Consider the following 72,089-nt stretch of genomic DNA (forward strand, 5'->3'; position numbering starts at 1 on the left):
ACTGATGGTGAAGATAGAGGAATGAGTAATGCATATGCCTTGAGGGCAAAATCTAAGGGAGTGACAAAAATTTAGTAATAAACAATATTCTAATCAAATTTTTGAAGTGGGGTCGATTGACAATATTTTATTAGTTTCAAGTGTATAGCATACTGATTCAGATACACACCATTAAAAGTTATTTCAAGATAATGGCTATAATTCCCTGTGCTATACCATATATCCTGTTGCTAATTTATTTTATACATATGAGTTTGTATCTTCTAATCCCACACCCCTAATCTGCCCTGTCCCTATGATATCCACTAGTTTGTGCTCTATATTTGTGAGTCTGTTTCTGTTTAGCATAAACATTCATTAGTAGTTAACATTCTACATATAAATTATATGATACAGTATTTGTCTGACATTTCACTAAGCATAATATTCTCTAGGTCTACTTGATATTGTAAAAAAACAAAATTAATTTTACAAAACTATGATAAACAAAATAAACACTAAATTTTAAATAAATGCTGGGTTAGTAATATTGCCATTTTGAGCCATATTGGAACCTGAGATAAAAGGAAACATTTGTAATGTTAGAGTCTTTATTTTGAAAAGTTGATATTCATAATTTTTACATTAACTCTGACTTTTAAACATTGCACTAAATTTTTATTTACCTTGATTACTAGGGGTTTTGGTATCAGGGTAAATTTTGCATCTGAGGCAATAATTCACATGTCTCATCCTCAACCTGATTCTGCTTGCTTCCTTGGTATACATATCAACAATCTCTCATCATTTATTTACACTTTTTTCTCTTTTTGATTTTATTATAAGATGTAAATAAACTTTTCTTAACTTTCTGTTTACTTTTGACCTAATAGACTTCCAAACAAAGTTGTACTATTTCAGTCACTGATAGGATTTTGGTATCAGAATTCAGGATTAACTCCCTGGGGCAGTAGATGACATATTCTAAAATATTTGCCCTTTACAAAGCTCTGGTATTTTCCTTGCCAAATTCAGTTGACAATCTAATCACTCCCTTTGGAAATAGTCAGCAGGGTTGTGGCAGTCTCAAATCTCCAAAGCGCTTTCTCCATTGCATCATAAAGAGAGGAGATTTCAAAATCTAATGTTCTCTATGTGATGACAAATATTTATGAACAATGACAAGGATGGTCAGTTAATGTTTCATGGGAATGGGGAGGAAGGCAACATCATGAGAGTTATGTAAAACTTGGAGATTCAGATTTCTGAAGTTTGGGAGCTATTCATATTTTTGAGAAACAAGGAGAGGACAGTAGAAAAATACTGTAACTGTTCTGCTGGTTCATTGGCTGCCTTGAAATGCAATGGACTAAAGGTCAGAGTTTAAGCAGGAATATTCAGAGGCTTAGGTCTAAATTCATGACTGTGGCATTTTCTACCCTCTCCCCAATAGATTTCCATTTATTTTTGATAATTGAAAGAATTACTGTAATGGTGGACAAACACTTTCATTCTATTTCCATAATTATGTGAAATGATCAATAGCTTTCAGAGTTGACATCTCATTTAAAACCAAGAAGCATGTAAATGACTGATATATTTTCTTTTCTTTTTACAGTACAGATGAAGAAGATGCAAAGAGGGTAGGCCAAGTGTTCCAGAGAAAAGCTTCACAGATTTTATGTTTTGCATTCACAGATTTTATGTTTTGCAGAACATTAGCCCAGATCTTATTTTCCATACTCAACATATTTGAGAAATTCCTGTGTTTCCTGTGATTCTGTTATTTATCAAAACAGGGTTTTTGATGGTTAGATAGAAAGTTGTGAAACAGAATAGTTTCCTGTAAAAACAGGAATTTTATATGAAGTCTTTTTCACCTCCACAGTTTCTTATCTCTATTTAATCACTCAGATTTGTGCAGCTACCATCACCCAGAGTTCATCTTAAAGACATTTACAGAGGCTCTAGTGGCAATGTGTCCGTTCATTAGAGGTACCATTTAATGTCTAAATATTTTCCAGGTTTTTAGCTCTTCTTTAAACTTACTTAAATGAGCTATTACTACCATCATCAGCTCAGTTTGATCCTGATATAACCCTTGTCAGAGTCAACTCATTATTCTATTTCTTGAATGAAAATTCAGATTTCTGAAATCTAAGTGACTTGTCCAGGGTCAAGAGTTAATGAATTGCTGAGGCGAGTCATCATAATCAGATAAAATGATTCCAAATCAAATTCAGTTAGGACATTGTCTAGAAAGTTAGCATTTGAAGGATATTTATAGATAATTTATAATCTATCTGTTCTATTGATGAGGGAATTCCTTATTGAAGGTGCATTCATTTGTTTGATGGTTTATATATTCATTATTAGCATAAGTATCAATTAAACATTTGATCATGTCGCCTAAGCGACATTTTTCAGAATATGTAAACTTGTTAATACATGTTTAAATAATTTACAAGCTTCAATTAATATGATGACAGATGTTGTACTCAAAGCTTTGGAAAAATTGTTAAATATATTCATTTCATTAGAGAGATAGTAATGAGATTTATTTTTCTTAAGAAAGATAATCAACTCATTTTATCAGGTTCATTTACATGCAGAAAAAAATGAGGAAATGGATAGCAGTTAATGAATGGTTAAGGTTTTGTAAATTGAAAAGAAATGTCTTCATTCAAGAGAAAATGGTTAGTTCAGTTCAGTCACTTAGTCATGTCCGACTCTTTGCGACCCCATGGACTGCAGCATGCCAGTCTTCTCTGTCCATCACCAACTCCTGTGGTTTACTCAAACTCATGTCCATTTAGTCGGTGATGCCATCCAACCTTCTCATCCTCTGTCATCCCCTTCTCCTCCTGCCCTCAATCTTTCCCAGCATCGGGGTCTTTTCAAATGAGTCAGTTATTCGTATCAGGTGGTCAAAGTATTGGAGTTTCAGCATCAGTCCTTCCAATGAGTATTCAGGAATGATTTCCTTTAAGATGGACTAGTTGGATCTCTTTGTAGTCCAAGGGACTCTCAAGTGTAGTTCTCCAACACTACAGTTCAAAAGCATCAAATCTTTGGTGCTCAGCTCTCTTTATAGTCCAACTCTCACATCCATACACAACTACTGGAAAAACCATAGCCTTGACTAGACAGACCTTTGTTGGCAAAATAATGTCTCTGCTTTTTAATATGCCATCTAGGTTGGTCATAACTTTTCTTTCAAGGAGTAAGAGTCTTTTAATTTTATGGCTGGAGTCACCACCTGCAGTGATCTTAGAGCTAAAAAAAAAAAAAAATCTGCCACTGTTTCCACTGTTTCCCCATCTATTTGCCATGAAGTGATGGAACTGGATTCCACAATCTTAGTTTTCTGAATGTTGAGCTTTAAGCCAACTTTTTCACTCTCCTCTTTCACTTTCATCAAGAGGCTTTTTAGTTCTTCTCTTTCTGCCATAAGTGTGGTGCATATCTGAGGTTATTGATATTTCTCCCTGAAATCTGGGAAAATGGTTAGTATTCCATACTGAATTAGTCTTTTGTAGACCAAATGTTTAGAATGGAAGATGATGGAAAGCATACACATTGCTCATTCTTGCTTGAAAGGAAACAACAGTGATGCTCTTTAAAATAAAATAGCCAGACAGGCATGACACATAAAGGAGTAACAATGAACATGAGAAGTGGAGACAGTGAAAACCTTTCAGGGTGAAAGGATCTGAATAAAAGAATGGAAGAAAGAAGAGAAAATGATAAAGAGTGAGATTTAAAGAAAGCAAAATAAAAAGTCAAGAAAATTAGGAGCAAATGAGAGACAATAAATTAATAGGGGAAAAACAAACTGCAATTGGGCTCATAAAATAAATTAGGAAATGAAAGATTTCTTGATAAATAAAAAGGGAGAGAAAGAGAAAAGAGAGAAAATGAGAAAGGAAGCATGAAGAAATGTTCAGAGATGGGGAATGTCTAGCTCCAGGAGCTGGTCTGACCACAGTTTGCCCTCAAGGCAGGTACAGTGTTGCCTGATGATGCTTGTATCTCTGCCCAAAGAGTGAAGGAGGCTGTCTTCCTGGCCTTCCTATTCCTCTACCGTATCATCACTGCCAGAGTCAGATGCATCTCTTAATTAGCTGAAGGGCTAAAGAAGATTAAGGATATAGTGGTGAGAATTTAGATTTCTCTTTCAGCCTCTTCCTTTTTTATTATTTAAAATATATTTTTTTCAAGATTCTTGTGCTCTTTTTTCAAAATAACTTTATTTATTTATTTATTTTTGGCTGTGTTAAGTCTTCATTGCTATGTGGGCTTTTCTCTAGCTTCAGCAAGTAGGGTCTACCCTGCTTGAATTGAGGGAGGTACATGGGCTTCTCACAATGGTGACTTTTCCTGTTGTGGAGTATAGGCTCTAGGGTATTTGGGCTTCAGTAGTCGTGGTGTGTAGGTTCAGGAGTTGTGGTACTTGGCTCTAGAGCACAGGCTCAGTAGTTGTTCATGGGCTTAGATACCCAGCAGCATGTTGAGCCAGAGATCAAACTCATGTCTCCTGCATTGGTAGACAGATTCTTTACCACTGAGCCACCAGGGACATCCTCAGCCTGGCAACAGTTTTCCCACTAATGTGGCTAACATATAATTTTTTATTCTGATGATGGTCATAATTTGTATGTATTTTTTTGGAAATGTATTTTATTTTACTTAGAGAAATGTTCACCTGATACATAGTCTTTGGATTGATGCGAAGCACCATTTTGGAATCACAGTCAGGGAAATACATAGACAAGAACAGGATATGGGAAGAGAATGGATCAAGTATGTCAGGTAGCATGGAATCCTTTTGTTGGAAAACAGTGAAAAAACAGAGATGACAAGAAATAGGCAGAGTGGGAGAGCCTATAACTCTCAATTATAAAAACATTCAGAAATCTTCTCATGTCTTAGGGATATCATCCAACGCTGACACATCATGAAATGACACATCACTCACATCAACTCTGAGTGAGCTTGTGGGATGCAGTGAACCTAAGAGGAAATAGAGGGAACTCTTCACCTGCATTCCTGGGTTTCTCGGGTGTATTTTTATTTACAGGTGATGGAATGAATATTGAGATAAGTGTCTGTGGAAGTAGAGACAAGTTAAGAAGTAAGCAGAGAGGCTAACTGGAGGCCCTACAAGATATTTTTTTATTACAATTTTGTGTAAGTCTCACTTTGCCTCTGAGCGTGTGTGTGTGTGTGTGCATGCATGCATACATGCAGTGTTTCTATACATATATATGCTGACATTTTAAAGGAAGATTTTCAAAAATTCCATCTGTGGATGGTAGTACCTGTATATTAGTCATTCCATTCAGTTCTTGAGACATGTAAAGCAGATATTTTAATATTTCTTAAAATATGTACCATAACAAACCACTGTACATATTGTTTCGTTTTCTTTTTTTTTTCCTTTCTATTACGTTCCTCTTATTTTTCATTCATACTTCTCTCTTTGTGTCTTTCTTTCCTAGTGACTAAGTCACTAGCGTTTTGTCAAGGTTTTTGTGTCTCTTTGTACATGTTCCAAAAAATTACTTAAGACATATTGTTTATAACTAACGTGGTAAGTTTGTCAGATATTTTTACCTAGAGAACAGTCCAAGTCTAGATGTAAGAAATTGTAATAACAATAAACTCTGCTTCTTTATGTACTGCAGGCAGAGACAATGGAGAGAGAGAACAGTACTGTGGTAACTGAATTTATCCTTGCTGGTCTGACCCAGTCTCAAGATGTTCAGCTCCTGGTCTTCACACTGGTCTTAATTTTCTACCTCATCATCCTCCCTGGAAATTTCCTCATCATCCTCACCATCAGGTCAGACCCCAGTCTCACGGCCCCCCTCTACTTCTTCCTGGGCAACCTGGCCTTCCTGGATGCATCCTACTCCTTCATTGTGGCTCCCAGGATGCTGGTGGACTTCCTCTCTGAGAAGAAGGTGATCTCCTATAGAGGCTGCATCACTCAGCTCTTCTTCTTGCACTTCCTTGGAGGAGGGGAGATGCTACTCCTAATTGTGATGGCCTTTGACCGCTACATTGCCATCTGTCGTCCTTTACACTATTCGACTGTCATGAACCCTAGAGCCTGCTATGCCTTGCTGTTGGCTCTGTGGCTTGGAGGCTTTGTTCATTCCATTATCCAAGTGGCCCTCATCCTCTGCTTGCCCTTCTGTGGTCCAAACCGACTGGACAACTTCTTCTGTGATGTGCCGCAGGTCATCAAGCTGGCCTGCACTGACACCTTTGTGGTGGAGCTGCTGATGGTCTTCAACAGTGGCCTGCTCACCCTGCTGTGCTTCCTGGGCCTTCTGGCCTCCTATGCAGTCATCCTCTGCCGTGTACATGGCTCCTCCTCTGAGGGGAAGAGCAAGGCGCTGTCCACGTGCACCACTCATGTCATCATTATACTTCTCATGTTTGGGCCTGCCATCTTTATCTACACTCGTCCCTTCACAGCCTTATCAGCAGACAAAGTGGTTTCCTTTTTCCACACAGTGATCTTTCCTTTGATGAATCCTGTGATTTATACCCTTCGCAACCAGGAAGTAAAAGCTTCCATGAGGAAGATATTGAGTCAACACATGGTTTGTTGAATGGACTTTATAATAAGAAGTCTTGAAGGGGAAATTCTGGCTGAAAATCATTCACTTATTTAAAAAATATCCACGTGTATACCTGTGGTGGATTCATGTTGATGTATGGCAAAACCAATACAATGTTGTAAAGTTAAAAAATAAAATAAAATATTAAAAAAAAGAAAAGTAAAAAAAAAATATTGTTTTTCATTGAGTGCTTCCCATTGCCAGGTACCATTGTTGTCAATATGGGAAAGTTATGATAACAAGAAAACAAACATGCTATCTTATTCAAGAACATAAAGGAAACACCAGCCTGATTGGAGTAAGGAATAAGTATGAGAGATTTAGTTCTTAAGTTATATATGGCTAGAGTGTCATATAAATAATGCTTTTTATACCAAAATAAAAAGTTTTATTCTATTCTATTTGAAGTAAGAATTCATCTTAATATTTTAAGCAGGTGAGTGATTCATTCACAATTGTTCTTTTATTATTTAGAACAACGTTATCAAGATTCTGGGCAAAGACCAGCAAGGACAATGAATCTTCACAAGTCATATGTTATGTTACAGTCCTATTTTGGACAATTTAAAAAGCCTGAGATTCTTGAAATACATATATTTTCCTCCTTCACCCAAATTTGGTAGCAGGGTAAGAAAACAAAATAACTGGTCTTATGGAAAAAAATGTCATGCAATTATTTCACTTAATTGTTTTCAGAGCTTCTTGATTACAATTAATGGAAAAAACTGAAAAGAAAAACAGCTACATTTGACATGTTAACAAATATATGTGTGGCCAAAAGGCAAAGAGTGATGAAAATCTGCCCACTCCATGTGGATGTGTGAGTTTGTTTCTGTATAATTACAGAGGTTTCCTCCTTAACTGAGGATGGTATAAAGGACCATCCGTGCATAAAATTAAAGTAAAAAAGCTGTTAAGGAAATTTATATAAATGAGAAATTAATTCACTAAACACAAAAAATTAATAGGTGAATATGAAATAGAGGCCTGGTGTGCTGCAGTCCATGGGGTTGAAGAGTTGGACACAACTTGGAGACTGAACAACAACAACAATGAAATAGATAAAGAAGAAGAAAATATGGACAACTGAAATGAATCTTCAGTTAACAGGGAGAAATGGAAAGGATTATAAACATAAAAATAATTTTATTCTCAAAAACAAACCATGAGAATAAAGACCACTGATTAGCTTGTAGAAGAATGTTGTTCATGTATTATCAACAATAAGAAAAGTAGAAAATAGAAAATTGCCAGTCCAGGTTTGATGCATGATACAGGATGCTCGGGGCTGATGCACTGGGATGACCCAGAGGCATGGTATGGGGAGGGTGTGGGAGGGGAGTTCAGTATGGGGAACACATATACATCTGTGGTGGATTCATGTCAATGTATGGCAAAACCAATACAATATTGTAAAGTAATTAGCCTCCAATTAAAATAAATAAATTTATATTAAAAAATAAAAGTAGAAAATGATAATTACACTTTTCTATGAGGCCATCAGAGAGTGGATGAAGTAAAGAAGCAAAGAAGCCTTTGTGTTGAGCTCCAGAGAAAGGCAGAGCCTGTGTAGAAGAGCCGAGAGCTATGGTAGCTCCATAATTGTGGGCAAGTACCTAGTACGGATATGGGGATATGGTGGTGTGATCCTGACATGGACTGAGATATTTTGTAGAGGTGAGAGGAAAAATAAGGTGACCTTTTATGATACGTGGGATGTGGACAGATTAGCATCTGAGAAAGCTCCAAACACAAAAATAGATAGCTCACTCATGAATTTCTCCCTCACTCCCACTGACACCTATACCAGTAATTTGCTCAGAAAAGGAGAAATGGAGGAAGAAATGAAAATCAATGCTTACTGCTGTCTTCACTGATAGCTCAGTTGGTAAAGAATCCACCTGCAATGCTGGAGACCTGGCTTCGATCCCTGGGTTGGGAAGATCCCCTGGAGAAGAGAAAGGCTACCCACTCCAGTATTCTGGCTTGGAGAATTCCATGGACTGTATAGTCAGTGGGGTCATAGAGTTGGACACAGCTGAGGGACTTTCACTTCACATTGGCTGATGCATATTCTCAGCCATCATTATAGTATTCGATGTTGATATCTACAGAATTGTCATAAAGGCAACAAAACTATAAGAATTATGGCTCAAAATCATTTCAGTTCTGACAAAATTGAAGATATAGGTTCTTTGGTAGCAGTGGCAAGACACTGAAGGTAAAACTACTCTGGCTAAATTCCATATAATTAAAGACGATTTCAAGCTCCAGCTCAATAACCCTTTGAAAGAATCTGAAAGATTAGATCCTCATTCTACCTGTTATATAGAGGAAAAGGATTTAACTCCCTAAAACACTAGGCAAAATATAGTTCAGTTCAGTTCAGTTGCTCAGTCGTGTCCGACTCTTTGCAACCCCATGAATCGCAGCACGCCAGGCCTCCCTGTCCATCACCAACTCCCGGAGTTCACTCAGACTCACGTCCATCGAGTCAGTGATGCCATCCAGCCATCTCATCCTCTGTCGTCCCCTTCTCCTCCTGCCCCCAATCCCTCCCAGCATCAGAGTCTTTTCCAATGAGTCAATTCTTCACATGAGGTGGCCAAAGTACTGGAGTTTCAGCTTTAGCATCATTCCTTCCAAAGAAATCCCAGGGCTGATCTCCTTCAGAATGGACTGGTTGGATCTCCTTGCAGTCCAAGGGACTCTCAAGAGTCTTCTCCAACACCACAGTTCAAAAGCATCAATTCTTCGGCATTCAGCCTTCTTCACAGTCCAACTCTCACATCCATACATGACCACTGGAAAAACCATAGCCTTGACTAGATGGACCTTTGTTGGCAAAGTAATGTCTATGCTTTTCAATATGCTATATAGGTTGGCCATAACTTTCCTTCCAAGGAGTAAGCGTCTTTTAATTTCATGGCTGCAGTCACCATCTGCAGTGATTTTGGAGCCCCAAAAATAAAGTCTGACACTGTTTCCACTGTTTCCCCATCTATTTCCCATGAAGTGATGGGACTGGATGCCATGATCTTCGTTTTCCGAATGTTGAGCTTTAAGCCAACTTTTTCACTCTCCACTTTCACTTTCATTAAGAGGTTTTTTAGTTCCTCTTCACTTTCTGCCATAAGGGTGGTGTCATCTGCATATGTGAGGTTATTGATATTTCTCCTGGCAATCTTGATTCCAGCTTGTGTTTCTTCCAGTCCAGTGTTTCTCATGATGTACTCTGTATATAAGTTAAATAAGCAGGGTGACAATATACAGCCTTGATGCACTCCTTTTCCTATTTGGAACCAGTATGTTGTTCCATGTCCAATCAACTGTTGCTTCCTGACCTGTATCAGGTGGCAAATTATTGGAGCTTCAGCTTCACCATCAGTCCTTCTATTGAATATTCAGTTGATTTCCTTTATAGATTATACTCCATTAAAAGTTATTTTAATATAATGGCTATAATTCTTTGTGCTGTATAATATATTCTTATTGCTTATCTATTTTATACATAATAGTTTGTATCTCTTACTCCATACCACTAATGTGCCTTTTCTCTTTCCTCTTGCCTTTGGTGAGCACTAGTTTATATTCTATATCTTGAGTCTATCTCTGTTTGGCATATACATTCATTTGTAATACTTTTCTACATTCCACATGTAAGTGATATCATATAATATTTGTCATTCTTTGTCTGACTTATTAAGAATAATATTTTTGGGTCTAATCAATATTTTAAAAAATAAAAAATAATTTAAAAACCATGATAAAATAAATACTAAATTTAGATAAAGTCTGAATTAGTAATAGCATCATTTTGGGCCATATTGGAATCTGAGGCAAAAGGAAAAATCTGTAATGTTGATGTCTTTATTGTGAAAAAGTGATATCATAACTTTTACACTATGGCTTTTAAATATTGCATTAAAATAGTATTCATCTTGATTATTAAGGCATTTGGTATCAGGATAAATTTTGTGCCAGAGGCAATACCTCACTTGCCTCATCCTCATCTGGACTCTTACTTGCCTCCTCAGTATATATAGCAACAATCTCTCATCATTTATTTACACTTTTTTCTCTTTTTGATTTTATTTTAAGATGTAAATAAACTTTTCTTAACTTTCATTTACTTTTGACCTAACTAATAAGCTTCCAACAGAGTTGTATTATCTCAAGTCACTGATAGGATTTTGGTGTTAGAATTCAGGATTAACCCCCTGGGGCATTAGATGACATATTCTAAAATATTTGCCCTTTACAAAGCTTTGGTATTTTCTTTGCCAAATTCAGTTGACATAATAACTCGCTTTGGAAATAGTCAGCAGGGTGTGGCAGTCTCAAATCTCCAAAGCACTTTCTCCATTTCATTATAAAGAGTTCGAGGAGATTTCAAACTCTAATGTTCTTTATGTGATTGCAAATATTTATGAACAGTGACAAGAATGGTCAGTTAATGTTTTATGGAATGTGGAGGTTGGCAACATTGTGAGAGCAACATAAAACTTGGAATTTCAAATTTCTGGAGTTTGGGAGCCACTCATGTTTATGAGAAGTGAGAAGAGGACAATAGAAAAAATACTGTAACTATTCTACTGGTTCATCAGCTGCCTTGGAATGAAATGGAGTAGAGGTCAGAGTTTGAGCAAGAATAGTCAGAGGCTTAGGTCTGAATTCGTGAGTGTGGCATTTTCTACCCTCTCCCCAGTAGACTTCCATCTCTTCTTGATGCTTAGAAATACTTTAATGGTGGACACTTTTATTCGATTACCATAATTGAAATGATAAATAGCTTTCAGAGAGTTGACATGTGGTTTAAAACCAAGGAGCATACTTAAAATTGATAACCAACAAGATCCTATGGTATGGTGCAGGGAACTCTGTTCAATGTTATGTGGTAGGCTGGATGGGAGGGCAGTTTGGGGGTAAATGGGTATATGTATATATATGACTATGGCTGAGTTGCTTTGCTGTTCACCTGAAACTATCACAATATTGTCAATCAGCTATATGCAAATATAAAACAAAATGTTTTAAAAAGAAAAAAAAAACCCAATGAGCATGCAAATTACTGATATATTTTCTTTTCTTTTTAAACTTAGATGAAAGATAGGTGAAAAGTCTAAGGCTCCAGAGAAATAATTAAAAGATTTTATGAGTTTCCAGAACATTAGCCCAGATCTCTTATTTTCCATACTCAACATATTTAACAGTTTCAACTGTTCTCTATTTTTTATTCATCAACATAGGACTTTGATGGTTAGATAGGAAGTTGTGAAACTGAGAAAATCTTGATACACAAACAGCTGACTGCATTGGGAACTTTACATGAAAGCTATTTAATCTTTAGTTGTTTCGCTGAATGAGACATTTGGATTTGTGTAACCACCATCACCCAGGGTTCATCCTAAAGACACTGACAAAGGCTCTAGTGCAGTATGTCCTTTCATTAGACACATTTGTATAATAAATTATATTTATTTTAATAAAATATTTCAAGGGCTAGTTTTGATTTGAACTTACTTGAATGAGTTATTATTACCATCACCACCTCAATTTTGATCCTCATAGCACTGTTGTCCATTAGATATTTTATTAATGAATGAATTTCCTGGCTGAAGACCCATACACGCGTTTAGTGCTTTGTATATTCATCATCAGTATCAGTATCAATTACATATTTGGTGATGTTTTTAACCTAATTCACATTTTTTTGTAATATGTAAAAAGTTAATTTGTATTTAATTTATAAGCTTTAACCATTTGCACTCAAAATTTTGGACACTTTATTTTATTTTCTTTTTTAAAAATTTTATTTAATTTAACTTTACAATATTGTATTGGTTTTGCCATATATCAAAATGAATCTGCCACAGGTATACATTCGTTCCACTGGAATGACAGCAATGAGATTTCCTTTTGAAAGGAGAGAGAAAGAGAAGAGAGAGACAATAAGGAAGGAAACATGGAGAAACGTTTCAAAGAGATGGGGAAGTAAGCTCCTTGGGTCTCCATACGCCTGGCTCCAGGAGCTGGTCTCACCAGTTTGCCCTACAGGCAGGCACAGCATTGCCTGATGATGTTTGTGTCTCTGCTCTGAGTGAGGGAGGCTGTCCCCTTGGCTTTCCTATTCTTCTACTGTATCATCACTGCCAGAGTCGGACACATCTCTTAATTAGCTGAAGCGCCAAGGAAGATTAGGGATATAGTGGTGAGAATTCAAATTTCTTTCAGCCTTTTCTGACAACACTTTCCCTACTAATCTGGCTAACATAGACTATTTGATTCTGAAAGGGCCATATTTTGTAGGATATTTTTCACAATTGTATTTTATCTTACCTAGAAAAATGTTCATCTGATACATAGTCTCTGGTTCTATGCCAGCCACAATTTCAGAATAATAGATCCAGAATATATATATATATATATATATGAAAAGAGCACAAGGAAAGAAAATGGATGAAATATGTCAGGTACTGTGGAATCTTGTCTGCTGGGTAACAGAGAAAAAGGCAAGATGAATGATAGGAAATAGGCAGAGTGGAAAAGCCTATAACCCTCAATCAAAAAACCCATCAGAAATCCTCTGATGTCTTAAAGATATCATCAAACACAGACACATCATAAAATGACCAATTCTGAGTGAGTTTGTGGGATGCACAAAACCTAAGAATAAGTAGAAGGGGCTCTTTATTTATATTCCTGGTTTTCCTGGGTGTTTTTTTATAGGCAGATGATGGAATGAATGTTGAGATAATGTTTGTCTAAGGCAGAGAAAAGTTAAGAAGCAAGATCAGAAGTTGCCAAATATTTTTATTACAATTTTGAGAGTCTGCAAAATATTTTGTATTATAATTCTATGTGGGTCCCATTTTGCCACTGTGTGTGCATGGGTGTGCATATGTGAATGTGGATGTGTGCACATGTATGCAGTGTTTGTATACATATATATGCTGATATTTTAAAATAAGACTTCAATAAATTCCATCTGTAGTCATAACACCTATATATTAGCCATTGTATTCAGCTCTAGAGAGACTTAAAACAGATATTTCTAATGTTCCTAAAATATGTACAATGCACTATATAGACTTACTGTTTTTTTCACTTTTCTTTTTTTTTTTTTTACTCACACCTATCTTTCTTTTCTAAGTACTAATTCACTAGCTTTGTCTTTCAAGGTTTTTATCCTCCTCTTTATATCCAATATTTCACAGATCTTAAGACAACTGTGCTTGTTAAATATTATGCAGAATATTAATATATACTACATTGTATTTTTATGTAGATTAGCAATTTTCATATTTAAAAACATTTCATATCGACCACAAAATTTTTTTGAGCATATGCCTTAAATATATGTGTATATATTTATAAAGTTTATATACCATTATATTAATATATAATACTTATTAAATGCAGGATTTTGAAAAGATAGAATGAAAAGCCAGTGATATGTGCATATATATGCATAATTATGTACATGTAATACATATTTACACTATTTTATTATCACTCTTCATTGGATCATCATATTGACCTTTCTGGAATGAGCCTACACCACTAAACAGACTGAGCATTAAAACTGGATTCTGCTCTCCTGCAATGACTGCTGCTGCTGCTAAGTCGCTTCAGTCATGTCCGACTCTGTGCGACCCCACAGACGGTAGCCCACCAGGCTCCCCCATCCCTGGGATTCTCCAGGCAAGAACACTGGAGTGGGTTGCCATTTCCTTCTCCAATGCATGAAAGTGAGAAGTGAAAGTGAAGTCGCTCAGTCGTGTCCGACTCTTAGTGACCCCATGGACTGCAGCCCACCAAGCTCCTGCATCCATGGGATTCTCCAGGCAAGAGTATTGAAGTGGGGTGCCATTGCCTTCTCCCCTGCAATGACTAGTATTCTTTTAATTATACAGTGTTAAGCCTCTAAGCTTATTTTTAGTTATTCAAATATACCAAAAAGAGCATTCATTGATTAAATCTGTGCTAATAATTTCTTTATATATTTCAACTGAATAGTACGTACTCACATTCTTCTGCTAATAGTAACAATAAAGAAAACTCATTCTAAAGTTAAGTGCTGCTACCATAGTAGCTTTAGTTCTCTTGTCTTGGAAAGGAATGGATTAGACTATAGGATCTTATTGCTCTTTACCTCTCCTGTATGCTATGATTTTTTGTGTTAATATAACTAATTTAAAAAATGTATCCTGGAAAATTTGTATTGTGACCTGTTGTTTTTTGACAGGCTCTCCCTTGGGCATCATGCTGGTATCAGAGAAAGAAGGAGATTGGGAGAATGTAGTAAAGAATTGGGAGCTTCCCAGGTGGCTTAGTAGTAAAGAATCTGCCTGCCAAAAAGGAGATGTGGGTTTGATCCCTAGGATGGGAAGATCCCCAGGTTGGGAAGATCCCCTGGAGAAGGAAATGGCAGGCTACAATCCATAGGGTTGCCAAAGAAACACAGCTTTTCGAAGAACAACAACAATAAGGAATTGAGACTGAGAGAGTGTAGTGAAGTTGTGTAGTTCAAGGAAGGAGTGGCTACATTAGCAATGCTTCACCAGGGATACAGCTGGAACCTACCTCTAAATGATGGGGAAAGTAGAGTTATTGTTGGAAACTGGTGACCAGCTTGGAGTCAGAGCAATACAAGGACATCAGGAAGGAGGAGGACAATAAGAGAAAACAGAGAGCAAGGCAGAGAGTTAGCAGGCGAAAATGGGAATTCCACAAAAGTTTGTGTTGGTGGATGAGGTGAAAAGTGTGTAATTCCAAGCAAGCTGCTAAGTCTCAAGCACAGTACAACCACCAAAATGCAAAGATCTTGATATTTGGAGTTATGTTGTATGTCAATCAGGAAATTTTTCCTATGACTCAAGAAGGCAGGAATCCCAAGACGGTACAGGACACTAGCCTCTGAGAGTGGACCGCAGTGCTGCAGAAGCACATGGCTGAATGGGATAAGACTGTAGCGTTGAGACAGGTGATTTGTTTGTTTTAAATCTAGAGGAGGGAAATGTTCAGTGTTTTCCCAGGATATTGGAAAGGGTTGAAACATTGTTTATAACTGAAGTTGTGAATATGTCAGATATTTGTAGGAAGACAACAACGTGGGTCTAGATGTGAGAAATTATAATAACGATAAACTCTGCTTCTTTATGTACTGCAGGCAGAGAGGATGGAGAATGAGAACAGTACGGAGGTGACAGAATTCATCCTTGCTGGTCTGACTCAGTCTCAAAATATTCAGCTCCTGGTGTTTGCCCTAGTCTTAATTTTCTACCTCATCATCCTCCCTGGAAATTTCCTCATCATCCTCACCATCAGGTCAGACCCCAGTCTCACGGCCCCCCTCTACTTCTTCCTGGGCAACCTGGCCTTCCTGGATGCATCCTACTCCTTCATTGTGGCTCCCAGGATGCTGGTGGACTTCCTCTCTGAGAAGAAGGTGATCTCCTATACAGGCTGCATCACTCAGCTCTTCTTCTTGCACTTTCTTGGAGGAGGGGAGGGATTACTCCTTGTCGTGATGGCCTTTGACCGCTACATTGCCATCTGTCGTCCTTTACACTATTCGACTGTCATGAACCCTAGAGCCTGCTATGCCTTGCTGTTGGCTCTGTGGCTCGGCGGCTTTGTTCATTCCATTATCCAAGTGGCCCTCATCCTCCGCTTGCCCTTCTGTGGTCCAAACCAACTGGACAACTTCTTCTGTGATGTGCCACAGGTCATCAAGCTGGCCTGCACTGACACCTTTGTGGTGGAGCTGCTGATGGTCTTCAACAGTGGTCTGATGACCCTCCTGTGCTTCCTGGGCCTTCTGGCCTCCTATGCGGTCATCCTCTGCCGTGTACATGGCTCCTCCTCTGAGGGGAAGAGCAAGGCGCTGTCCACGTGCACCACCCACATCATCGTTATATTTCTCATGTTCGGGCCTGGCATCTTTATCTACACCCGCCCCTTCAGAGCCTTCCCAGCTGACAAGGTGGTTTCTCTCTTCCACACAGTGATCTTTCCCCTGTTAAACCCTGTGATTTATACTCTTCGCAACCAGGAAGTAAAAGCGTCTGTGAAAAGGCTGTTTAGTCAGCACTTAGCCTGATAAAAAGTGGAAAAAATGAATATGAAAATAATGACTGGAGAATTTCATGTGAAATGAAGATATTCATTTTCAAAACACTGCTTTTATTGATCACCTCCCATTTGTCTAGACTGTACTAGGCCCTGGGAGAAAGAGCTACTACTGAGGCAGGTAAAGTCACTGTCCTCTGAAGTTACAATCTGGTAGGAATAGACAGCCAATAACATAGAAAATAAACAGTATAGTTTCAAGAAGATATATATCCCTGAGGGTACTAAAAACAAAAGCAAAATATTCAATAGCAAGTGTGAGATGGGGGTACTGAATTTACTTTTAGTCTTGAAGTAGGTCCTTTAAAGGAGGTGATGTTTTGGTTGATATCTGGATAAACTGAATATGCTAACTGTGCAAACACGGGCAGGGAGAGCCTTCCAGGCAGATGAAACAGGTATGGCAAAAATCTGAAGATAGTAATGAACTTGGTATATTTGATGATCACAGCAAAGGTCAAATTGACTGGGATATAACAAGCGACTGTATAAACGGTTAGCATTCATGTTGGAGATACTGACAATGTCCAGCACATAGATAGGGTCTATGAAGTGAATATAAAGAGCTTCATTTTATAATAATTATAATAAGAATCCATTATAAACAACAGAGTAATTTCTCTCATATGGTACAAAAGTGATTCAGGGCTGTAAACTCATGATTCTGAAGACATCAAAGAGTTGAAAATATTATTAAAAGGGAAATGTTATGCTTACATCTTCAAAAGGAATTAAACTAAATTTTTCTTCAATAATCACATAGAGGAAGGCAAATAAGCAAGTCATTTTCATATGAAAAAAGTCATGGAAACATTTCACTGTCTTTTTTGCCATGACTTCATAATTAGTCCTATCAGATATTTATGACTCCTAACTGTTATTGATCTCATCCATAATTGACTTCACACTGAGTGTGACCCTGATGGTTCTTTGGTGTATCAATCAGGAATCTTTTGCATTCTAATTACTTAAAAATGATTTAATATAGAGAATTACATGCTTATGAAACAGTTTCAAAGCTTGGAAGAACAGATTATAGGCTGGATATCCAGAGATGACTCCCAGAACAGCACGGGAGACCTAGACTACAAAGAGAGCTGTTCTTGCTACAACCTTTGTCATCTGTTGTCTGAAAATACCACCATGTTAGCCCAGGACCGGGGTCAAGATGATGATCCACAGCCACTGTGAACTTATCAGATCTCCCCTAGAAAACAGAAGCCTCTCTTGGTACTGCCTCTCTGACAATGGCTTAACCAACTGAATGGGTAGCATCCAAAACAAACCTGGAACCAAAATGCATGGGATTAATTTTTATATTTTATTTAAAATAATCAAAATTAAAATGTTTATGATTTAATATAAATATAAATATGATTTAAAATAAATACAAATCACACACATAGTAAAATATGCATATTATGGAAAAGAGCATTTTCTTTTCTGAAATATCTCCTTCTCAATCTTAGTCTCTATCAGGGCTTCCCTGATAGCTCAGTTGGTAAAGAATCCACCTGCAATGCAGGAGACCCCAGTTCGATTCCTGGGTTGGGAAGATCCCCTGGAGAAGGGATAGGCTACCACTCCAGTATTCTTGGGCTTCTCTTGTGGCTCAGCTGGTAAAGAATCTGCCTGCAATGCGGGAGACCTGGGTTCGATTCCTGGGTTGGGAAGATCCCCTGGAGTAGGGCATGGCAAAGCCCTCCTACAGTATTCTTCCCTGGGGAATCCCCATGGACAGAGGAGCTTGGCGGGCTACAGTCCATGGAGTCACAAAGAATCACACAACACTGAGCGATTAAACACTCGGTGTTAAACACAGCACATTAACACATTAACACAGCGATTAAATACTCAGATTAAACACAGCACAGCTACCTTTATATCTACTCACATACCTGTATCTCTCTTGAGACTGGGTGACTGATGCTTTTCCTACAAAAGTTGATTCCTTCATCTGTGCATCAGATTCCATTCCCTCTTTCCTACAAAGGACCGTTACTCCTTTCTCTCTTATGAACCATTAACTTTTTCCTCCCTATTGCATCCCCTTGGCATATGTTTCTTTAATCTTAAATAAAATCTTTTTGTCAGCTTTCTCCTTCCACATCTTATCTCATTTTTTCTTCCCCTTTAGAGCCAAGCTCGAGAGTGGTTTAGAAATATTTATAGACTTTTAAAGAGCAGCTTTATATTTATAGTAAAGTTGAGCAGAAAATACAGAGTTTCTATATATCACCTGTTCCACATCATATATACATACTTTTCCCCATTAATATCTTGCATTACTGTGGTACATCTGCAACAACTGATGAACCAATACTGATACATTATTTAAAAATAAAATCCATAGTTTATATTAGAGTTTGCATTTTCTCTGCAGTTCTATGAATTCTGACAAATACATTTCATCTATTCATCATTTACAGGATCATACACAGTAGTTTTGCTGCCTTAAAAATCCCGTGTTCTACCTATTCGTCCCTGCCTCTCTTCCTTCTCCCGTCAAGCCCCTGACAACCACCGACCTTTTTACAATCTCCATAGTTTTGCTGAGTACAGAATGCCACTCAGTTGGAACCATAGACTATGTAGTTTTAATCTTCTCAGGCTGGCTTGTTCATATTCTCTGCTTTCAATGTTTTTCCTTTTCAACTCACCCAGTCATGCCAATAAAATAACTTTTGCCATGATCACCAGTGATAGCAATGATTGTTAGTCAGGTCTCATTGTGTTTGACCTCCGAATATCACCTAACACAGTGGATCACTGCCTTCCCAGGCCACCCATTTTTCTTGCCTCCCCCAAACATCACCAGCTGTTCCTTCATTCTTCTTTGAGAGCTTCTTAGGTACCCAGCTTTCCTGGCTTTAAATCCCATCTATCTATCGATAATCTTTGTACTTATCTTTCTCATGAATGCTAGGCTCCTCTCCCCAGAAGCCTATGCCCCTGCCACAGCTCTGCTTTCAAATCCTGTTTCACCTCATGCATGACATCCCAGACTGACTCCTGCTGTTCACCGCACTCCTCTCTCCACCCCACAACCCAATGGAATTCACTGTAATTCCATTTTTCCAGTCTCTGGCCCCAAATCTAAGACTTGTAATATTTTAGAAATATTTTCTCTCATATTCCACATCCAATCCATTAACAAACTTGGATTAGCGCTGTCATCATGAAACTGCCAGATGACATCATGTCTCCCTCAAATCTACCACCTACACTCGAACCACCATCATCTCTTGCCTATATGATAGCTGTAGCCTCTTTGTTGGTCTTCTGTTTTTGTCCCAGTTTATTTTATTGTCAGCAGAGTGTCCAGAATGATCTGGTTAAAATATAGTCACATCATCTCTGTCTTCTCAAAACCCTCGATGACTTTGCTGTTAAAGAGCTAAGTCTTTTCTTGTGATCTATAAATGTCCATAGGACCCTATCCATAAACCCCAACTCCCACTCCTTTTTACTCTCTGACCCCTTATTCTAATGCATCCCATCTCAACCCTTCTGTTCAGTTGTCCTGGCCTCCTGATCCTGAGCTATGTCAGCCCACCCTTCCCAATCCCATCCCAGTAACTTCGACTTGATGTTTCCTCTGTCTGGAAGGTAATTTTCCAAGATACTGCCAAGCCTTACTATATAATTTCCTCATATTTGACTTGTCCTCAAAGGCCACCTTTTGTGTGACACCTTCCCAGAGCACCCACTCCCAGAACAGTCCCTGCCCATCTTTCCTGCATTGCTTTTGTTCATAGCACTTATTACCTTTTAACAGGACATATGTTGCACTTCCTTATTTTATTGTCTGTCTTTTTCCATTATGGTATGTAACATCCATCAAAGCAAAAATTGGTTTGTTTTGACTACTGACTAGCACAAAGAAGGTGCTTGTAAATATCAAATTAATAAATTAAAGACTAATATGAAAATTCATGTAACTCCATTATGCAGAAACATCTAATATTAAAATTTTGTCAGTTTTACATGTATAAACACATTATTATTTTTATAAAAATTGGGTCATATTACACATATAGTTTATAATTTGTCCTTTTCTCTTTATATTATAGGCATGTTTTAAATAAGTAAATATGGATCACAATACTCAAATGACTGAATTATTCAATTACCATTTGTTATTACTTATTTAAATAATCTTCCACATTTTTATATTTAGAATTTTTATTTTTATATTTATAATTTACTAGGTCACAAGGTATAAATTTGGATATATAGTTAAATTCTTTTGATTTAATTTTCTACCAACAAAATATGGAATTATTTCTTTGCTGTTTTTAAGAGTAGGACTCAGTTTCTTTTACAGATTTACTATTTGGAAAAAACAAAAGTATAATATTTATTATAGCTTTCAATGTGTACTATTGCCATCAATGTCTATTAATTAAATGCATTTTTTCCTTAAAATGTTTTCTAAAAATTGAGGTAAAATATAAAGTCCCTTTTTTCAAGAAAGGTTATAATACTGTAAAGATTATAATGTTATAAATTCTTATATATCTTCAGGTCTCTATTTTTTTATACTCTCAGATCCTTTACATCAATTTGTTGTACTCCATGCTTTTTCTATGTTATTTAAATACCATCATTTTATAGTACTTTGCATATTAGAAATACTATTTATACTTCCTCACTACTTTCACATGATTTACTTCTAGAAAAATTCTGAAAAATATTTTAAGTCAAAGAAACTTAGAGTTTATTGAAATTTATGTACTAAAGAGTATTGAGTTTCTCCTTCCAATAACACAAGCTCTTGCAATAGAGATGAATTTCTGATTAATATTATTCCTATTTACCTTATATATCCTATTGCTCATCTAAATAGACTTTTTTAATGACATATTTTAACAAGTAATTGTTTTATAAGAAAGATATTGGTTTTATTTTGTAACTAGTCACTGTACAGAATTATTTGGTTTTGCTTTTCAAAATTCTACTTTACAAATGATTTAAAATAAAATTGGGTTTTGTTCCTTTTGGTATGCAGTTCTATGAGTTTTAACAGGTATAGATTCATGTAATCACCAAAACAACCAAGATACAGAAAACTTTCATTATGCCCCCAAACTCCAGTGCTCTTTCGGCATGCATGGTAAGACTCTTCAGTCATGTCTGACTCTTTGCGACCCCATGAACTATAGCCTGCCAGGCTTCTCTGTCGATCAGATTCTCCAGGCAAGAATACTGGAGTGGGTTGCCATATCCTTTCTCCAGGGGATCTTCCCGATCCAGGGATCGGACCCTTATCTCTTACATCTCCTGCACCGGCAGATGGGTTCCTCACCACTAGTGCCATCTGGGAAGCCCTAAACTAACTTTTATTTCTATTATTTTTTTTCTGTTAATCCTCTTATCTTTTCCAGGATAACACCAGTAATAATTATATACACTTTTCTTTTGTTTCAAACCAGGGCAAACATTTGGGATTTACTGAATCTTTGCAACTGTTATGTTGGTTGGCCTTTTTTTTTTTTTTTTTTTAAGTCATTTTCTTTATTTCTTTTTACAGAACAGAAATAGAAAAAAAATGTTAAAAATAAAGTTTCTTCTTCTTCTTCTTTTTTTTGTTTATTTCAAAGAGTGCAAAAAATGTGGTCAGCTAGGGAAGATTCTCTTGGGCTCTATTGCTTGTCTTATGAGGAATGTAGGCTAGCTATGGTAATTGTGAACAGTTCAAAAAACTGAAGAAATTTGGAAAGAAGATTGTGTTTGGAGAGCAAACCACAGATGAATGATTGACCTTCAAGTAAATATAGCCAGACCCTCAGTTATAGTTTAGGGTTGAGATTCCACAGCTAGTATCATCCTGAATTCCGTGTCATAAACATTTCAAAAAATTATGTTAATAATTATAATCACCTCTGCTATTCTTACCACATTTTATTCATCATTTTCTCTGTGCCAGGCATTCTGCTGAATGCTTTATGTTTATTTGTTTGTTTGTTTATTTGTTTGTTATGTTTAATTTAACTTTTACACCGTTCTTCTAGGCTATTGCAAGGTACCTGCCTTCACTTCTTCCAGTTACTTTGAGCTTTCCAACTTCTCCTTCCCCAGATTTTATCCACCTGAGTAGCAGCTATCATTATAATATTAGCCTGTACTAATTTTCAATGTCCCATCAGAAACTTTAATGCAGGATTCTTTCTTTATATGATTCTTCAAGTAAGCAAGAGTGTGCAGGTGACAGAGTGCCTTAGTTCAAAAGAGAGATTTTCCAACATTGGGATATTGAACACTGGGGCATAAAGATGAGAATATTTCTGTAATTAAAGGAGCAGTGATTTGCTCCTTAAATGATTGCTCAAAGGTCTTCTAAAGACCAGTCCCAGTTGTGCTTTTTCTCTAATGAAAACTGCTTCATCATGAATGTCGGCCCACACTAAATAGCAAAGATACACTTCACAGCTTTTCTTGCTACACTGGGAAAAATCAGCTCAACATATTAATAACTCCCACTGCAAGCAGATTGTAGTGCCTAATCTGTGATCTTCCTAGATGGCTCTGACTTTTAGTGGCTTTTGTAGCAAGACTGGAGAAAATATATATACACACTTCTAGGCTTCTCATGCTTACTAAGGACTATGGTGATCAGTAGGTTTGTGAGTCTTGAAGGATATGATATTTTTGGTTTCTGATGCATAGCTGGTAGATTAAAAGACACACACTCACACAAACACATATATATGAAGACATAAAGATGGGTGATTCAAGTAATCAGGTATTAGAGAGGCCTCTAGAGTTCCTTCTGAACATGAAAGGAGGAAAAAAAACTGACAACTGTTTATTTACTTACAATGTGTATGTGTGTGTGTATTAGTCGCTTCAGTCATGTCCCACTCTGCAACCCCATGGACTATAGCCCATCAGGCTCCTCTGTCCGTGGGATTTCCCAGGCAATGAATACATACCATATTCATTATATATGATATAAATATAAATTAAGTATAATAATTTTTGTGTTCTCATGACTAATTACATCATTAAATCAGGGAAATAAAAGAAATATTCAAGTATCTGAGGCTGAGAAATTTTAGTCTTTAATATATCAAGATACTTAGATAATTTTTATAAGAAGTAATTTAACCTCAAAAAGATGAAATGATTTTGGAAGCCAATATCTTTTTCTAAATCACTGAATTGATACTAGGATAATGTTTTTACTGAAATTATTATTATTACTATTCATGAAATAAAACAAGCTGATTATTTCTGAGCAGTATTAAATTTTGAAGACTAGACAATTATTGAATGTTGCCCAGGACATATGCTTAATGCTTTATAAGACTATCTAATTGAATTTTCATAGGTAAAGAGGTAAAATCTTAGGCTACTAAGGTATGAGCAAAGTCACACGGCAGGTTAAGAACACTTTAACCCTCTTAACGACTTTCCCATAGTTCAGTTTTCAGATTTGTGCAATATTGTTCTCTGACAAATCTAAAATATTTATCAACACTGACAGGATAATTTGAATATTTGCAAGTAAATGAGGATGAAGCCAGAGTTTCTTCCAATATGGGAAAACAGAAGGTCACAGGAGATATTTGTAGAATTTGCAATCTGCTGTAAATCAAAAACTCAATTTTGAAAAATGAGTCTGAGTCTTTAAATAATTTTTTTTTTCTTTCAGTTGCCTCTGGTGTCACTTTGACATACCATTGTCAATGTGGTTTTTTTTCCTTTGCTTGCGTTGTTTGGCTTTGAGGATCTTACATGCTGGTACTACAAAAACCTTGATACTCATCTTGTATCCATATATTTCCTGGATTTGGCCTAGAATTTTTTTCTTCTTTTTCTAGTCTAAAAAATTAGCTTTGTTTGAGTAACATGTGGAGAAATAGAGGAAGGATTTTCTCTTCATTTAAAAAAAATGTTTCTATGAGATCATAAGATAAAAAACTTGAGAATAACTCATATGTTATAGGTATATGTTTTGATCATCTGTAATTTTACAGAATTAAGAAATTAATCATTTATATATTCATAGTTAAAATAGTATTTATCAATCCTAGCAAAACAATTTGAAAATGTATGAATGAAATTAGAAAGAAAGTGGAATTTTTTGTAGTTGAGAAAACAGAAGTTTTCTTAAAGGAAAAATCATTTATCATCCTCATAGAATAAGAACTAGGCTTCCTGAAATCACTACATTAAACTGTTATTTAAATCCAGTGTTTTAACAATAGTGGGTCAAACATAAATTTCATTTTTTGGTTTAACAGAAAACTTTGAGAGTTTCATCCCCATTAAAATTTTTATTTACCTTACTTGTTAAGTAGAACACAATCACTTACTGTAATCTTCCTCTGTAACTATGGATTATGTAACTCCTTAGCCAGTATTCAGAAAAGAATATTTTTGTATAAGTATGTGATGAGTATAATCCAGCATGTACTTGATGGTGATCAAATCATGAAGTTTTCCATTTGTAGTGACATCTGACACAGATTGTTAAGAGGTTCCAAAAAGAAAAATATTTACTGAGATAGTTGGTAGTTAGATTTTAGGTAATCAATATTCTAGTTAATTATTAACTGGTATTATAATTCCTTCATGTGTAATTGTAGAAATATTGCATTTTCTAACTCTGTCATTGTGTACCATTTTGTCATCATAGACCAGAGCTTGCAGATCAATGGAGGGAGTCAACCATTCCAGAGTGTCTGAATTTGTGTTACTTGGACTTACTGATTCTCCTCAGCTCCAGATTTTCCTTTTTGTGATGTTTTCTGTTTTCTACTTAATGACCATGTTGGGCAATTGTCTGATTTTGCTCACGGTACTGTCCACCCCACACCTTCACTCCCCCATGTACTTCCTGCTCAGCAACCTGTCTCTCATCGACATGTGTCTGTCTTCCTTTGCCACTCCAAAGATGATCATGGACTTCTTTGCTCAGCACAAGACCATCTCCTTCGAGGGATGCATTTCTCAGATCTTCTTTTTGCACCTCTTCACTGGGACTGAAATTGTGCTGCTCATCTCTATGTCTTTTGACAGGTACATTGCCATATGCAAACCTCTCCATTATTCATCAATTATGAGCCAAAGAGTATGTGTTGGGCTTGTGGCAACTTCTTGGACAGTGGGCTTCTTGCATACAATGAGCCAGTTAGCTTTTACCCTCTATTTACCCTTTTGTGGTCCCAATGTTGTGGACAGTTTCTTCTGTGACCTTCCTTTGGTCATCCAGCTGGCATGTATAGACATATATGTTCTTGGAATCTTCATGATTTCAACCAGTGGTGTGATTGCTCTTGTAAGTTTTCTGTTTTTGCTGACTTCCTACATCACTGTTCTGGTCACTATCAAGGACCACTCCTCCACTGGATCAACTAAGGCTTTTTCTACCTGCACTGCACATTTCATAGTTGTGTTGATGTTCTTTGGGCCCTGCATATTTATCTATGCGTGGCCTTTCACAGACTTCCTGGTGGACAAAGTTCTCTCTGTTTTCTACACCATCTTTACCCCTTTTCTGAATCCACTTATCTATACTCTGAGAAACCAGGAAGTGAAAACAGCTGTGAAGAAGAAACTAAGTAACCAATATTTAAATCTTGGGAAAACTACTCTAATATATTCAGTACAATGAGCAGAGATCTCCTATCTGAGATTTAGTATCATCAGTTTTGGTCTCAGAACAATAGAAAATTAAAGTTAGAATCTTTCAAGTCATTTAGTCTAAATTCATGAAAATCAGAAGTTAAAATTGAGAGATGTGAAGGATCATGCCTAAATGTTAGTGCAACGTTTGCAAGTCCTTTGCAATTATGGATCCATTTGAAAATCTGTTGAAATGTATAGGTTGGCTTTATGGAAAAATGCACATATTATCAAAATTGTGAACGTAAATTCAGGAATTCATAGACTTCTGAATTCTATAAACATAGATCAAGGTTCTTAGAGAAGCCTGAGATAAAATATTGCTCTTTTGTCTTTTAACCCAGAACATTCTCACTCAGTTTCAAAGTGTTGTGGTATTCTGATGTCTTCCACTTGCAGAACTTAAATTAAGAATGGTGGGCATAACAGGTCTTTTCATGGCATTGGAATATTTTTTGTGGAAAATTTATATTATGAAGCTGTTTTGAATATTGTTGAATAATCTTGACTCAGTGGATCCAACTTTTTGAGTTCTGAGTCAACTTTGAACAAAAGAGAACAGTTCAGAGGATACAAGATTTAATAATACCTTTTCCTAATAAGTATATAGATCACTATCACACTTGATATAGCAAATAATTAATCAAACATCAGTTGTAAAGTTTAAACCATGGAAAGTAAACTACTTAAATATGACTGGCTTTCAAAACCTGGCTTGCTAAGCATAGATCTGATGAATTTATTAATACCCCAGACTAAATGTTTGAAAAATTATAAACTATTAAATTCATGATAAAATTTTCATTTCCAAGTAAATTATCCCCAGTTATTATTAGTCTCAGCGTGAGTATACAATATAAGATAGCCTGTGGGAAGAAAAGATGGTAATTATTTAAGAAATATATTGCACAGTTCTTCTTAATTTGTTATATTAAATATTATGTTGAATATGGTTTTTTTAATTACAAGACAGTCTTTGAAAATCAGCTGGTCCATCAATTTCCCTCACAGCTGAAGAACCTAAAGTCTAGAGAATCCATAAAGCTACAGGCTGAATCACCATTAAGGGGCAAAGCTCATTGCTCTAAACAATACATGAGACTTAGAATTAGATCTTGGATCTGTCATTTCCTAGTTGCGCTATCCTGGGAGAGTCACTTTATCTCTTTATTCCTTTTTTAATCTCTAACATGAGGATAATAAATGTAATTGCCCGTTGTAACTATTTTGTGGAAAATGGACAGAATGGTTTCTAAAAAATGTCATTTCCTTTTTTCTTCTCACCAAGGTAGATTTCTATCTAAACTGTACTTCAATTTTAATAAGTATGTATTTGAAGAACAATTGTATAGGTCTAACCACTATTTGTCAAACACAAAACCTGATATTCAGTTTTCGGATGTCTGTAATATTGTGGCTTAAGATGTACAGCAGAAAAATAATAAAATACTTCCCAGTTTTCCACTGCTCAAAGGAGGTGGCATGGAAAAACTAGATAAAATTGCCTAATACTTTGAGATTTCTTTGAATAACAATATACCGTTAGGTTGCATCTCCTTGAGTTGACTGAGGTATATGAAAAGAGTTCAGGAAGCAATCTGTCATCATGGATTATGACAGTTTGTAAGTTCCAGGAGAAAAACACAAGCCCCTGCCTTGCAAAGAAAGAAGTGGCTTAATAGTTTCTTTCATTTATCTCAGACTTTTAATGTTTTGACATGCTTCAACACAAACCAAGCCAAATATTTAATATCTGAAGTTAATTAGTGTGCAGTTTAGGGACAAATGTAGCATTTGGACTAGGTATGAAATCACATTTTTAATTTGAAATACTGTTAATTTTAACCAAATCATAAATTCTTCCTTCTTGCTTCAAAGTCAGCTAGACAAATGAAAAAAGGTTAAGGTAGAAATATACTTTTGCCTCATATACATTCTTTAGCAAAAACTATCATCTTTATTTTTAAATATAAACTTCAGGTCTAAAACCTTCATTTCAATTCAATAATCATTTGTTGAGTATCTACTCTGCTTAAGGCCCTTGTTGGGTGATGGAGATCCAATAAAGTACAAGATCTGTTTCTCTGTCTTTGAAGGGCGTATATTTAGCAATAGATAGGTTCCATCTGTTGTAGGTTGAATTCCAGTCCCACCAGTTTATTTCTTGTGCAGTTCTGAGCATGTATTTTTGATGTTTCTAAAACTCAATTTCTTCATCATAAAATTTGGACGTTTTATGGTATATTTAACAACTTGTGATATTGCGAAAATCAAAACACATATACATATAACCAGCAGTGCTTAGCACTCAAAAGGGTTTATGAATACTAACTAATTATACTGTTATTGTTGCTGTTGTTTTAAACATGATTAAAATTTCAGGGCTACTGAAATATAAATAGTTGTGCCTACTTGAACTTAAAGCCATGGTTTTAATACTGTAATAGGATGTGTAAATTAACTTAATATTAACTAAAGTTAAAAGATTGGATTTGTGCCAATTATTAATCTTTGATGTATTTCTGTAAATAAAGTTGTCCCTTTACATCTATGTTTTTCAAAAGAGGTATTATATTTTGGGGCTTTCTTATTTAAGTTGAAATATAGTCCAAGATCACATGCAAGGGAAAAAATAATGAATACACAATGTTCAATAGGCCAGTGTGCTGTTGTTTTTAAATACAGTGTATCTGACTTTTTAAATAGAGTGTTTTTAATGTTTTTAAAAATAATATATATGATTAAAAAGCAATACAATGTTATTCATATATTTATCTCTTGGACTTTTATCCAAAAAATAGTAGTGAAATGTTTTATAGTCATATATACCTGGATATATTAAAATATTAACTGGGGAATGAATGGTGACAATCATCTATTCATTTTATATATAGCATGTTATTAAATGTTTCAACAATAGAAAGAGTTTTTCCAGATTTATGAAAGTATAAGGGAATTGTTCATGTAGCAATATGATAGATTTACAAAGACAGAACTGTTTGTGTGAAGATATGGTACTGTTAAGGAAATTGTTAAAATTCGGTTCAGTTCAGTTGCTCAGTCATTTCTGACTCTTTGTAACCCCATGGACTGCAGTACACCAGGTATCCCTGTCTATCACCAAGTCCCAGAGCTTGCTCAAACTCATGTCCATCGAGTTAGTGATGCCATTCAACCATCTCATCCTCTGTTGTCCCCTTCTCCTCCTGCTTTCAATGCTCAGCATCAGGGTCTTTTCCAGTGAATCAGTTCTTTGCATCGAGTGCCAAAGTATTGGAGTTTCAGCTTCAACATCAGTCCTTTCAATGAATATTCAGGACTGATTTCCTTTAGGATTCACTGGTTTGATCTCCTTGCAGTCCAAGGGAATCTCAAGAGTCTTCTCCAACACCACAGTTCAAAAGCATCAATTCTTGGCCCTCAGCTTTCTTTATAGTCCAACTCTCACATCTATACATGACTACTGGAAAAAAACATTGCTAAAATTGGAACCATAAAATTATGGGATAAAGTTAGCCATTTCATATGATTAAGATATCCCTGAAGCTATAGAGTGAATATCTAGCTCTACTTAGGCATTTCTGGGGGTAGATCCCATTCCTGTGGAATTGGTTAAACCCCAAACTGTGTCCTCAAAGCATATTTTGTTAACTACATTTCAGTATAATTGCGCACGCACACACACACACACACACACACACACACACACACACACAGGTTCTAGGGAACCCCTAGAGTGGGTATTGTGAGTATCATCATTAAAGCCAGATTTTCTAGCCTAAATTCAGCTCTACACCACTTACTAGTCTTGAGGTTTGGGATAATTTAACTAACTTCTCTAACTTAGTTTTCTCATTGTTCTTTAAGCAGAGTTAGCAAGTTGCAAATGTTTGAATTCCCACCATGTTTTGTCTTCCCTCAAAGGTTTATAAAGAAATCAGAATAATTAATCCAATTTGTTGTTGTTGTACAGTTGCTAAGTCATGTCTGACTCTTTGTGACCCCACTAAGTGCAGCACTCCAGGCTTCCATGTTCTTCACTATCTCCCGGAGTTTGTTCAAATTCATGTCCATTGAGTCAATGATGCCATCCAACTATCTCATCTTCTATCACCCCTTCTCTCGCCCTCAATCTTTCCCAGCATCAGGGTTGTTTCCAACAAGTCAGTTCTTTGCATCAGGTGACCAAAATATTGGCGTGTCAATTAGATAGTGAGAAATTTCACAAGAAAATAGAGCTTGCTGCATTGTCTTAAAAATGAGATAAAACAAAACAAAAAAACAAAATTTTAAGCCATATAGCATTGGACCAGAATTCTAAGCTGTAGCAGAGTTTCCAGATCAGGTACTACAGAGCTCATCTCTCTGTTTTATCTTGTACCAAGTCATTCCATTCATGTGTATTACTCCCAGCAGTCTGGGATCTTTAATAAAGATTTTAGAGTGTAATACACCTTTTTCATTTTATGCCTGTAAACTTTTTCCGGCTCTAACTCCCACTTTGACATAATCCAATTTTGCCACGAAATTTAATGTCTTACTCTCAGCATAGCATTTATTGAATCACTGAGGAACACTGATATTCCAGCAAAGTATTCTTTCATGAAGATTTAAACCAAATTGGAAGTATCAAAAAATCTTTAATATTTCTTCTTTTAAAAATGCCTTTCTCTGTGTCCTGATTCTCATTCTTTGACTGCATTTCAGTGGAAGTCTGCTTTTAGCCATTTGCATTTCATTGTACATTGAAGAGCTGTGTTAGTTCTTCCAAGTGTACCTTTGATTGTTGGAAAATAGGATTGGCTCTTGTGGAAGTAGTTCAGCCTTAGTCTCTGGAGAAGAGATGACATTATCATAAGTAAGATTTTCTGCCATTGTCAAACAGGTGACACCCTAATCTTTTCTCTCAGTAAAGATAATCCAAGAAATGTCTTTTGACTCTTGTTTTAATCAGAGTCTAAGTGCTATGCCTTTGGAAACAGAAACAATAAGACATAATTCCTAACCTTGAAGATGCTGCTGCTGCTGCTAAGTCGCTTCAGTCGTGTCCTACTCTGTGGGCTGCAGTCCATGGGGTCGCTAGGAGTCGGACATGACTGAGTGACTTCACTTTCACTTTTCACTTTCATGCATTGGAGAAGGAAATGGCAACCCATTCCAGTGTTCTTGCTTGGAGAATCTCAGGGACGGGGGACCCTGGTGGGCTGCCGTCTATGGGGTCGCACAGAGTCGAACTGTGAAGAGATTATACCTAATACAAACACAGGTGATTGCAATGGAATGTCATAATTGCCATGCAGGAGGAGAAGGGGATGACAGAGGATGAGATGGCTGGATGGCATCACTGACCGATGGACTTGAGTCTGAGTGAACTCTGGGAGTTTGTGATGGACAGGGAGGCCTGGCGTGCTGCGATTCATGGGGTCGCAAAGAGTCGGACACGACTGAGCCACTGAACTGAACTGAACTGAAGTTTGTATATATAATATGGGGACTTAGGAAAAGACTTGTTCAAATGTGCGTGCAGAGTCAGAGAAAGGTTTGCAGAGGTAGTGCTGAATCTGAGATTTAAAGGCCAAGTTGCAGGAAAGTATGTCAGAAGGAAGGAATAGCATAGGAAAAGGCAGAGAAGCATAAATATGCCTAGCGGGAAACTTCCCTGGTGGTCTAGTAGTTAAAACTCTACATTTTCAGTGCAGGGGGTGTAGGTTCAATCCATGGTAAGGGAACTAGGATCCCACATGCCACACAGTATGGCCAAAAATTGTTTTAAAAATTAATTAAAAAACTTGCTAGTGAACTGAGGAGCTAAATGTAGTTTACTATTTCTAGAGAACAAGATGTAACGTTAGTGGTTGTGGAAAGAGACTGTGTTGATAGAAAGTAGCCAGAGCTTCAGTTCAGTTCAGTCACTCAGTCATGTCTGACTCTTTGCGATTCCATGGACTGCAGCACGCCAGGCTTCCCTGTCCATCACCAACTCCTGGAGTTTGCTCAAACTCATGTCCATCGAGTCAGTGATGCCATCCAACCATCCTTGATGTGAAATAAAATTCACATTCTATAGCAAGGCAAGAAAAATGTGAAAAAACATAAAAAAATTTCCTTGCTCTTTGGTCTCCTTATTCTCCTCTCCTGTGCATTGTGTATCTGCGTCACATGTGTAAGTACCACGCGCTAACCGATTGTGCCACTGGAGCTCCTGCGTCACATGTCGACTAAACCTCCCCCATCAGCAGAAATGCCTGCTCAACCATAAACAGCAACATTCTCCTAGAATCAACAAGACAACTCCATAAAAGATAACATTCCTTCTTGATCTTGTAAGGGGCCATGATGACGGGCTTCCCCATTGGCTCAGTGGTAAAGAATCCACCTACCAATGCAGCAGACGTAAGAGATGCGGGTTCAGTCCCTGGGTCAGGAAGATTCCCTGGAGAAGGAAATGGCAACCCACTCCAGTACTGTTGCCTGGGAAATCCTGTGGACAGAGGAGCCTGGTGAACTACAGTCCGTGGGGTCACAAAGAATTGGACACGACTGAGCACACACACACACATGATGACACTTAGATCTGGATTGTGTAAATTGTCAATAGTGTATCATTTAATGTACAGCCCACTGTCTCAAAAAGCATATGTAACTGTTGTTTGACTTCTAATGGAATGATCTGGATTGTGTAAATTGTCAATAGTGTGTCATTTAATGTACAACCCACTGTCTCAAAAAGCTTATATGATCGTTGTTTGACTTCTAATGGAATAGAGGTCAAGTGGAACAGTTCTCAAAGATTTCTGAGATGCTATAAGGGTTTATATGGGAGACCCTGGTTTGATTCCAGGGTTGGGAAGATATCCTGGAGAAGGGAATGGCAACCCACTCCAGTAATCTTGCCTGGAGAATTCCTTGGAGAGAGGAGCCTGGTGAGCTACAGTCCATGGGGTCGCAAAGAGTCGGACACGACTGAGTGACTCACACACACACATACACACACACACACATTATGGTTATAATTCTGTTTGACTAAGGTAAAATGTTTCATATCTTTCTTAGATCAATTGATTATAATTTTTTATCAACTCTGGGATGCTAGGTGTATATTGCAGAGACAATGGGGAGCACTGGGTAACTGAGGGAAGGCTGGAAGCAACAGGCCAATTTTTATACAGTTTCTGTTTTGAGAACTTTTTACAGTTTTATCAAGTGATTTGATGGAAGTTTACTTATTTTCACTTATTTTGGTACATAAAAGGATGTATAAAATATATAGTCTGTGCTTGAATACTTTGTTGTAGACTCAAAAGAAAAGATATCCTGGTTTTTCTTGTCTCTTTCCAATCTCTCCTGAATCTTTGAATCTTCTTATTTGACATGCATACTGAACCTTATGTTGTGTGGTGAGTTGAGTTACCAATGACTAGTAAGTTGGTCCAGCAATTTCTGGAAAGAAGGCTCCCTTTTCCTTATTATTCTCTTCTTTTCTCATCACCCTACACCTTGAAGCTATTTCCCAGAATCTCTTTAGCTCCCATATCCTGAAAAGACCTGCCTTTCTGAATGGCATGTTGGTGCATGTTCACTGAGGGGATGACACAGAAGTTGGTAAAGTCTTTACATTAAGGTCAGATAATACCTGGAGGGGAGCAAGATGGATTACAGAAGAAACCTGGACATCCCTGGTGAAGCATATACCACTTAGCATTTGTCTCCCCAATGGTGATGTTGATTTTGACATTGTTATTCCACTGTTTATGAAGATCGAATATATGAATTTATTCTCAAATATTTATTCCCAAAAGCTTATAATATAGCAGGCTTCATTAAATGGGTTATAGAAGAAAAACCAATGTGGTTGGGGAATATACAACAATTACGGCGTACAGTAGGATATGAATCATCTGGATCCTGATTATGTCTTCAGTTCCATTTTGCATTCCTCTCCCTCCTGAACACCAACTTTTCTTTTTCTCCAGTGTGCCAGACTCTATTCTGTTGAGTTGTTTTCACATGCTATTTTGTCTGCTTAAATTCTGACAGTAATACTATAAAGTGTGGTTTTTGAATAGCAGTGGCTTTTCTGCTGGGAGAAAAACACATCTAAAGGGATTTTGAGACCATGAAACTAGTTTTGTGTTGATGGCTCATTGCTTGACATTCATCCAATCTAACACATATCTCAATTTTGTTTTATGTATACATTTAATTTTTTTGAACAATATTAAGTATTTTGACATTTCAAAATATATTTACTCCTGATTTCATTTATTAGACTCTAGTTGGAAATGAACATGTGAAATAGTTTAAGCTCAATAGAAGTAAATAAACAATAGGAAGTCCAATTAATTAAATAAGAGAAACAAAAAGTCACATTTCATGACTCTATAGAACAACACCATAGACGGTTTTAATTAGGCTAATGACTCTTGGAGGTGAAGATAGAATCATACATTAGGGTTCAATATTTCTGGAAATCATTTGCTAATCTTTTACAGTGAACTATTGGGACTAAGTGTTAGGCTTCTTCTCTATGGTCATGAGACTGAAAGATTGATGAGCACCGCAGAAAGCTATTTGGTGATAGAAAATATGAGACAAGGAGGGCTAAGGTGCCATCAGTGGAGAGCTTAGAATGGGGACTGGGATCATTCTTTACTCTTACTTCCTTAGGTTGGTGCTTATGCCAACTATCTAGATTTTGTCTTTGGGGCTAATATTCCGTGTAGCACTCCTAATGCTTGGGACCTTATTCTAGAGCACATGCAAAGTTTCATGTAATGGAACCTTTGACATTTATTTGGCTATAATTCTAGCAGTGTGCATGTTAATATGCTAAACTGGAAAACAAAATTCATAGCCTGGGCATAGAAAAAAAAATAACAGAGCATTCCTTACTCTGGTTAGCCAACCATATGCTATTGATGAGAACAAAATATTAATATTCATCCAACTTGCAGACTTGGTCTAACTAACAGAGTTGAGAACGTGGGAAGACAGATTTATAATGTTCATAGAGAATATTTACAGGGCTTTAAAAATATTTTTTTTCACTAACATAATTCATTAGTCCATCTCCCCAGTGACATTAAGCCTATTCATAAATTGTTTCTACTTCATCATAAGAAACATATATAAGAATATATCTTTTGAATTCTAACAGGTCCAATAACTTTTCAAATAATTTTTTTAAAAGTAACATGATTGCAATTTATAGTTGTATACATTCAACATACAGACACAGAAACTTGAGTCAATATATTAAGCTCTAGATTCATTTCTTCATTATTGTAAGTATCCATCTATATCTTGCTACACATCTACCCACCCATACACACATATCCATCTATTTGCCCATCTGTTCACCTAATAATTTATTTACCTTTATATTCAACTCTTTACAATCTATTTATCTATCAATCAATATATACATCTGTCCTTATCTAAACCCAAGCTATATAATATCACATACAATATTAGGCAAATTTTGACAATGCAAGCCAACTGGATAATTGGAAAACAAAATATAAATGGTTGCAAGTATTTACTTTTAAGCATCAAAATTTTTCCTGTGTATAACTCTCAGAATGACAATAGCCAAATTGCTCTTAAAGGTAATTTAGCTGTTGTCCAATTGATAGAGGAGAAGAGAGACATAAAGAGAAGAGGCACTTTCTTGGTAGGACTCTATTATCTTAAAGGTATAAAAACTTGGGAAAATTATTTCCTGATTCTCAGTTTGCTAAGTCACTTCAGTCGTGTCCGACTCTGTGCGACCCCATAGACAGCAGCTCACCAGGCTCCCCCGTCCCTGGGATTCTCCAGGCAAGAACATTGGGGTGGGTTGCCATTTCCTTCTCCAATGCATGAAAGTGAAAAGTGAAAGTGAAGTCACTCAGTCATGTCCGACACTTAGCAACCCCATGGACTGCAGCCTACCAGGCTCCTCCATCCATGGGATTTTGCAGGCAAGAGTACTAGAGTGGGTTGCCATTGCCCTCTCCTGATTCTCAGTTTAATCATCAGTAAAATGAATAGATATTACTAGGTTATTTCTATGTTCTGATGTCTCTAGTTATTAGCTATATCATCTAAGTTGAAGGAGCATTGTTTCATAGATTTCTTAAGTCAAATACTGTGTTTAAGCATAAGGAAAATGGCTCAGATCTTTTAGGACCTTAATGTTTACATTATGGCATTTGATTACAAAATGATACAGTAAATATAATGGCACCAAAATAGCTTACTGTTTAGGAAACAAATGATTTGTAGGTGAATGATCTAAAGAAAGAAAATGAAAGTGTTAGTGGGTCAGTTGTGTCTGACTTCTCACGACCCTACGGACTGTAGCCTGCCAGGTTCCTCCATCATGGGTTTTCCCCAGCATGAATACTGGAATGAGTTGCCATTTCCTTCTCCAGGGGATCTTCCTGACCCAGTGATAAAACCCAGGTCTCTTGCAGTGCAGGCAGATTGTTCACCTACTGAACCACCAGGGAAACCTGAGTGATCTAAATTCTGCCTTAAAAAACATGACCTTGAAAAGTTATCATGTCCTTGGATCTTAGTTTCATCTTCTGTAGATCAGGAATGTGGATGGGATTTGGTACATATGACTCCAGAATGTTTCTATGTGAATATGACTATAAGAATTTTCTTAGTGTTTACTGTACTGTTTTAAAATTGTTTAATCCACACTAGAGGACTTAGGGACTGAAATAAAGAACATTCTTATTCTTATTGAAGATAGGTTATAAAATATTAAATAGCAAACATCTTCACTTACCAAGAAACTGCAGTATTTTTTCTGACCTTTGAACTAAAATGTATTATTCATCAACAATAAAGAATTCCACTGTTGCTTCAGTGTACAAGTGTTGATACCTTCACATTTGCTCCTTTTCTTAATCATAAGAGTCTGGAAGGAAATCCACTCTTTCCTAAAACAAGTGAATGTCTTAATACTCAAATAAATGCCTACATCTGACAAAAGTTGAATATTATAAAAAGTGAGTCCTTGTACAGTAAAATTTTGGATATTGGTTTGGTATTGTTTCATTGTAAATATTATGCTGTATGAGGAACTCTTAATATGATCAAACTCAGTAACTGCTGAGACTGATGATGAAAATAGTTCTGCCATGAGCTATATGATTTCTTGCACTAGCATGACATTGTTAACCAACAAAGAGAGGGGGATAAATGCTCATTTTTGTATGAGCAAAAGCAAATCAAGGGCTATGATCAGTCTTGCTAGACTTCAAGACACGGCTGCTAAATTTTCTCATGGAATCCTTGACATCCTTATTTCTAAGAGTATAGATTACTGGATTTAAGAGGGGAGTGAAAATGGTATAAAATACTGAGAGAACTTTGTCTATTGGGAAATTTGTGAAAGGCCACACGTAAATGAAAATGCATGGACCAAAGAAAAGGGTCACAACAGTGAAGTGGGCACTGCAGGTGGAGAGAGCTTTGGAGGACCCACCAGAAGAACGTTGCCTAACAGTGACCAAGATGACAGAGTAGGAAATCACCAAGAGAATGAAGCACACTAGGGCAATCATGCCGCTGGTTGAGATCATGAACACTCCGAGAATGTATGTGTCTACGCAGGCAAGTTTGATCACTAAGGGAAGATCACAAAAGAAACTGTCCACTTCATTGGGCCCACAGAAGGGCAGATTCACAGTAAACGCTAGCTGACTCATAGCATGGAAGATGCCGACAATCCAGGAAAGCGTCACAAGCCCAAGGCACACTCTCCGGTTCATGATGGTTAAATAGCGTAAAGGCTTACAAATAGCCACATACCTATCAAAAGACATGGATATCAGCAGCACAATCTCAACACCCGCTAAGAGATGCAGGAAGAATATCTGAGTGATGCAGCCATCAAAAGAGATGACTTTGGGCTCCCTGAAGAAATCTGCAATCATTTTGGGAGTGGCAAATGAGGCCAGAGACATGTCAATGAAGGAGAGGTTGCCCAGCAGAAAGTACATGGGGGAGTGCAGGCGTCGCTCTGATACAATGGTGAGCACAATGAGGAGGTTCCCCAGCACAGTGGCTGCATAGACTACAGAGAAAAACAGGAAATAGACCATCTGGAGTTCCCAAGAACTGGAAAGACCCTGTAGGATGAATTCAGTTATGACTGACTGATTATTCCAGGCCATTTAGTTTGATTTCAGGAAGGACTCTGGCACTTCCAAATGGAGGAGAATGAGGCAAAATACAGTGATTAAACACAAAGTGAGATTTTTCTGCATGAAACAATATAGGGGTTTCCCACCACTAGATAATAGTTTTCTGTTGTATCATTCTTCTGTTCACATTGCTCAAATATTTCCCCATGACCTTTCTAGATGTTTTAACTAACTAATTAAAATATCAGTTCAGGTTAATTCTTATGATTTTGCAATTTGCTTAAAGTATGATGCCAATCTTTATAAAAGAAATAAAAATTCAGTTATTTGAATATTACTCCTGAGTTTGTGAAACACTTAAAATATCTCACAGGGAGATACCAAGTTTTGAATGGGAAAGGAATGGCAACCTTCTGCAAAACATCATGATGCCAGAGAAAGACTGGAGTGAACAACATTTGAGAATTATGATTGATTATTAGTGGGAACACAATGATGCAAAGGACGGTAGGTACCGGTTTCCTGCAATGAGTGGGGTAAGGGAATACAACCTGAAAAAAATGGATACAGAGAAACAGTCTGTTTAAATTTTCTATTAGCCATGGTTCAGAATAAAAATGAAATAGACTCTTATTCTTAGTTTTCGATTTCAGTTATGCAGGCATGTATGATCCTGTTCTATGCCACCAATGCCATATACCTCAAAGGCTCATGAATATGATATGGTTAAAGCCTGAAGCCTTTATATATTTCCAAGTATATGTTAAATATAAAATCTCTGTTAAACACTCTGCTGCCTGAAGGCAGATATTTTTTAACTGCTGGATTTTATAGATTTTCACCAAAGTGGTTTGCAGCAGGAAACTTCCTATTTCTAGAGTTCACTTAGAAAAAATAGAAAACAGATTCATGTAGAGACAGAGAAAGATAATGGAGAACCTGCTGCTAAGTCGCTTCAGTCGTGTCTGACTCTATGCGACCCCATAGACGGCAGCCCACTAGGCTCCCCTGTCCCTGGGATTCTCCAGGCAAGAACACTAGAGTGGGTTGCCATTTCCTTCTCCAATGCAGGAAAGTGAAAAGTGAAAGTGAAGTTGCTCAGTTGTGCCCGACTCTTAGAAGTTATGTAAAACCACATGCTGTAAACATTAAAACTAAACTGCCTAGGGAAATCCTCACTGAGATCTAAGAAGACTTTACACTGAAAGTCAATTGAAATGATGTATACCTAGAATTCTCATCAAAGCCCTTTCATCTTGTCATCAAACCAAGTTTTTCTCTTCTCTTCTTTCTCAAAACTCTGCTGTAAGTATGTATTCTAAATAAATTGCTCCAAGACTAAGCCAATCTACACATGCAAGTACTCATACTCTTGACTTTCCGTTTTGATGTTAGGTGCCCTTTCTCTAATTCCACATTCTTCTGACTTAACTTTTTCAGAAACTAGGTTTGGTTCTGCACCCACATACCTGATATTGAAAAGGATGCTCCAGCACAGCTTACACTTAAATTGGTATAGCAGAAAGAGTAGTGAACTGGGACTGAGAAAATGTGGATTCAAATCTTGTCCTAGATATGTAAGATTAGATAATTCACTGCATTAACAGGTACTTCTGATTCTTCATATGATAATGATGAAGTGGGTTGATCTAGATGGTTTTAGGATCTTTTCCACAGACATATTAACCTTCCGGTACTCAACTAGTCCCTGAAAGCAGTGATGACCACTCCAGAGTGACCTCAGATCAATTCTCTGACTAATTTCTGGATAAAAGAGGCTCAAGAATCTTTGAGACATGTGTATTTATAACATCTGTATTGATATGAATGGATTCAATATCATGGCATGAAAAGAACCAGCTACTCCCTGGGGGAACAAACATATGTTCAAGTTCCAATGGGAATTATTAGAACATTCAACATGTTTTGTCCAGAGTTAAAGATGGATCATAAAGTGTCATTATTATTCTTAAGTGCTCTATGTACATGGAGTGAAAATGATGGGAAACATGTAAGGGACGATCTTTATCTTGGGCCACAACAAAGATAAGACAAATAGGATCTATTATTTGGCTTGGGGGCTACAAATGTTATCTCTCAGTTCATTGAAAAATAAATGAGAATGTGTTTCCCTGTTTGAGATCAGAAAAATTCATACTCTTAAAGGAAGTGTTCAGAACCTATGTGAGGAAAAGTTTAAAGCCCTCCTACAAGACTCAAATATAGACTTGGACAAATGGAAACATATACCATGATCTTGAATTAGAATATACATCATAAAGATGTCAGTTCATCTCAAATGAATTTATAGAGTTAATGCATTTTTTTTTACTTTACAATATTGTATTGGTTTTGCCATACATCAACATGAATCCGAGTTAATGCAATTTAAATATAAATCACACTGGCCTCTTTGATCTAGATAAACTGACTACAAAATTCTTTTGGAAAAATAAAATGCAAACATGCAAGAGGAGCCAGGGAAACATTTTAAAAAGTAGAGCAATGGGAGAGGATGAGTTCTAGAGTGCATGAAATCATGCTATATAGATGCCATAAATAAAACAATCTGATATTGATGAATTAATATAAAAACAATTAGAAAAACAAAATTAAAAACCAAGGAATAGACTTAATTACACATGGAAATAAAGTACATAAAAAATGAAGTTTCTAAAATGAGTAGGGGGTAATTAGTGCTTTTTAACAAGGGATTTTGAGATAGCTGGATAGCCACCTGGAAAAGAACTACATTAATTCCTTATACTTTACCTACCACTATTCAAAATTGGACACATATTTATTTGCAAAACCTGATTTTCTTTTTATATCTAGGGGAGGAAATCATTCCCAACTATAACTCAAAACTCATTAATAATTAGGGAAAATTGAATATTTTGATTATATATGTTTTCACCGCAGAAACGCAAAAGCATAGCTGACACAAATGAATACCTAGAAAAAAATCTAAGAAAAAAATCTAACCTTTAAGGACGAAGCAATGATAACTTAATACATAAAGAGCTAATGAGCGAGTAAAAAGACCAGCAACCATGCAGAGAAATGGAAAAAGACGTGCAAATATGTTGTTGTTGTTCAGTTGCTAAGTTGTGGCCGACTCTTTGCGACCCTTTGGACTGCAGTGTGCCAGGCTTCTCTGTGTTTCACCATCTCCCAGAGTTTGTTCAGAGTCATGCCCATTGAGTCAGTAATGCCATCCAACCATCTCATCTTCTGTTGCCCCCTTCTCCTCCTGCCTTCAATCTTTCCCAGCATCAGGGTTTTTCCAATGAGTTGGCTCTTTGCATCAGGTGGTTAAAGTATTGGAGCTTCAGCATCAGTACTTCCAATGAATATTCAGGGTTGATTTCCTTTAGGATTGACTGTTTTGATCTCCTTGCTGTCTAAGGGACTCTCAAGAGTCTTCTCTAACACCACAGTTCGAAAGCATCAATTCTTCGGCTCTCAGCCTTCTTTATGGTCCAACACTCAAATCTGTTCATTACTACTGGAAAAACCATAACTTTGACTATATGGACCTTTGTCAGCAAAGTGATGTCTCTGTTTTTTAAAAGACTGCTGAGGTTTGTCATAGCTTTTCTTCCAAGGAGCAAGTGTCTTTTAATTTCATGGCTGCAGTCACCGTCTGCACTGATTTTGGAGCCAAAGAAAATAAAGTCTGTCACTGTTTCCATTGTTTCCCCAACTATTTGCCATTAAGTGATGGGACTGGATGCCATGATGCTAGTTTTTTGAATGCTGAGTTTTAAGCCAGCTTTTTACTCTCCTCTTTCACCTTCGTCAAGAGGCTTTTTAGTTTCTCTTCACTCTCTGCTGTAAGGGTGGTGTCATCTGCATATCTGAGGTTACTATATTTCTCCCAGAAATCTTGATTCCAGCTTGGCATTTTGCATGATGCAAATAGGTACAAGCTCTATAAAAGATGTTCAAACTTTAATAAGAAAATGTATTAGGGAATTCCCTGGTGGGTCAGCGGTTAGGACTTGGTGCTTTCACTGTAGTGGGCCCAGAGTTTGATCCCTGGTTGGGGAACTAAGTTCACATAAGCTACATGGTACAGCCAAAAAAAAGAAAACGCTGTTAAATTACACTGAGATACTGTTTATCAGATATCATATGCAAAATAATTTATATCAGATAAAAATCTAACAGCTTGGAAACCTACTATAGTTTGAACTTCTTTACACAGGAACTGTATCCCAGCACAGTGGAATGAAAACTGGAACCCTGCTAACTCACACAGGTCTCTGGAGCTCACACAACCCTGTAACCAAATTTTATTGCGCAAAGCAATTTTCACGGCCAGCCAAGATCCATGGGGTTGGGAAAATTTCCAGTTTTTATTTGAAGAAGATGTAATATATTCTCGTGATTTCCAATCTATCTCTGTTCACTCTTTGGTTACAATTAGTTACAGACTTCCTGCATGGAAAATATGCCCACTAAATTTCAAGACTCCCAAATTCTCTACCATTTGTCTAGAAGTCCAGGGTCTTTTCTTCTGCACCAGCTCCACATATATATGTGTGTGTGTGGGTGGTTCCGTGGGTGAGATCTTCTTCATATGAATCAAAAGACATCATCTATTTTACTCTCCACACACCCATTGTACAATGATGAGACTCTGATCAGTTAATTGTAACAGACACACCAATTAAAAAACAAGAGAAACAAAATACACATAGTGGGACTTGGCCCATGGCTATTCTAAAATACTTCTGGGGCGGTTTCCCTGGAGCAGGGAATGCTCTTTGACTATGATTAGGTTCATTATCATTTCAGATGCTTCTTCTGTTCCATTCTTTCTTCTGAAATTCTTGCTACACATATGTTATACATTTTGTAGCAGTCTCACAGACTTTGGACACTCTCTCTCTTTTCTTTTTTCAGACTTTTTTCTCTTTACTTTTCAATTTTGAAGGTTTCTATTAATATTTGAGGTATCCTCAAGCTCACATGTTTTTTCTTCAGCCACATCCAGGGTACCAATGAGCCCATCAGAGGCATTCTGCATTTGTTTCAGTGTTTTGGATCTACTGCATTATCCTTTTGGTGCTTTCTTAGGATTTCCATCTCTTTGCTTACATTGTTCATCTGTTCTTGCATGTTGTCTACTTTATTCATTATCATGTTCATAACATTTGTTTTAAATTCCCATTCTGGTAATTCCAATATTCCCAATGTACGGAATTCTGATCCCATACATTCTGATGGTTCTGATGCTTACTCTGCCTTTTCAAACTGTGGGTTTTTATTTTTTTTCGTTTTGATTTTGGTATGCTTTGTAATTTTTTTTTTTTTTTTGATGGTCAAACCTGGGTAAAAGGAGCTACCATAAACAGGCCTTAAATAATGTGGTAGTGAAATGCAGGGGTGAGGGGAAGCTTTCTATAGACCCATGATTAGGTCTCAGAGTTTCAGTAAGCCTGTACTTCTGAGGGAACTTCATAAGTGTTTCTCTTTCTTTTTTTTTCCTACTTGCTTGGGTGGGATAGAATGTCTAGAGTGAGCTAGAGTTGGGATTTTCCTTTCTCCCATTTGGAAGGCCAAAGCTGACTGGAGATGGGGTACTCCCCATCCTCTAGGTCAGCTGGGCTCTGATAATATCCTATTAGGTTAGGCTCTGGTTAAATAGTTTTCCCTAGGGCAGGCATTGTTAATGTGTGTGTGTGTGTGCTCTGACATATTTCAAAATGATTCTTTTCTCTCTCCCCCTCTGCTGGAAGCTGGAGGGGATTTTTCTCTGATATATTGTGAGAATCTAGTCTAACTCTTGGAGATAAAGAATATAAAATTTTGCTCATATGACTAGGTCCTCTAGTTTTTACCACTCAAAGTTGTCCATACTGAGCCTCCACAATTAGTCAATTACAGTTCAAATTTTCCCACTGTACTGGTTCCCTGGGCATTTCTATCTAAAGAGTCTTTGCTCTTATAACTGGTGACTCCTATATTGCCTGCATTTCTCTGCAATATTGGAGGCAGAGATTTGCCTGTGTCCCACTTCTCTTAAATATTCTAGAAGAGATGTTTTTTTTCAGTCTGTTCATCTCCAATATACATTACTTTATACACACACACACACTCACATAGTTACATAGTTGAACCTTGAACAACACAGATTTGAACTGTCCAAGTCCATTTATATGTGGATTTTTTTCAGTAGTAAATATGAGAACACTACACGATTAGAGGTTAGTTGAATCCATGGATGTGGAATGGTGGACCCAGAGGGCTTACTATCAAGTTACAGACAAATTTTTGGCTTCTTACTCCTAACCCCCATGTTGTTCAAGGGTCAACTGTAGTTTCAAGAGTAAGACATGTAACTTCTTTCAATGTTTCCAAGGTTCATTCAGGTTGTACATGGATCACTGTTTTATTCCTCATTCCATTTAATGGCCAAATAATATTCCATTGTATGGCTATCCTACATTTTGTTTATTCATTTATCAGTTTATAGATGTTTCCACATTTTGGCTATCATGAATAGTGCTACTACAAACATTTATGTACAGGATTTTGACACAAAAGGCTGCATATTATATTATTCCATTTGTATGAAATGTCAGGAATAGACAAACACATACAGAAAACAGATTACTGATTGTAAGGGCTTGGGGAAAGGAGATTTGGGAGTGTTTGCTCAATAAATACAGGCTTTCCTTTTGGATAAAATGTTCTGGAACATGTAAGGGGATAGTGCCAGTCATTGCCAAAAAAATGTTCTGGAATTAGATGGTGGTGGTAGTTGCAATACTCTGAATATACTAAATATCACTAAAGATAAATTTTATATTATATGTATTTTACTGCAAACAAAATTAGTAAGAAGTGAAAAATATCTAAATACATATAAAGAAGGAAATGCTTCAATTACTTCTTTATTCTCAATCCCTGATGTAGTCAGTGTTAGTCTACTCTGTTATTGTTTGATTTTTACAAAATTAAGATCATATAATACACATGACCAACCAGTTTGCTTTTCATTTGATGGTTTTTGTAGACATTGTGGTGTATTCAAATTCAAGTATTTCTTTTCATGACAGCTGTATTTTTTAATGTAAGGGTATTCTGTAATTTATATAATTCCTTTACTAATAGGTAATTAGATTTTTTCCCCTTATTTTTCCCACTGCTTACTCTGCTAAAATAAATATTTTTGTCATAGTTTAAAGGATCACTGCTTTTATTTCCATGAATTGATTCTCCAAAGAAAGATTTATGAGTCAAATAACATTGAAGAAAAGTATATTTTAATTTTAGCAGTTATTGCCAATATATTGGGTTTGTTTGTTTTTAACACTGCAGTTTATACATTCATCAATGATATGCATGTGTGCTAAGTCACTTCAGTCATATCTGGCTCTTTGTGATCCTATGGACTATAGTCTGCCAGGATCTTCTGCCCATGGGGAGAATCTTCTGCCCAGGCAAGAATACTGAAGTGGGTTGCCGTGCCCTCCTTCAGGGGATCTTCCCCACCCAGAGATCAAATCCCCATCTCTTATGTCACCTGGCAGGTAGGTTCTTTACCACCAGCACCACCTGGGTAGCCCCACCCATGATACAAAATATCCTTAAATATTCTTCTAAATTTTGATCAATTTGATGAGCAAAAATGGCATTGATTTTTATTTTAATATGCAGTTCCCTGGCTATTAATGAGGTTAAATATTTCTCACAGGTTTACTTGTTATTAGGTGTAATTTATTCTAGGAATTACCTATTTAGTGTTTTTTTCTAGCCAATTTTTCCCCTATTGAAATTTTTTCTTATTAATTTTCAAAATAGTTTTTACATAAGGTTACAGACTAGGATTGAAGTTATTTACTTATTTTCCATATAGATGTGCATGTGTGCTTAATTTCTTCAGTCGTGTCCGACTCTTTGCAACCCTATAGACTATAACCCACCAGGCTCCTCTGTCCATGGGATTCTTTAGGCAAGAATGCTGGAGTAGGTTGGTATGCCCTCCTCCAGGGGATCTTCCCGACCCAGGCATCCAACCCGCATCTCCTGTGTCTCTTGCATTGCAGGCAGGTCCTTTATCACTGAGACATTGGGAAGCCCCTTTCCATACAGATATCCAATGAAAAAGAACAATTTTTAAATAATCCTTTGTTAAAAGGGCTCTTCTTTCCTATTGAATGATTTTGGCACTTGTTTTGAAAATCAGTTATCACATATGTGAAATTCTTCTGGACTTTCCATTCTGTTCCATGCATCTATTTTTTAGACAAACACAATACTCTGATGATTACTATAGCTTTATAATAAGTGCTGAAAACAGATTTTGTGAGCCTAACAAATTTGTTCTGTTCACATTGTTTCGGTGACCTTAGGTTCTTTGAAATTTCATATTAATTTTATAATCAATTTAAGCCTGCTGGGATAATGATTGCTGCTGCTGCTGCTGCTAAGTCACTTCAGTCGTGTCCGACTCTGTGCAACCCCAGAGACGACAGTCCATCAGGCTCCCCCATCCCTGGGATTCTCCAGGCAAGAACACTGGAGTGGGTTGCCATTTCCTTCTCCAACCCATGAAAGTGAGAAGTGAAAGTGAAGCCGCTCAGTTGTGTCCGACTCTTAGCGACCCCATCTACTGCAGCCCACCAGGCTCCTCCATCCATGGGATTTTCCAGGCAAGAGTACTGGAGTGGGGTGCCATTGCATGATATTAAATGTATACAACAATTAGGAGATAACGAACTTGTTCACAGTATTGTGTCTTTTTATGAGCACAGTCTGGTCCCCATCATCTCTTCATCTTTGGACCCAAGAAGATGGATAAAGAGCAATAGGGGAATTATGCATTGAATCTTAAAGCTTCTGCTCAAATGTGGCACATATGGCACAAAACTTCTGCCCATATTACGTTGAATGAATAAATCATGTTTCCAAGGCTTTGGTTAAAAAAAAAAAAGTGGTAATTATACTCTTCTTACAGCAATGGAGGGTCTCTGAAGAGATGAACTAAGTAGAATAAGATAGCTAGTTGTTCAATTAATAAATAACTCCTAATGATAAGTTACTTGGAATTCTTATTTTATTTATCCAAATAACATACACATTGCTAATACTTTAATCAAAGGGATCTCTCTATACCTATTTAACTTAATAATTTCCTGCCTTCAAATTCTCTCTTCTCAAATAATCTGTATAAATCCTTACAAAATATTGATTTCAAGTAACCATAACTCTGTCTATAGTCTTACAATGAGCCTTTGTCTTCTTTTATATCAAGTCCTATTTTAGAGTGGCATTCTTATTCTTCTAAACTGCCAACTGAATATCTTGTTCCTGCAAATAAGCTCCACTATTTTATTTCCCACATACTTTTTTCTTTTACCAAACAAAATTTGAGTTTTCATTATAGGTCAACTTCATGACATTTCTTCTGTAAGAACATTTTCTTGATTGATTAAGCACACCACAGTTTTTCACTTATCTAAAATCCAATTCACTCTTTAAGAATTGGTTGAAAATTTGATATACTTGACTTCATTGTTTCACAGATTTTTTTATTTATGAGTGTTCAGTAACTCCAAAAAATTATACATTACTTAAAGCAGAAATAAGAATGCTGGAGTGGGTTGCCATGTTCCTGGATTTTATTCTCCCATGGCCTCTAGAACAAGGTTAGATAATCAAGAGTGCTAATTAAAATTTGTTGACGTCTCCTTCTACCTTCTAAATATTGGCTTTCCCAACTTCCATCCCCTGACTCTCTCAGGTCCAGGTAAAAACAATCATTGTAAACTCCCATGAGAAAATTAATGTATCTTCCTGTTGTGAACTAAATCATACCACTTTTGTTGTTCAAAAGATCCCATTGAAATATGATTTCTTAGTCAATTCCCAAGTCCCTACAACATCCATTTTATCTACAGCTGCTACACAGCTAATGATTCACCTAGGTCATTTATTTATATTTAAAACTAACTCCTGTACATTTTCTGTCAGAGCCTGCTCGACACTTGTGTATACCATAAAGCCCTGATTCTGCTATAGATCTGGTAGGCAAAAGTGCTCTTTTCTTTTTTATTTTTTTCCCTGTGTCTTTCCTACTTCCACCTTCTAATTCTGGAGGGTTAGATCATTAAAACAGTTTGCATATGTTGGCATATATGAAGGGAGAATTCAAACAGAAGTAGGACTAAGCCTAAATGCTTATTCCCATAGAAGTGATGTGACATATCCTTTAGAAGACAAGGTAAAATTTTAAGTCATATAATCATGTAATCACAAATATTTGTAGGAGGAACATACTCCTATTTAAGGAAAAAAAGAAATAGAGAAGTGGTTAAATGCCTTTCTTTGGGGTAATGGCTATATTGCAATATACTTGATACTCAGTCTTCTTCAGTTCAGTTCAGTCGCTCTTTGTGACCCCATAGACTGCAGCATGTCAGGCTTCCCTGTTCGTCACCACCAGGAGCTTGCTCAAACTCATGTACATCGAGTTGGTGATGCCATCTCACCCTCTGTTGTCCCTTTCTCCTCCTGATTTCAATGTTTCTCAGCATCAGAGTCTTTTCAAATGAGTCAGTTAGTCGAATAAGGTGGCCAAAGTATTGGAGTTTCAGCTGCATCAGTCCTTCCAATGAATATTCAGGCCTGATTTCCTTTAAGATGGACTCGTTGGATCTCCTTGAAGTCCAAGGGACTCTCAGGAGTCTTCTCCAACACCACAGTTCAAAAGCATCAGTTCTTTGGTGCTCAGCTTTCTTTATAGTCCAACTCTCATACACATACATGACTACTGGAAAAACCATAGCTTTGACTAGATGGACCTTTGTTGGCAAAGTAATGTCTATGCTTTTTGAAATATTGTCTAGGTTGGTCATAACTTTTGTTCCAAGAAGTAAGCATCTTTTAATTTTATGGCTGCAGTCATTGTCTGCAGTGATTTTGGAGCCCCCCAAAATAAAGGCTGTCATTGTTTCCCCTGTTTCCCCATCTATTTCCCATGAAGTGATGGGACCAGATGCCATGATCTTAGTTTTCTGACTATTGAGTTTTAAGCCAACTTTTCACTCTCCTCTTTCACTTTCATCAAGAGGCTCTTTAGTTCTTCCTCGCTCTCTGCCATAAGGGTGGGGTTCTCTGCATATCTGAGATTATTGATGTTTCTTCCAGCAATCTTGATTCCAGCTTGTGCTTCATCCAGTCCAGCATTTCTCATGATGTACTCTGCATATAAGTTAAATTAGCAGGGTGACAGTATACAGCCTTGATGTACTTCTTTCCCTATTTGGAACCAGTCTGTTGTTCCATGTCCAGTTCTAACTGTTGCTTCCTGATCTGCATATAGGTTTCTCAAGAGGCAGGTCAGGTGGTCTGGTATTCCCATCTCTTTCAGAATTCTCCACAGTTTGTTGTGATCCACACAGTCAAAGGCTTTGGCATAGTCAATAAAACAAAAGTGATGTTTTTCTGGAACTCTCTTGCTTTTTGCATGACCCAGCGAATATTGGTTATTTGACCTCTGGTTCCTCTGCCTTTTGCAAATCCAGCTTGAACATTTGGAAGTTCATGGTTCATGCACTATTGAATCCTGGCTTGGAGAATTCTGAGCATTACTTTACTAGTGTGTGAGATGAGTGCAATTGTGTGGTAGTTTGAACATTCTTTGGCATTGCCTTTCTTTGGGACTGGAATGAAAACTGACTTTTCCAGTCTTGTGGCCACTGCTGAGTTTTCCAAATTTGCTGGCATATTGAGTGCAGCACTTTCACAGCATCATCTTTCAGGATTTGAAAAGCTCAACTGGAATTCCATCACCTCCACTAGCTTTGTTCGTAGAATGCTTCTTAAGGCTCACTTGACTTTACATTCCAGGATGTCTGGCTCTAGGTGAGTGATCATACCATCATGATTATCTGGGTCATGAAGATCTTTTTTTGTTTTGTTCTTCTGTGTATTCTTGCCACATCTTCTTAATAACTTCTACTTCTGTTAGGTCCATACGATTTCTGTTCTTTATTGTGCCTGTCTTTGCATGAAATTTTCCCTCGGTATCTCTAATTTTCTTGAAGAGATCTCTAGTCTTTCCCATTCTGTTGTTTTCCTCTATTTCTTTGCATTGATCACTGAGAAAGGCTTTCTTATCTCTCTTTGCTATTCTTTGGAACTCTGCATTCAAATGGGTATATCTTTCCTTTTTTTCTTTGCCTTTTGCTTCTCTTCTTTTCACAGCTATTTATAAGGCCTCCTCACACAACCATTTTGCTTTTGCATTTCTTTTTCTTCGGGGTGGTCTTGATCACTGCCTCCTATACAATGTCATGAACCTCCGTCCATAGTTCTTCAAGCACTCTATCAGATCTAATCCTTTGAATCTATTTCTTGCTTCCACTGTATAATCATAAGGGATTTGATTTAGGTCATACCTGAATGGTCTAGTGGTTTTCCCTACTTTCTTCAGGTTAAGTCTGAATTTGCCAATAAGTGGTTCATGATCTGAGCTGACAGTCAGCTCCCAGTCTTGTTTTTTCTGACTTTATAAAGCTCCTTAGTTTGGGTAAATATCAACAAAACTAATTTTCTTAGTGTTTCTGGTAGGTCTCAATCAGATGAATTTTATCCATAAATGTGTTAATGATTCTCTATAAATTTTTAAGTTTTGCAACTGTTAACTTAAGTCTGTCCATAATGTTGCTTAAGAGCCCATGTCACTTATATGCGAGATAATTTTTAATGTTCTTTCACTATGGATAACCTTATGTAAATCCGTACTTTCAGTATGGATGAGTTTCTCAATGACTAAACGTGTGTGTGTGTGTGTATGCATTTAACACACAGTCAGCCCAGAGTAAGTGCTTCCTTAATGTGAGTTCTTATCTTTAAAATTACACAGGCTAATCTCATTTGGATTGTCCATCAGCACTAGGAAGGAAAGTGCTATTTTCAACATCTATGACTTAAGTGGTATTTCACCACGATCCCTAATATCTTACCTTTCAAATTAATATAGCCTATGAAGGTGGAAAGAATACTAAAGATAAGTTTTCCTAGAGGAAACAAAGTCTGTGAAAATGAATCTGGGAAATAGAGACTTTGCTTCAATAGAATCATATTTTCTCTTTAATTTTTTTCCTTTTCCTTTGATGCAGGTTTCCAACTATCAGTCAGGATGATGGATTTGGTGAACAAGTCTACAGTTTCTGATTTTGTTTTGCTAGGACTCTCTAAATCCTGGAAACTACAGACATTTTTCCTCGTGGTGTTTTTGCTCTTTTATGTGACAACAATGGTGGGTAATAGCCTCATAGTCATCACAGTGATATCAGACTCTCATCTGCACTTCCCCATGTACTTCCTGCTCACCAACCTTTCCATCATTGATATGTCTCTTGCTTCCTTTGCAACCCCTAAGATGATTACAGACTACCTCAGTGGACACAAAACCATCTCCTTTGATGGTTGCATCACCCAGATATTTTTTCTACACCTTTTTACTGGCACTGAGATTATTTTGCTAATGGCCATGTCTTTTGATAGGTATATTGCAATATGCAAGCCTCTTCACTATGCTTCAATCATAAGTCCCCAGATGTGTGTTGCCCTTGTGGTGGTTTCCTGGGTTGTAGGAGTCATGCATTCAGTGAGCCAGGTCATATTTGCTCTCACATTGCCCTTCTGTGGTCCCAATGAGGTAGATAGCTTTTTCTGTGACCTTCCTGTGGTGTTCCAACTAGCATGTGTAAATACTTATGTCCTGGGCCTCTTTATGATCTCAACAAGTGGCATCATTGCCTTGTCCTGCTTTATTCTTCTATTCAGTTCCTATGTTATTGTCTTGGTTACTATCAGAAATCATTCTTCAAAAGGAACATCTAAGGTTCTTTCTACCTGCACAGCTCATTTCATTGTGGTTTTCATGTTCTTTGGGCCCTGCATCTTCATCTATATGTGGCCACTAAGCAGTTTTCTGATAGACAAGATTCTATCTGTGTTTTATACCATCTTTACTCCCATTCTGAACCCAGTAATCTATACTTTGAGAAATCAGGAAGTGAAAACAGCCATGAGGAAACTGAAGAATAAGCTTCTAAATTCTAGCAAGGCAACTCCATTGCATTATTTTTAGTTTTAACATCTAGTTTTATTCCTGGGTATTAATTGCCACATTTTTTGTGCACACAGCACATGTTAGGCTTTTATTTCTCAAGTTATTATCAACTTGAAATTGCCAAAATTTGTGAAGTCACAAGTTCATGTTAAAACTATCCTCATACATATATTCTAAATACATTTTAAATTTCAGAAAAGCAAACTGACAGAAGCAAATTTTTCCAGAAGCAAAGAATATCTATAAAAATGTCAAGAGTGATTGTTTCAGTTAGGAAATTCAATATTAGCATTCTATTCATTGGAAAAGAGGAATAGAAAATGAGAAGAGGAAGTGTTGATCAAAGGATAACTAGAAGATAATGACATTTACATACAACTAACAACTGAGTTACTCAGAGAACTCTAAAGTATGACAAATTAGTAAATTTATGTAAGCCTTACAAATTCAATACTGCTATAGGAGTAGCCTCTGATCAATAAGAAATTATTATCTATGCACATTCCTGACATTACTACTTAACATTTAAAGAAATCTGTGAGTTCTATTAAAGAAAGTCTGAGTATATTTTATTACAAATGTTGATGAAGTCCAAAGTGAGCGCTGTAAGTAGACACTCACTGTTAGCTAATAAGAAACACATTCATGATAACTCCTTCTGATAATATAGACTAAGAAAAGAGGCTATAAAATTCTGCCAGTAGAAGACATTATGAAATGAGATTCAAAACAGTACACTTTGCTTCATACAGGCCCTAATGTCAGTTTAATGCCTGGAAGTTGGAACTATAATGAAATGAAAGATACAGTATATGATAGTGAATTAATGGAAAGTTTATGCCTTTCTTTAAAGTATTATATTGTTTTACACTTTTGTTAAATTACTTCTTCCTCTTAATATTTGGATGCAAATATAAGAAATCTGTGATTAGTAATACACTGTCAATATAATAAGTGTATTTCTGTCAGGAAAGTTTGTTTTTGTTTATTTTTTTCTAATATTTTTTTTCATTTTATTTTATTTTTTTTAAATTTTACTTTATTTTTAAACTTTACAATATTGTATTGGTTTTGCCAAATATCGAAATGAATCTGCCACAGGTATATATGTGTTCCCCATCCTGAACCCTTCTCCCTCCTCCCTCCCCATACCATCCCTCTGGGTCGTCCCAGTGCACCAGCCCCAAGCATCCAGTATCGTGCATCGAACCTGGCCTGGCGACTCGTTCCGTATATGATATTATATGTATTTCAATGCCATTCTCCCAAATCATCCCACCCTCTCCCTCTCCCACAGAGTCCAAAAGACTGTTCTATACATCAGTGTCTCTTTTGCTGTCTTGTATACAGGGTTATTGTTACCATCTTTCTAAATTCCATATATATGTGTTAGTATACTGTATTGGTGTTTTTCTTTCTGGCTTACTTCACTCTGTATAATAGGCTCCAGTTTCATCCACCTCATTAGAACTGATTCAAATGTATTCTTTTTAATGGTTTTGATTTGCATTTCTCTGATAATGAGTCATGTTGAGCATCTTTTCATGTGTTTGTTAGCCATCTGTATGTCTTCTTTGGAGAACTGTCTATTTAGTTCTTTGGCCCATTTTTTGATTGGGTCATTTATTTTTCTGGAATTGAGCTGTATGAGTTGCTTGTATATTTTTGAGATTAGTTGTCAGTTGCTTCATTTGCTATTATTTTCTCCCATTCTGAAGGCTGTCTTTTCACCTTGCTTAAGTTTCCTTTGTTGTACAGAAGCTTTTAAGTTTAATTAGGTCCCATTTGTTTATTTTTTCTTTTATTTCCAATATTCTGGGAGGTGGGTTCTAATATTTTTATGTAAGTGCTAGGTTCAAAATTAGACTGAAGGTACCCAAGATATCACAACCACCTGCTGGTAAATACTGGAAATGCAGGCACTGAACGTCATGATATCTCCTGGATGCTTTACTTTGCAAATCATTGGCTTCAGTTCAGTTCAGCTCAGTCGCTCAGTCGTGTCCGACTCTTTGCAACCCCATGAACTGCAGCACCCCAGGCCTCCCTGTCCATCACCAACTCCTGGAGTTCACTCAAACTCACGTCCATCGAGTCAGTGATGCCATCCAGCCATCTCATCCTCTGTCGTCCCCTTCTCCTCCTGACCCCAATCCCTCCCAGCATCCCAGAGTCTTTTCCAATGAGTCAACTCTTCACATGAGGTGGCCAAAGTACTGGAGTTTCAGCTTTAGCATCATTCCTTCCAAAGAAATCCCAGGGCTGATCTCCTTCAGAATGGACTGATTGGATCTCCTTGTAGTCTAAGGTACTCTCAAGAGTCTTCTCCAACACCACAGTTCAAAAGCATCAATTCTTCAGCACTCAGCTTTCTTTACAATCCAACTCTCACATCCATACATGACCACTGGAAAAACCATAGCCTTGACCAGACGTACCTGTGTGGGCAAAGTAATGTCTCTGCTTTTCAATATGCTATCTAGGTTGGTCATAACTTTTCTTCCAAGGAGTAAGCGTCTTTTAATTTCATGGCTACAGTCAACATCTGCAGTGATTTTAGAGCCCCAAAAAATAAAGTCTGACACTGTTTCCACTGTTTCCCCATCTACTTCCCATGAAGTGATGAGACCAGATGCCATGATCTTCGTTTTCTGAATGTTGAGCTTTAAGCCAACTTTTTCACTCTCCTCTTTCACTTTCATCAAGAGGCTTTTTAGTTCCTCTTCATTTTCTGCCATAAGGATGGTGTCATCTACATATCTGAGGTTATTGATATTGCTCCCAGCAATCTTGATTCCAGCTTGTGCTTCTTTCAGCCCAGTGTTTCTCATGATGTACTCTGTATATAAGTTAAATAAGCAGGTTGACAATATACAGTTTGCTGCTGCTGCTACTGCTGCTAAGTCGCTTCAGTCGTGTCCGACTCTGTGCGACCCCATAGATGGCAGCCCACCAGGCTCCCCCGTCCCTGGGATTCTCCAGGCAAGAACACTGGAGTGGGTTGCCATTTCCTTCTCCAATGCATGAAAGTGAAAAGTGAGTGTGAAGTCGCTCAGTCGTATCCGACTCTTAGCGACCCCATGGACTGCAGCCTAACAGGCTCCTCCGTCCATGCGATTTTCCAGGCAAGAGTACTGGAGTGGGGTGCCACTGCCCTCTCCGAATATATAGCTTAGTTGATGGCAAATCTTAAAGAATTAACTGTTATTTGGAATTTACTAAATTATACTTATAAAATATGGTGCCCAATATATTATCCAATTTGTATTTACAAGAGGAAAGATCAGTTGCCACCACAGTGTTTGATAAATATCAAGTTGTTGTTCTTTTCTGGCATTATTGAACAAACAGAGAAAACCAAGAATTATATATGAATTAAATACTACTAACAAGAGAGAATTTAAGAAAATGAAAGTCTTAACTTTTCATTTTAATCCAAATGATGAGAACTGTTTTTCTTTCTTGGTATGTGTTTTTAATTTTATTAATTAAAGTATTAAACAAAGGGATGCTTACAGTTTAAAAATGTGATATTGTGTTCAAACTAGACATTTTTGAAATTGTTGAATAAAATCGTCTGCAGTATTAACACAAGAATAAAATGTGTCTTATAGTTGCAAAATAATAGCTTAATTCTATTTGAAATAGGGATACAGATGGACAAATTTTGGTTGTATGCATAAATTTTCTCTGTTTTGGTTACATGTGCAAATATTTCAAGATTAAGGAACTCATTTATATAGAAATTTTCTATCTGTTGTTTTAGAAATGCTCCAAGTCATGCTTTCAAATAATATCTTTATTTGAACAGGAATTATGTTTTTAAATTAATGGCTTTTTGCAAGATAAAACTGGAGTCTTTTTAAAAAGATGTCATCAATCTTCAGTGCTTATGTGGATAATTCTAAAACCCAAGAGCATCTGCCAAACTCTCAACAGTATAACTCATCAGCAGATAACTCTGTAAGGCAAATCAATAATGAGATTGAGTAGTTGGATTGATAGTTTGTCTAGCTGAGAATGAAAAAGACCATCGATAGCCTTGGACAACTTCCATATATAAAGAGAACTACCACTTTCTCTGATGGCTCAGCACGAGGAGTCATCATACAGGGTACTTCTACATATTAAATAAACACTAAAATCTTAATTAGGAGCCACAAGTGGGTTATTTTGTTGCCATGACTCCTCAACGTGCTGCTGACACTCTTTAACCAAAGGTGAATACAATCTAATGGCCACAGACTCCTAAAACAGGAAAGATGGTACCATTTGCCACTAGGGCATCTAAAGGCAGAAATAATGTTTTATAAAGCATGCTAGATGAACAGAAACTAGCTAGTATAAACATACCAGGTTGAGGATAGCTTTAAATTATCTGAATTTCCAATAACACATTTGAGGGAACATCAGGAGATGGAGAATTTACAAGAAGAGTATGTTGACAAACAACTTCATATTCCCTTAGGTGTTTGGGAAGCTTGGCAATACCAAACCTATGAGTTCTCAAAAATTGTAAGAAGCTGTTTAGTACAATTAAGCAATATTATAAAATGCAGGTGAAAAAAAACTGTAAAAGTAAGGTCTAGATGAAATGACAAAATGTAAATTGTAACACACGAAGGAATTTGGAGAAGGCAATGGCACCCCACTCCAGTACTCTTGCCTGGAAAATCCCATGGATGGAGGAGCCTGGTGGGCTGCAGTCTATGGGGTCACTAAGAGTCGGACACGACTGAGCGACTTCACTTTCACTTTTCACTTTCATGCATTGGAGAAGGAAATGGCAACCCACTCTAGTGTTCTTGCCTGGAGAATCCTAGGGATGGGGGAGCCTGGTGGGCTGCCATCTATGGGGTCACACAGAGTCGGACACAGCTAAAGAGATGCAGCAGCAGCAGCAGCAGCAATGACAATAAAATCCATAAATGACATATATTTTATATACTTCCAAAAATATTTGAGGAACATTTCAAAATATTATACAGTGTGATGATGGTGGATTTACATTGAGGGCTAAGGTTTAGACCCCTCTTCTGCGTGTGTTTGTTCAAAAGCCCTGGAATGGATCCCAGCAACAACTTGTTCATAATTTTGACTCTTTTTTTCTTATGGAAGTCACCTTGTATTACCTAAACTTTAGGCTCTGCAGAACCTGGATCTACCCTGAGTATAGAAGTTAGACTTCTACAAAAATGTTAGACTCGGGCATGTTTCTACCAGGGTTAAATGCCTGGTGCTGTAAACTTGGGCAAGATACCTAATGTACCTTTGCCTCAATTTCTGCATCTGTAAAAGGACATGGTAATGGTACCTACATCACAGAGTTTTTTAAGGAATAAAGGAAGTTATTCATATAAAGCACATAATAAGCATTCAATAAATGTTATTAAAGGATACTTCTAAACAACTCTGGGTATTTTTAAGGAACTTGGTACTCTCCTGAACTAATAATTGACATATTTAATTTGACAAGTAAATTTTTATTTTATAAATTTAAAATATTTGTGTCTGTATGGTTATTGTTGCTGTTCAGTTGATAAGTTGTGTCTGACTCTTTGTCACCCCATGGACTGTGGCCTGACAGGCTCCTCTGTCCATGGGATTTCCCAGGCAAGAATACTGGAGTGGGTTGCCATTTCCTTCTCCAGTGAATCTTCCCAACCCAGGGATTGAACCCACATCTCCTGTATTGACAAGCGGATTCTTTACCACTGAGCTACCAGGGAAGCTCCTTATGTCTGTATATATGTGCATAAAATTAGTGTGTATTAATTAACTAGGAAAATTAAAAGTAACTTCCACTAGAAAACTACACTGGTTCTTATATTAATTCAAACCTCTAGAAACTTGTTTTTCTCACTGCTAATAATTTTTGTGAATCAAGAGAACTTCTAAATTGTTTACTATGTGATTGCTTCTATACAATGCATAATTATTAAATAGTTGATTTTAGACTGGATTTTCACCACAATTATGGCCGGAATAAGAAAGGTGATGTTTGATCCTCTGTATTATTAAGGTGAAGACATAGATAAATGCACAGATTAGTGAATACTAACTTAGATAAGTATAACTTGTATATGAACTTGTGTTTATGTGAAGAATTTTTCTACATTGATAAAGGCATGGGATAATGTGATTACTGGACTCTGGTGCCAAGTGGAATAAGTTCTTGGTAGATGCTATCATTTCAACATGTTTATACTCTTTGTAGATGTGTTTCCAAACTTAGACAATGACCAACAACAACTGAAAGCAAAATAACCCTGCTTTTCAAATGAGCTTTTAAAAAAACTCTTAAAGCGAAATTGACGAGAAAGCTGAACTAACCCTACTCTCTTCCCATGTTTTCCTTATTACTATTTTACTTGGTTATTTTTGGATGCATGTATCCAGATGGGAAACAAGGAGGAAAAAGCAGTCATGTAAATCTAATTCATGTGAAGTTCTTGCATTTTTATATTTTACTCTGGTAATTTGCTCTCAGATGACAATAAAATCCACTGAGTAATTTGACAGTCTTTCTTAAGTGCTCCAGTAAAGATGATTAATTTATAAAGATCAGTGTACTTCTTATTATGAATTATAATCAATGCTATTAGTTATACCGTGAGGTAAATATGCACAACTTATGATGGAATCAGAAGAACCAGCATCCAAATAAGTTTGGAACTGTGACATGGATCATGGGTTGATGCACTCTGTATGGTTGCTGGTATAATTTAGTTGACATTTTATCTGCTTCTTTCTGATTTTTGTTAAATACAAACATATATACATACACACATACACGAATCCCAACATCTATTAATAGCTATTAATAGCATGTACTAAAGTATCATGTTTGTGTTTTACATTTTACTCTGGTAAGTTACATTGCCAGTGTAGGGAGATTTACATTTACTATCTCTTTAAAATTTACTTTGTTATTAAAGAAAATATTTAGGCCTAGAGGTTCCAGGTGCTTTCCTAACTCTAGTACCCTTTTTTGTGGCTACTAATATCTAGCCTATCACCAATTTGCCTGACACTGTTTTTTGCCTTAGAATTGTGCTAAGACTCTGAAGCCATCAATAAAAGTTTAATTTTCTCCTTTTCATCATCCACCACCCACCAAAGGAAACTGAAAGGAGAAAGTGTATCTTAGAGGAAAATACTAGTGCTTGAAAGCACACTTACAGATTTGTTTTAATCCAATTAAATATCTATTAACTTTTTCATCTTGTCTGGTATAATTATATTGCTTAGCCTTCAGTGAAGGAAACAGAAACGACTGCTCCCCATTGCTTCCTATAGCTTGCATTACCACCTGAACTACCCCCAACTCCCCAGCCAGGTCTGTGGAAAAACTGGCTTCCATGAAATCAGTCCTTGGTGCCCAGAAGGTTGTGGATCACTGCATTCAGTTCAGTTCAGTCACCCAGTCGTGTACGACTCTTTGCGACCCCATGTACTGTGGCATGCCAGGCTTCCCTGTTCATCACAAACTCCCGGAGCTTGCTCACACTCATGTACATCAAGTCGGTGACGCCAACCAACCATCTCATCTTCTGTTGTCCCTTTCTCCTCCTGACTTCAATCTTGCCCAGCATCAGGGTCTTTTCCAATGAGTCAGTTCTTCGCATCAGTTCAGTTCAGTTCACTTCAGTCACTCAGTCATGTCCGACTCTGAGATTCCATGGACTGCAGCTCGCCAGGCCTCCCTGTCCATCACCAACTCTTGGAGTTTACTCAGACTCATGTCCATTGAGTCGGTGATGCCATCCAACCATCTCATCTTCTGTCGTCCCCTTCTCCTGCCTTCAATCTTTCCCAGCATCAGGGTCTTTTCAAATGAGTCAGCTCTTCACATGAGGTGCCCAAAGTATTGGAGTTTCAGCTTCAGCATCCGTCCTTCCAATGAATATTCAGGACTGATTTCCTTTAGGATGGACTGGTTGGCTCTCTCCCTGCAGCCCAAGGGACTCTCAAGAGTCTTCTCCAACACCACAGTTCAAAAGCATCAATTCTTTGGTGCTCAGCTTTCTTTATAGTCCATCTCTCACATCCATACATGACTACTGGAAAAACCATAGCTTTGATTAGATGGACTTTTGTTGGTAAAGTAATGTCTCTGCTTTTTAATACGCTGTCTAGTTTGGTCATAGCTTTTCTTCCAAAAAGCAAGTGTCTTTTAATTTCATGGCTGTAGTCACCGTCTGCAGTGATTTTGGAGCCCCCCCGAAAATAAAGTCTCTCACTGTTTCCATTGTTCTGCATCTATTTGCCATGAAATGATGGGACTGGGTGCCAAGATCTTAGTTTTTTGAATGTTGAATTTTAAGCCAACTTTTTCATGCCTCTTTCACTTTCATCAAGAGGCTCTTCAGTTCCTCTTTGCTTTCTGCCTTAAAAGTGGTGTCATCTGCATATCTGAGGTTATTGGTATTTCCCCCAGCAATCTTGATTCCAGCTTGTACTTCATCCAGCCCGGCATATCACTGCATTAGATATTTACCAAACCACTGGAACAACTAGAGCAGTAGGACTTGGGGGTTACTAGTAGTGTTGTTGGGTTCCAGAATAGACCCCAGTAGTGAGATTTAAAGGTCAAAAGCTTCGATCCTTGATGCTACTGCCACTGCCTCACTATCCTCAACACCCATGAAGCTAGTGTAAAGTCACTAGAATACAGGTCAGGCTACCACAATTACTTCTGCCTTGTATCTCATCATCTTACTCACCAGCAGTGATTACATCGGTGCTGCCATCTGCCTCAAACCAGCCTTCTTAAGCTCATGTTGGTGCATCTAATTGGTGGAACCTAATTTGCACAGAAAACCTTCCCTAAAAACAGCAGTTTATAGATTTCAAGTTTTTTATGCAACAGAAAACATCCTGGAGGAGGATGGATTGGAGGCTGAGTCAATCAATAATGTCTGTCATACTAATATTCATTTTTCATCACCATAACCTTTTTGCTGTACAGTAAAACCAAGGTAAAAAAATACAACAAATGCATAGCCTAATGAAATATAAGGCACTCACCATTACAACTACTTCTCAGATCAAAAACAGAACTTCACCCCAGAAGCCCTTGAGAACTTATCCTCATCAATAGAGGTCCTATTTGGATCCTGGAATCCTTTTGGATCTGCTGTCCCTATCTCTCATTTCACACAGGCTTTCACAAATGGAGAAAAATAAGTCTGCACTGAAGCAATTAAAATAATTTTTCTGCAAAGAGACTACATGGCTTTTCTTTGCTTTAAAAGAAAACAAAGGAAATAGGTGAATATTTTGTGAATTACCTCAAGCAAGCAGACATTGACCTTTCTCTGTGCCGGTTTTACCTAAATCTCACTAGTAAAGCACACACACCTGAAAAGAAAGGGGAGAAAAACATTTATACAGACTGAGGGCTTTCCCTGAACCAGATCACTACTCCTTTATCTGTGGTCTAGGGAAGGTCAAACTCTGGGATAATGCCTGATGATCTGAGGTGGAGCTGATGTAACTACAATAGAAATAAGTGAGTGAGTGAGTGAAAGTTGCTCAGTCGTGTCCAAATCTTTGTGACCCCATGGACTGTAGCCTGCCAGGCTCCTCTGTCCATGGAATTTTCCAGGCAAGAATACTGGGGTGGGTTGCCATTCTCTTCTCCAGGGTATCTTCCCAACCCAGGGATTGAATACAGGTCTCCCTCATTGCAGGCAAATTCTTTACCATCTGAGCCACCAGGGAAGACCAAGAATACTGGAGTGGGTTGCCTTTCCATTCCCCAGGACAATAAAAATAAAGTACACAATAAATGTAATGCATTTGAATCATCCTGAAACCATCCCCAACCCCTGTTTGTGGAAAAATTGTCTTTCATGAGATCAGTTCCTGGTGCCAAAAAGACTGGAGACCATTGGTCTAGGGGATAGCTATTTCTGGCTAATTCTATAAGGTAATCTGTCCACAGTACAGTTTTGGCCTCTTGGACAAGGTTCATTTCCTTGTTCATTTGTTGTAAAAATGTTTCATAATGAAATAAACTTTCAAACATTGATTCACATTAATGTTCTAACCTGACTACACTCTAAAAATGTCTGCTTTAAGAGGAAAAAGGTTACCTTCTGCCACTGAATGTCAGCACTTCCAATTCAAAATTACCTGCCAACAAAAGCAAAACAAGAATGGTATAAAAGCATTAAAAAATGCTTACTTTTCAGCTTTTTCTTAATTTCCAAAGACTATGCAGATTCTGTTAATCCAAGATGCTGTTTAAAAATACTTTCTCAATAACTTACAAATCAACTGGTCCTCCAACAACTGTTGTGGGAAAAAAATCTGCAAAGATTCATCTACAGAACACTAAAACCTGAAAACTAAAGAATGTGTGCTCTTTCCAGGAATTCATGTACCATTTACAAAAATGTAATTAACATGTAAGCCTTAGAGTCTCAATAAATACCAGAAATTCTATTATTATACAATGCATTATATAATTACAATTCAATAACAAATAAAATGATAAATAGTTTTCCCTTCTCCAACCTCCTTCCCCTTCAAAAAAAGAAAAAAAGAGAGAGAAAACAAACAAACAAACCCTGTGCCTTTGGAAATAAGAAAAAGAATTTTGTAGGTAAGTCATGAGTTTTAAAAAACCATAATGGCAATGAAAAAAAAAAAAAACATTTAGAGCTTAGTAATACAAATAGGGTACTATGCTTAGTCACTCAGTCTTGTCCGACTCTTTGCCACCCCATGGACTGTAGCCCGCCAGGCTCCTCTATCCATGGGATTCTCCAGGCAAGAATACTGGAGTGGTTTGTTTCCCTTCTCCAGGGGATCTTCCCAACCCAGGGATTGAACCCAAGTCTCCCACATTGCAGGTGGATTATGTACCATCTGAGCCACCAGGGAAGCCCAAGAATATCTCTTCTCCAGGGGAACTTCCTGACCCAGGAATTGAACCAGGGTCTCCTTCATTGCAGGCGGATTCTTTACCAGCTACCAAAGTTCCAGGGAACATTTTTAGTCATAAATAACCTCATGTGAAGAGTTGACTCATTGGAAAAGACTCTGATGCTGGGAGGGATTGGGGGCAGGAGGAGAAGGGGATGACAGAGGATGAGATGGCTGGATGGCATCACCGACTCGATGGACGTGAGCTTGAGTCAACTCCGGGAGTTGGTGATGGACAGGGAGGCCTGGCGTGCTGCGATTCATGGGATGGCAAAGAGTTGGACACGACTGAGTGACTGAACTGAACTGAACTGAACCATGTTAAAATATAGATAAAATTGTAAGCTTAGTGTTCTATCTAAGAAATTAGCAGTGGGGGTTGGGGGGCTTCCCTGGTGGCTCAGTGGTAGAAAATCCACCTGTCAATGTAGGAGACACAGGTTCTATCCCTGATTTGGGAAGATCCCACATGCCATGGAGCAACTAAGCCATGGGCCGCAACTATTGAGCCTATAGCCCCGGAACCCACAGCAACTGAGCCCACACATTGCGGCTACTGAAACCCATGTACCCTAAAGCCTGAGCTCATCAAGAGAAGCCACTGCAAGAGAACCCCGCATACTGCAACTAGAGAGTAGCCCCTGCTGGCAGCAACTAGAGAAAAGCCCAAGCAGCAATGAAGACCCAGGACAGCCATAAATAAATAAAGAAAATTATTAAAAAAAAAAAAGAAATTAGGGAGAAAAAAATAAAGAAGAATGAAAGAGTAAAAGGATAAAAATTATAAAGAAGTAATGGATAAAAGTTATAAAGAGCAGAAAATAATGAAAATTTCTATGGCTCTTTCTGTGAATCTAGCTTAAAACCAATGAGGATACTAGAAGAAGAGGGCTTCTGGAAAATTTTGTTTTTGAACACAGCATATGTGTCAGTTTGGATTTTATGAGGATAGCTGAACTACTAAGAGTGACATGAAATAAGGAATTCATTATAAAGATCAGACTTTACACAATAAGGCAGTGGAAAATACTAAGTACAGAAGGTAGGTTGTTGCTTCTGAAGCTGAAGTTGAATGTATGTCAGCAAGATTGATGACTGAGTAGGTGTGGCATCTAAAGTGGGTTGACAGCATACAATTGACAGCATAAAATTGGGTCTTCTGTTTTTCTACTATGATTGAGTATCCAATTCATTTACATCTAACTCAATGATTGATATGGTGCAGCTAAAAGTTGGTGATTTGATTTCTATATGTCCCATGTCTGTCTGCGGAGAAGGCAATGGCACCCCACTCCAGTACTCTCACCTGGAGAATCCCATGGACTGAGGAGCCTGGTGGGCTGCAGTCCATGGGGTCGTTGAACACGACTGAGTGACTTCACTTTCACTTTCCACTTTCATGACTGGAGAAGGAAATGGCAACCCACTCCAGTGTTCTTGCCTGGAGAATCCCAGGGACAGAGGAGCCTGTTGGGCTGCCGTCTATGGGGTCACACAAAGTCAGACACGACTGATGCGACTTAGCAGCAGCAGCAGCGTCTGTCTGATGCTACTCCCTTTAATAATTCAGTGCTTTCCTCTCAATGGCTTTTTAATTTTCTTAGGAGAAAATTTAATACTATGTAATATTTCTTATATAGGTAAATCCCATACACTCTAGATTTAAGCCATATTACATTTTGTTTAATTCTTTAATTTTACATCTTCACCAAATTTTGTCTCTTTACATATAGACACTGGCTTTTTTTCTGATTAAAAATGTTCCCAATCTATCCACTAACCTGGCTAAATCTGGCCATTATTTATATATCAGTTGAAATATTCCATAAATTTCTTATAAAGATCATAACCTTCTATAATGTACTCATACCACTCTCTACTTCTTTTGTGGTAAAACAAGTACGATTTTACTTTAGTTCCTTGTTAAGATAATGCTTTCTGCCTTAGAATATATATATATCCTGTGAAGTCAGGAACTGTATTATCATGTACCCCAATGTATTCCTAACTTCCAGTTTAGTAACTGAAAAATAATTAATATTCAATGACCATTTGATGAAGAGATGCAGTAATAGATTGTTATGAAATGAGTTCAAATTGACTTGGACTTTAACTCCAGAAGCTTTGAATACAGGACAACAAAAGAATCTATATAACACAAATAAGGTGTAATATAAATATAGTTAAAAGCAGAAGTCACTTTTTAACTTCTTAATAATTGAACATTGAGAAAATATACAAGACATAAGAAAATGTCTACTTGTTCCTCTATATGTATTCACTGCTGCTGCTAAGTCGCTTCAGTCGTGTCCGACTTTGTGTGATCCCATAGACTGCAGCCTACCAGGTTCCTCTGTCCATGGGATTTTCCAGGCAAGAGTACTGGAGTGGGGTGCCATTGCCTTCTCCAATGTATTCACTACCCAGTTTCAATTCTTATTAACATATGTCTCATTGTGGTTTTTTCCCTATGCTTCAAAGTAAAACTGCTGAGTGCAAGGGTCAGTGGTGTATGTGATTTTATAGATACTGCTAACTGCACTTCTAGAATAAGTTTCAGCATTTTGCATCCGAGTTGCTGTATATGAGAGTGTCTCTAGTCTGGTCAAGACAGTATGATGTGAAATTTTGAATTTTTGCCAGTATGTGAGAGATGATATTTCAGTATAGTTCTACTTTTTAAAAAAATTTATTAGTATTATTATTTTTTTTTACTTTACAATATTGTATTGGTTTTGCCATACATCAACATGCATCTGCCATGGATGTACATGTGTTCCCCATCCTGAACCCCCCTCCCATCTCCCTCCCCATACCATCCCTCTGGGTCCTCCCAGTGCACCAGCTCCAAGCTTCATGTATCCTGTATCGAACCTGGACTGGTAAGCCAGAAAGAAAAACACCAATACAGTATACTAATGCATATATATGGAATTTAGAAAGATGGTAACGACAACCCTGTATGTGAGACAGCAAAAGAGACACAGATGTATAGAACAGTCTTTTGGACTCTGTGGGAGACGGACGGGGGTGTGGGGGGGATGATAGTTTTACTTTTAAAACAGAAGTTCTTCAAATAAAGACAAATGACTTAGTGTATTTATCTGTGAAATAAATATATATTGAGTTGGTCAAAAAAGTTCATTTGGGTTTTTCCATAGCATGTTATGGAAAACTCCAAAGTAACTTTTTGGCCAACCCAATAGTTCTTGGACAGGCCAAAAAAAGGAAAGAAAGGACCAGGACTGAATAAAATAAAAAGAACCTATGCTATACATGTAATCACTGGAGATTAGAAAATTGGTCATCAATTCACATGCTGAGGAGATTAAACAATTAAAGAATGTTATATAAAAGCAGAAGATGACAGATTTACCCAGATGAATTTGTCAATTTCCTAAAAAAAGCATAAGTTACCACATTTTCTTAAGGGGAAGAAGAAAACTGAAGACATCAATAGCTATGGAACACATTGAAAAAGAGGTTAAAGATACTACCCTATAAATCACAGGACACATTCCATTTTAAGTACAAAGTCTTCCAAAACTTCAAAGAACAGATAATGCTAGGGAATAAAAACTCTTTTCTGAATATTTTTACTTATTTTATGAGTCTATCATTGTCTCAGCACCAAAACTGGGTGTAGATAGCACAACTTCAAAACACTACAGGTCAGTTTCACTTGTAAATCTATGTGTAAAACTCCTACATTAAAAAATTAGTACATCAAACCCAGGTTATGATAGTCTCATGTAATATGTTATAAACAGGATTTATGCTAAGTATGCAAATATATTCACATTGGATGCCCTATTAATGGTTTTTAATAGTTGAGATTAAAAGAGGACTTTATTATATATTCTTATTGTGGGGGATTAGATGTTCTCTGCTGAGTTTTTCCATAGTCTCATTAAGGTGGAAAATATCACTAAAGATTCAATTCTTCATAAAATATTTCATAAGTTCTTGTGTCAGATTTCCCTAAATCAATTTGAAACACAGTGTCTGTAATCAGTGGAGGTAAGATGCAGGGTCAGAGCTCTGGGAGCTGAGGGAAAACGGAAAATGATTTGGCTCTCTGAACGGAAACCGTTTTCCCTATTCAACAAACCAGCAAACGTCTAATGACAAAGAATCACCATGGGACACGTTAGACCTCCCACAGTCCCAGTCCATTCCCTAGTCCTGAACCAAATAGGGAAATAATAAATTGAGAAAAAGGTGAAATAAAGTGTTGTAAAGAAGAGGTGGTTTGTCTAACTCAGTATTTTTTTTTATATATATATAGTTTTACATCTGATGCAGCTTTCTTATAGGAGCATTTGATTTGAAAGAAACCAAAACTTGTTTCAACTTTCTGGAGATCTGCAGAGAAGTAAACTTGGTAGGTTTTCTTCATTTAGTGTCAAGCACTTGCTTGATCCACTTGCTTGGGATTTCTTTCTTTAAAAAGGATTGGGACCTTTAACTAGAGAAAGAAACTTGGAGCAATGGCTTGTCATGCTTGGATTTACAATTTAGTTGAAATTCTTTTTCCTCAACCACATAATATTTACATCCATGTTAGTCTGGCACATAAAATTTTACTTTGGTTATGATAGAAAATGGTTTAAGGATCTGTATCTGTAATATTTAAGCTAAATTTTAAATTTTATTTTAAGGTCTTCTGAGCAGAGGAGGTTTTCTAGAGGCATATCCATGTGCATGCTAAGTTGCGTTAGTTGTGTCCGACTCTGTGTAACCCCATAGACAGTAGCCTGCCAGGTTTCTCTGTCCATAGGATTCTCCAGGCAAGAATACTGGAGTGGGTTGCCATTTCCTTCTCCATAACATTTTATATTTATAGCAGTTTATCCCGGCCCAGTCCAACACATAGACAAAAATGGCACTCAGTAGGCTACAGTGTTACTCTCCCTGAGGATTTCCGGCATTTTTCTTCTCCTCCTTCCACACTTATTAATTTCTCATTCACTTTCACTAATAGAAAGTTGTCATTTCATAGGAGACTGACAAAATTAAAAGATATGATCAAGAATGCTTGCTTAGACCCATAATTACTCCTTTTGGATACAAATTCCCTTCCCCACAAGAGAATGCAATAGAGGATGCCCGTTCCACTCCAGGTGATAGTTAGTGACCTAGATGTCCTTTGGAATGTTTAGGTTATTTCATGACAGCATTTATTGTTCATTCTCTTGATTATTTTTTTACATTCAAAATTTTGGGAGAATCTTTGCAAAGCGTCAGATAGCAATAACTCATCTAGAAAATATTATCAGAGAATAAAATTTTCCAGGCTAATATATTTTAAACTTATCTCTTTAAGCAAAATGCATTAACCAAATATATATGACCTTGTATCTTTTTAACTAGAAAAGGCCCTTATTATCAAATTCATTTATGGTACATTAAGTAATATTAAATACGATTTTACATCAACTGTCTAAACTCAGCTCCTCTCATCTTTCAATCTGGATAATTCCATTTGTCACAAACTCCTAAACCATATTTTTTAGATTCTATTAGAGACTTTATTATCAAGGGTTGTGGAAAGGGTTTTAAAGCCCTGGGATGAGGTTCTGGATGTGTTGCTGACTAGTAATATAATATTGAGCATATTAGTTAACTTTTCTAATACTCTATTTCCACATATGAAAAATGTGGACAATAATCTCCTCCTCATCAGATTAAGTACTTTAATGCACACAAATGTGAAAACACTTCCAAACTAAACAGTTTTGCCCACTGACATTATGCTTTTTACACTATTTTTTACAGAGACTGACCCTTATCACTTCTAATTATAACATAAAAAATGAAAAGTGAGACCAGGTTCTTGTGCTTCTAAACATATTTTTTTAAGGAATTCTCAAACTCTTATCTTCTTAAAAGCTCTCTCTGTATTCTTCCAGAGAAGCTGCAGAGAGAACATAGGCAGAAAGGATTATTTTATAATCTATTGGCAAAGTATTTATTTGCTCATTTGTGTATTATCTTGTAATTCGAGTTTTCACTTATTGCTTATCTCAGCTTTTGCCTAATTAGAAGTCATCGTGTTGCTGGATATTTTTAAAAGGAGATATCTTATTTCACTAGGTCCAAGAAATTCTAGACAAAACCTATAAATTCCGTATACTGAATATAATTCATCTTTTGGAAGGTTTTTGAATTGATAAGTGACATGCTACACTTTGCCTTCAAATGATCTATGTTAACTAAATCAGATCTTTATATTTCATGGCTGTCACCTTATCTATTGATGTTCTGTACTATATTCTGGTCATCTCAGTTTACTTCTTTTCATATGATACAATGTTAGCTTCAAAGGACTGTACTTCAAACCAAAACAGCTATAATAACTTCAGAGACAACATAGATTAATTGGTTTTAATGATGTGGTAGTGGAAATTAAATAATAGAGAAAGGACAGAGGCAAGAGGAGAGAGACCCTAATAGCAAAAGTTGCAGGTCTTTTCCTTGTAAGTGTGGCCTCCGAGACTTCTCTAAGAATTGAAGCTGCTTGTGGATAATCCCAAATGGATAATGAAAATCAGCCAGGCAATAAGGCAATATAGGATTCTGGATACCTTAGCTCCTCCTATTAATTGTTGTATTTGCAATGTAGATTTATTGTTTTGTTTAGCCTCATATTTGACCCACAAGTGTATAAAATAAAATGTTGATTTACTGCATCTGCACCTCTTAGCTATCCTTCATCAGTAAGGATAATTGAGAGAAGAATCTCTTTGTTAAAATTATAGATAAAACATTTTCTATTAGAAACAACTCTAGAGCATTTTATTTTATTTATTTATTTTAAATTTTATTTTATTTTTAAACTTTACAAAATTGTATTAGTTTTGCCAAATATCGAAATGAATCCGCCACAGGTATGCTGTGTTCCCCATCCTGAACCCTCCTCCCTCCTCCCTCCCCATATCATCCCTCTGGGTCATCCCAGTGCACCAGCCCCAAGCATCCAGTATCATGCATCAAACCTGGACTGGCGACTCATTTCATACATGATATTATACATGTTTCAATGCCATTCTCCCAAATCTTCCCACCCTCTCCCTCTCCAACAGAGTCCATAAGACTGTTCTATACATCAGCATCTCTTTTGCTGTCTCGTACACAGGGTTATTGTTAGCATCTTTCTAAATTCCATATATATGCATTAGTATACTGTATTGGTGTTTTTCTTTCTGGCTTACTTCACTCTGTATAATAGGCTCCAGTTTCATCCACCTCATTAGAACTGATTCAAATGTATTCTTTTTAATGGCTGAGTAATACACCATTGTGTATATGTACCACAGCTTTCCTATCCATTCATCTGCTGATGGACATCTAGGTTGCTTCCATGTCCTGGCTATTATAAACAGTGCTGCGATGAACATTGGGGTACATGTGTCTCTTTCCCTTCTGGTTTCCTCAGTGTGTATGCCCAGCAGTGGGATTGCTGGATCATAAGGCAGTTCTCTTTCCAGTTTTTTAAGGAATCTCCACACTGTTCTCCAGAGTGGCTGTACTTGTTTGCATTCCCACCAACAGTGTAAGAGGGTTCCCTTTTCTCCACACCCTCTCCAGCATTTATTGCTTGTAGACTTTTGAATCGCAGCCATTCTGACTGGTGCATTTTAAATTAATGTTGAGAAGAACCATTAGGATCAGGGTCTACTTTTCTTGCTCCTGATAAAAATGAATGTTTTTCTTTGTAGGTACTTCATGAACCAAGAAAATAAATCTAGGGTGGCTGAGTTTGTGTTGCTGGGGCTCTCCAGTTCTTGGGAGCTCCAGTATTTCTTCTTCATGTTGTTTAATTTCTTGTATATCATCATTGTGCTGGGCAACCTCCTCATTGTACTCACAGTGATCTCTGAACCTGCCCTGCATACACCTATGTACATAATGCTCAGTAATCTTTCCATTCTTGATGTCTTTCTGGCCACTTATGCAACCCCCAAGATGATTCATGATTTCCTTCATGAACCCAAGACCATCTCCTTCGAGGGCTGCATGGCCCAGATATTCTTACTCCATGTCTTTGCTGGTGGTGAGATGGTGCTCCTTGTAGCTATGGCATATGACAGATATGTAGCCATATGCAAACCTCTCCATTATGCAACCATCATGAACTTGTGCAAATGTACAGGTCTGGTAGTAGGCTCTTGGGTGATTGGGGTCATGCACTCGTTGAGCCAATTAGCTTTCACTGTAAACCTCCCCTTCTGTGGTCCAAATGTTGTGAACAGTTATTACTGTGACCTTACTTTGGTCATCAAACTTGCCTGTACGGATACGTATGTCCCTGAAGTGTTGATGCTTTTGGATAGTGGTCTCATGGGAGTGGCTTCATTCTTGCTGTTGCTGGTCTCCTACACAGTCATCCTGGTCACTGTGCAATGTCGTTCCTCAACGGACATGACCAAGGCCCGCAGCACTCTGACTGCCCACATCATTGTGGTTACCCTCTTTTTTGGGCCCTGTATCTTCATCTATGCCTGGCCTTTCAGCAACTTCCCAGTGGATAAA

At 37.1% G+C, this 72,089-nt stretch overlaps 6 protein-coding genes across 6 annotated transcripts in view; 5 read left to right on the forward strand and 1 right to left on the reverse strand.

Annotated features, from left to right (window-relative positions):
• The first annotated feature begins 5,675 nt into the window (after window positions 1-5,675).
• Window positions 5,676-6,602, forward strand: LOC113899436 (olfactory receptor 4N5-like). The gene has a single exon (XM_027552794.1). The coding sequence runs from the start codon at window positions 5,676-5,678 to the stop codon at window positions 6,600-6,602; it is 927 nt and encodes a 308-aa protein (XP_027408595.1).
• Window positions 6,603-15,786: 9,184 nt separating this feature from the next.
• On the forward strand, window positions 15,787-16,716 carry LOC113899437 (olfactory receptor 4N2). Its single transcript, XM_027552795.1, has one exon. It carries the CDS (start codon window positions 15,793-15,795, stop codon window positions 16,714-16,716), a length of 924 nt encoding a protein of 307 aa, XP_027408596.1. The 5' UTR covers window positions 15,787-15,792.
• Window positions 16,717-25,401: 8,685 nt separating this feature from the next.
• On the forward strand, window positions 25,402-27,800 carry LOC113899593 (olfactory receptor 4K2-like). The gene is made up of 3 exons (XM_027552856.1): window positions 25,402-26,327; window positions 27,084-27,139; window positions 27,667-27,800. The coding sequence occupies exons 1-3, from the start codon at window positions 25,408-25,410 to the stop codon at window positions 27,798-27,800; spliced, it is 1,110 nt and encodes a 369-aa protein (XP_027408657.1). The 5' UTR covers window positions 25,402-25,407.
• Window positions 27,801-37,603: 9,803 nt separating this feature from the next.
• LOC113899438 (olfactory receptor 4K3) lies at window positions 37,604-38,551 on the reverse strand. The gene has a single exon (XM_027552796.1). It carries the CDS (start codon window positions 38,549-38,551, stop codon window positions 37,604-37,606), a length of 948 nt encoding a protein of 315 aa, XP_027408597.1.
• Window positions 38,552-51,680: 13,129 nt separating this feature from the next.
• On the forward strand, window positions 51,681-52,637 carry LOC113899439 (olfactory receptor 4K2). Its single transcript, XM_027552797.1, has one exon. The coding sequence runs from the start codon at window positions 51,681-51,683 to the stop codon at window positions 52,635-52,637; it is 957 nt and encodes a 318-aa protein (XP_027408598.1).
• An 18,645-nt stretch (window positions 52,638-71,282) lies between these two features.
• LOC113899594 (olfactory receptor 4K15-like) overlaps window positions 71,283-72,089 on the forward strand; it is a 972-nt gene continuing 165 nt past the window's right edge. The window contains exon 1 of the mRNA XM_027552857.1: window positions 71,283-72,089. This exon is cut by the window's right edge and continues 165 nt beyond it. Coding sequence (XP_027408658.1) covers window positions 71,283-72,089 — 807 coding nt within the window.

The sequence above is a fragment of the Bos indicus x Bos taurus genome, chromosome 10, assembly GCF_003369695.1.
Source record: "Bos indicus x Bos taurus breed Angus x Brahman F1 hybrid chromosome 10, Bos_hybrid_MaternalHap_v2.0, whole genome shotgun sequence".
Classification (NCBI taxonomy): Eukaryota; Metazoa; Chordata; class Mammalia; order Artiodactyla; family Bovidae; genus Bos; species Bos indicus x Bos taurus.

Excerpts from the sequence above, each read along its gene's own strand:
- LOC113899436 (XM_027552794.1), top strand. The coding sequence starts at position 5,676 with ATGGAGAGAGAGAACAGTACTGTGGTAACTGAATTTATCCTTGCTGGT.
- LOC113899437 (XM_027552795.1), top strand. The coding sequence starts at position 15,793 with ATGGAGAATGAGAACAGTACGGAGGTGACAGAATTCATCCTTGCTGGT.
- LOC113899593 (XM_027552856.1), top strand. The coding sequence starts at position 25,408 with ATGGAGGGAGTCAACCATTCCAGAGTGTCTGAATTTGTGTTACTTGGA. Across the intron at positions 26,328-27,083 it reads AAACTAAGTAACCAATATTT|AAAACCTGGCTTGCTAAGCA; the intron begins AAATCTTGGGAA and ends TGACTGGCTTTC. Across the intron at positions 27,140-27,666 it reads ATTAATACCCCAGACTAAAT|GTAGATTTCTATCTAAACTG; the intron begins GTTTGAAAAATT and ends CTTCTCACCAAG.
- LOC113899438 (XM_027552796.1), bottom strand. The coding sequence starts at position 38,551 with ATGGCCTGGAATAATCAGTCAGTCATAACTGAATTCATCCTACAGGGT.
- LOC113899439 (XM_027552797.1), top strand. The coding sequence starts at position 51,681 with ATGATGGATTTGGTGAACAAGTCTACAGTTTCTGATTTTGTTTTGCTA.